Source organism: Lagenorhynchus albirostris, chromosome 3, assembly GCF_949774975.1.
Source record: "Lagenorhynchus albirostris chromosome 3, mLagAlb1.1, whole genome shotgun sequence".
In the NCBI taxonomy this organism is placed as follows: domain Eukaryota; kingdom Metazoa; phylum Chordata; class Mammalia; order Artiodactyla; family Delphinidae; genus Lagenorhynchus; species Lagenorhynchus albirostris.
Genome location: NC_083097.1, coordinates 91,798,494 through 91,870,582, shown reverse-complemented (window position 1 = coordinate 91,870,582; position 72,089 = coordinate 91,798,494). Strand labels below are relative to the sequence as shown.

The 72,089-nt window shown below is 41.0% G+C and overlaps 2 long non-coding RNA genes across 2 annotated transcripts; one reads left to right on the top strand and one right to left on the bottom strand.

The window, feature by feature from the left end:
• Positions 1–19,524: 19,524 nt before the first annotated feature.
• Positions 19,525–49,785, top strand: LOC132518178 (uncharacterized). Its single transcript, XR_009539874.1, has 3 exons — positions 19,525–19,559; positions 24,165–24,227; positions 49,728–49,785. It is a non-coding gene; the product is annotated as an uncharacterized LOC132518178 (long non-coding RNA).
• Positions 49,786–57,657: 7,872 nt separating this feature from the next.
• Positions 57,658–69,237, bottom strand: LOC132518177 (uncharacterized). Its single transcript, XR_009539873.1, has 3 exons — positions 69,141–69,237; positions 59,115–59,378; positions 57,658–58,000 (listed from the first exon to the last, which is right to left on the bottom strand). It is a non-coding gene; the product is annotated as an uncharacterized LOC132518177 (long non-coding RNA).
• Positions 69,238–72,089: the final 2,852 nt, after the last annotated feature.

Sequence of the window (72,089 nt, the reverse complement as noted above, 5' to 3'; positions counted from 1 at the left end):
GTGATTTACTACCATGTGAGATGAGGAAAGAAAGGACAAGGGCATCTGTTAACTAGACCACAAGCACCTTGAGGGCAGGGTCTTTGTACTTTCAGTAGCTACAAGAGTGCCTGGTCCAGAGTAGGCGTTTAACAAATATTTACCAAATTAATAAAGAGCCATTTTCTAATACAGGAGAAATCAACAAGAATGAAGATAGAAAAAGGGTGTATGATTTAAGCAAATAGGAGACCCTAAAATCCCAATTAAAAACGAATCTACTGATTCTTGTCATGTTAGAAGTCAGAGAAAACTAAAAAGTTATGTAGTCCACCTCTTCATTTTACAGATGAGGAAACTGAGGTCCAGAGAGATTGCTTTTGTGACTCTTGGCTTTTTTGAACCGAAGGTGCCTTCTGTAACTGGCAGGTGATTTTGTGTTGCAGCTGATACTAACCCCTTTCAATCATCAAGTTTCTAGTTAATTTTTTTTCCTATCCTTCAATGAAAGTATCAGCCAAGCTTAGTTGTTAAAAGCAAAACTGAGAATTTGGCAGCTACAGAGCTAAAATATGAAAGCTCTGATTAGAGAAAGGAACGATAAGGGTGAATTTCATGATAGTAATTTGAGGTCACCAGCTAGAACCCAGACTCCCTTTGGAGGATGGATAAAGTCACGTGCAGGGTATTTAAAATAACTCTTAGGGCTTGGAGATGAGGACAGCAGGTCTAGAACTACTAGAGTTTCCAATCAGAAAATGGACTTTAACAACAATTAAATTCATCCCAAATTAGATGTTTTCATGACTCCTCTCTGACATCCTTGCTGGGACTTGCCAAAGTTCCTGCTGCCAAGCAGATGACTGTGGCTGGGTCCCACAGGGGACCATTAGAGAGCAGGACCTGTAGTGGCAGCGAGAGGACACAAACCCAAAACCACCAAAGAAAACAGTTCTCAGCTGAGAAAACCCTGCTAACACAGGTAGGGCTTCTGGAGCCTAACTCCAAAGCCTGTTTATTAACTTGCTAAGAAAGAATTAAAACAATCCTTTGAAATACTGATCATCTCTCAAGGTATATTTTTGGTCTCCTAAGATTGACTCATCTATTCCTCCACCTTTTTTTCTTTCTTTAGTTTTTACATCCGGGAGGATAGGATGTTCCACTCCAGTACAAACCTGCAGTGACTGAGTGATCTGACTAATCAGCCACTAAAATAGGTTCTGCTTAGAAAGCAGCTCTAGATTGGAGGCTATCATCCCAATCTTATTTCAATCAAGAATTTCAATTGATTTTGTTTTGAATTTCAGTTTCTTTGATTGGAGATTTTGAAAAAGAACAAGAAACAATAAAAAATAGGCTTGTGGGGTGTGCTCAGGCTGACCATCTGCCAGAGAAGGCAGCCAGCTTTCTGCATCCCGGAGGCTCCAACAACGTAGGGCTCTGAGGCCTTGAGGAAGGAAAAGAAGGTGCTGATGAAGGGTTTTCTAAGACTACTCATTAAATGAGTTGGTTGGAGGATAAAAATCTCTACATGTAACAAAGTAAAGAACTGCCTCAGGAAGTACCAAAAATTCAGTTAGGTACACATGCCAAAAACATATACAATATTATATTCTATTTTTAAACTTTTTTTTTGCAAAATAAGGTATGCAAATAAGAAGATAACAGGCAATTATCAAATTCACTCATTTGACACCAATCCTATGTCAATACAGTGCTCTTGACTTTTGCTTTTCTGGATGTCTCAAGATTAAAACCAATTTGAATCTCCTATTTTGTACTTTGTGTTTGAAGATATCATTCAAGTACTTAGAAGTAACTTCTAAGTGGTTAAGAGTCCGCCTGCCGCTGCAGGGGACACGGGTTCGTGCCCCGGTCCGGGAAGATCCCACATGCCGCGGAGCGGCTGGACCCGTGAGCCATGGCCACTGAGCCTGCGCATCCGGAGCCTGTGCTCCGCAACGGGAGAGGCCACAGCAGGGAGAGGCCCGCGTACCACATAAAAAAAAAAAAAAGAAAAAAGAAAAGAAGTAACTTCTGACTGAGACATAACACAGAGATAAAAAATAAAAACTGATAATTTTTATTGAAAGTCACCAACAACTATTTCAATGACTAACTGGAAAAGACAGAAACAAGAAATCTGTCTGATTTAAGAAAATGTACTCTCTCCTAAGTAAAAAGCAGAATGAGACACATTCAACTAGTCAAAACACCTGGAAACACCTGAATCCATCTTTCTGACCCCAAGGGCAACTGCCACATTTATCACCAACAGAATCCTTAATATAATAAAAAGTGACTTATTGTTCCCAGTTAGAAATGTCGCATGAAATAATGGAATGATAAGGCCATTCAGGAGAAATCAAAATTGACTGGTAGATTTACAATAGCTATCAGGCTTAATTTTCAATATGTAACCGAGCAGGACCCTGTGTGGCCTTCCCAGGACAGACCTCTCCCCATGTCCTCTGTCTGCCTCTTGTCTATAGAAAAACTTTAGCCTCCTAGGCCTTCCCTGAGTTCCAAAGAATAAATTTAATCAGAGTAATGAGAAAATGCAGAAAGAAAGGAAAATAGTCAAGCAAGAAAAAGTAATAATAATTTAGCTATTAAACAAAGTAAAAGACCTTTAGGTCCTCCTCAAGGGCTATAGATAACATTCTGAGCCATATCCTTTGAGCTGTTTTGCAGATACTAAAACCCTCACCAGGTGGGAAAAGTTAACTGTATGCTGACCACCAGCAGGTAGACCCCAGACCGGTTGGAACATAGATAATGTTGACTCCCAATTACCTCACCATCAACTAATCAGAAGAATGTCCACGAGCTGATCACATATGCCCCCAACCCCACTTCCTCACCCTGTCTTTAAAAAACTTTCCATGAAAGCCATCAGGGAGTTTGGGCCTTTTGAACATTAGCTTAGTGCCAGTAGACTGGCTTTACTGCTTGACAGACAAGTCGACCCGTTTGACTCGGTAACAAATATGTAGCTATAAGGAGACCACTGATATTTGTCATTTAAATGAAGGGCTAAATTACGTTTAATGTGGTTTATTTTCCTTGATTTTGCTTGATTCATCCTAACACATACAATCATAGCATTTGTTATACGTCCTACAGAAAGCACCAATTCATTGTTTGTTGAGAAAAGATTTTAAATGCTCAGTAGCCTGGAGTTGAAAAGGCTAATCAGTTTTTACAAATCAAAATAATACCTTGTAAAGCTAAATAGCATGTGTCTTCACAGTTGAATTGTATCAGATTCTATAACACAAGAAACAGAACATTGCTGGCCTGCTAGATACCTCATCTGAGCTTTAGGCAAATCACTTCAACTAGGATCTATGGTTCTTCAATAACAAAGAGAAGTCAAGCATATACAAAGAGGAATGCATGTTTCAAGAATGTGTCTCTGGCATTTAATCCACTAAATTATCTCATAAAGTGTTTCTTTGCTGTTTTTTTTTTTAAGAAATTAGCTCTTTTTTGGGGGCGGGGGTCTTCATTGAATTTGTTACAATATTGCTTCTGTTTTATGTTTTGATTTTTTGGCTGCAAGGCATGTGGGATCTCAGCTCCCCAACCAGGGATCAAACCCGCACACCCTGCATTGGAAGGCGAACTCTTAACCACTGGACCGCCAGGGAAGTGCCTCTTTGCTGTCTTAAGTAGGTGCTTTGGGCATTCATCAGTGTGATTTGTGGCTATTTGAAGCAATGCAGGAAATGCCAGAAAGTGCCCTGATTACCTGTAGATGTTTTTCTTGCCTCTGAAGTGAAGATTACGCTCACAAAATAAGGTTTAAATTAGACCCTTCTCTCCCCTCTCTACTGCTGTGTTCTCTGCCCCCAAATCATCTGCTCCAGCCCTAGTTTTGTGCCTACATCACTCCAGCCTTGGCATCGGCTTACCTGTGTTGTCACTCTAGATCACCACACTGCACATACAAGGAGGTACCTGCAGCTCACCTTCAACGACCAGTTGTTGGGTGGAATAGGAGTATCTCAGGATGTCTGAAGCTCTTAGACCAGTGCTCTGAGCATACTCCTGTTTCTACAACGTTAGCGCCCCAACCTCTAACCCTGGTTCAAAGCAGCCTTCATTCCCAAAATGACAGTGGCAAGACTACTGGGCTGAATAAAGAATTCAGTCCCAGACCTATGGCCCATCAGCTGCAGGAAACCCTCATTTCCTATGCTACCATAGCTCCCTGTGTATGACTTTTAGAGTGCACTTTTTTTTTATCAGTTTTATTGATACATAATTGATGTATAATAAATTTCACAAATTTAAACTATAGAATTTGATAAATTTTGTCTGACATATACATCTGTGAAACTGTCACCATAGTTAAGATCATAAACAAATTTATCACCTCAGGCCCTCCCCACCTCCCTGCACTGACAACCATTGATCCACTTTTTGTCACCATAGATTAGTCTGCATTTTCTAGAATTCTATATAAATGGAATTATGAAGTGTGTACCATTTTTTTTGGAGGGGGGCGTCTGGCCTCTTTCACTCAGAGTGAATATTCTGAGTTTCATCCACATCATAGTATATATCAATAGTTGGTTTCTTTTTATTTCTGAGTAGTGTTCCATTGTATGGATATGCCATAATTTGTTAATGCATTTACCTGTTGAGAAACATTGTTGTTTCCAGTTTGGAACTATATGCTATGAATATTCATGTACTAGTCTTTTTTATGGATGTATACTTTCATTCCCCTATAAGTGGGATGGCTGGATCATATGGTGTATATTTAACATTTTTAAGAAACTGCCATTGTTTTCCAAAGTGATTATGCCATTTGGTGTGATCAGTGTATTAGTCCCTATGGCTGCTGAAACAAATTACCATGAATCTGGTGACTTAAAGCAACAGAAATTTATTCTCTCACAGCTCTAGAGGCCAAAAGTCCCAAATCAGTATCACTGGGTTGAAATCAAGTGTTAGTGGGGCCACATTCCCTTGTAAGAGAGAATCTGTTTCATGCCTTTTCCAGCTTCTGGTGGTTGCCTGCATTCCTTGACCTGTGGCTGCCTCATCCTGGTCTCTGCTTCTGTGATCACATTGCTTCCTCCTCTTCTGTCTGTGAAATCTCCCTCTGCCTCTCTCTTATAAAAACACTCATGATGGCATTCAGGGTCCACCCATTCAGGGTCCATAATATTCTCAGGATTAGACTGTTAACTCAGTCACATCTCCAAAGACACCCTTCCCCCTTTTTGGCCATGTAAGGCAACAGTCTCAGGTTCCATGAATTAGAATGTGGATAGCTTTGGTCAGGGGGCATTTTTCAGCCCACCACAGACAGTCTTTTTAATTTCAGTCATTTTAACAGGTTTGTAGTAGTATCACAATATGGTTTTAATTTGCATTTTTCTGATGGCTAATGATATTGAGCATCTTTTCATGTGTTTAGTTATATTTATATATCTTCTTTGGTGAAGTATGTATTCAAATATTTTGCCCATTTTGGTTTTTTTGCCCATTTTTAAGTTGGATTGTTCATTTTCTTATTTTTGAGCTTTGAGATTTCTTTATATATTCCGCAAGGAAGTTCTTTATCAGATATATAATTTATAGCATTTCTTCCTGTATGTGGTTTGTTTCTCATTCTCTTTATATATATATATATATATATATATATATATATATAAAAATTTATTTAATTTTGGCTGTGTTGGGTCTTCATTGCTCTGTGTGGGCTTTCTCTAGTTGTGGCAAGTGGGGGCTACTCTTCATTGTGGTGCGAAGGCTTCTCATTGCAGTGGCTTCTCTTGTTGCACAGCACAGGATCTAGGCATGTGGGCTTCAGTTGTTGTGGCTCGCGGGCTCTAGAGCGCAGGCTCAGTAGTTGTGGTGCACGGGCTTAGTTGCTCGGCGGCATGTGGGATCTTCCTGGACCAGGGCTCAAACCCGTGTCCTGCACTGGCAGACGGATTCTTAACCACTGCACCACCAGGGAAGCCCTCTTTCTCATTCTCTTTGACAGCATTTCTTTCTTTCTTTTTATTTTTTTATTTTTTGGCTGCTTTGGGTCTTTGTTGCTGCACTCGGGCTTTCTGGTTTTCTCTAGTTGCGGTGAGCTGGGACTACTCTTCTGGGGGCTACTCTTCATTGCGGTGCACAGGCTTCTCATTGTGGTGGCTTCTCTTGTTGCGGAGCATGGGCTCTAGGCACGCGGGCTTCAGTAGTTGTGGTGCACGGGCTCAGTAACTGTGCCTTGCAGGCTCTAGAGCGCAGGCTCAGTAGTTGTGGCGCACGGGCTTAGTTGCTCCTTGGCATGTGGGATCTTCCCAGGCCAGGGATAGAGCCCATGTCTGCTGCACGGGCGGGCAGATTCTTTTTTTTTTTAATAGATCTTTATTGGAGTATAATTGCTTCACAATACTGTTAGTTTCTGTTGCACAACAAAGTGAATCAGCCATATGCATAAACATGTCCTCATATCCCCTCCCTCTTGAGCCTCCCTCCCACCCTCCCTATCCCACCCCACTAGGTCATCACAAAGCACCGAGCCTATCTCCTTGTGCTGTGCTGCTGCTTCCCACCAGCCAACTATTTTATATTCGGTAGTGTATATATGTCGATGCTACTCTCACTTCGCCCCAGCTTCACCCTCCCACCCCATGTCCTCAAGTTCACTCTCTATGTCTCCCTCTTTATTCGGCAGATGGATTCTTAACCACTGTGCCACCAGGGAAGTTCCAACAGCATTTCTTGATTTGTATCATAATTCATCCCTTTTAGACCTTCTGGACTGGACCCCTTAAAGGCATGGACTATAAACTATTCTCTCTATGTCCTCAGCACCCATTACAATGCCTGACATGTAAAAGATCTTCATTGAATATTTACGGTTCTTCTCTTCATTGCTCATCCTTTTCATAAGGTCACATTTAAAAAGCAAAATTTCTCATATTATTAACATAATTTCAGTGTGGTCTATTTAGGATGTAGTTTATTTAATTTATTTTTTATTGAGATATAATTTACAAGTTATAAAAATTCACCCTCTTAAAGTGTACAATTCAGTGGTTGTTAGTATGTTTATAAGGTTGGGCAACCATCACCACTGTCTAATTCCAGAACATTTTCATCACCACGAAAAGAAACTCCATGCCCATTAGAATCACATCCCATTCCCTTCTCCCCCCTCCACCCTCCATGATCCCTGGCAACCATTAATCTACTTTCTGTCTCTATGGTGTTGCCTATTCTGGACATGTCATATAAATGAAGTCCCATGATCACCATCTGCAAGCTGGAGACCCAGGAAAGCCAATGGTGTAGTTCAGTCTGAATCCAAAGAACTGAGAACCAGGGGAGTCAATGGTGCAACTCCCAGTCCAAGGGCAAGAGAAGACTGATGTTTCAGCTCATCCAGTCAGGCAGAAAAGCAAAGTCTTCCTTCCTCTGCCTTCTTTTTCTGTTCAGGCCCTCAGTAGATTGGATGATGTGCACCCACATTGGGGAGGGCAATCTGCTTTACTGTCTACCAGTTCAGATGCTAATCTCACTTGGAGACACTCTCACAGACACATGTAGAAATAATGTCTAGCCAAGTATCTAGGCACCTCCTGATCCAGTCAAGTTAATGCATAAAATTAGCTATCATAAAGATCATCCACATTGTATCATGTATTAGTACTTCATCCCTTTTTATGATTAAATAGTATTCCATTATATACATATACCACATTTTGTTTATCCATTCATCGGTGGATGGAAATTTGAGCTGTTTCAGCTTTTTAGCTACTATGCATAATGATGCTATCAACATTCATGTAAAATTTTTTGGTTTAATATACGTTTTTAATTCTCTTGGGCATATACCTAGAAGTGGAATTGTTGGGTTGTACGGTAATGCTATGCTAAACGTTTTGAGGACCTTCCAACTGTTTTCCAAAGTGGCTGTACCATTTTACATTACCATCAGGAATGTATGAGGGGGTCCTATTTTTCCCACATTCTCTCCAACATTTATCATTACCTGTCTTTTTTATCATGGCCATCCTAGTGGGTATGAAATGGTTTTGCTTTGCATTTCTCTAATGACTAATGATGTTGGCATCTTTTCACTTGTTTATTGGTTAATAGCTGATTTAAAGTCTATGTCTGGTGATTTCAACATCTGAACTTCCCCAGGGACCATTCCTATTACATTGTATTTGCTATTTTCTTTCCTGTTTAAAGGGCCATATTTTGTTTCTTGGCACACTTGTAGTTTTTTGTTAAAAACTGGACATTTAAATAATAAATTGTGGCAACTCTGAAAATCAGATTCTCTCCCCTTCCCAGCATTTGTTGTTGTTGCTGGTGGTTGTTGTTTGTTTGTTTTAGTGGCTTTTCTGAACAATAAATTCTGTATTCTTTGTTGTGTGAGGTTGCTGAAGTCTCTGCTCAGTTAACTTAGTGGTCAGGTAATCACTGGGCAGAGATTTCCTTAGATGCCTGGAACGAGTATATCTCCCAGTCTTTGCCGAAGGGCTCTGTGTGCATGTTGGAGCATGCCTTCAACATTCATTCAGGAAGTTAACAACTCTGCCTTAGCTTCCACTTTCTATTGTGTGGGCCCTCAAGGTCATCCAGAGCTGAGAGCTAAGGACCTCCTCAGGTCTTTCCACAGCATGCATGGAGTTCTGGGCATACATAGCCCCATACATACACTTGACTTTCTAGATTCTTAGGAATATGTCAGAGCTTTCAAAGTCCCTATGGACATCTTATGCCCCATATTTTCCTTTAAAGCTTTTTTGGTTAGCATATTGTTTATCCCAACTTTATTTGTCACTCCTGTCAACCAGAGAGTTAAACAATTGCCACTAATTGTTTGGCCAAACACCCCTGTGGAAAATGCTTTTCCCACTAGATGAACTCCACGCTGAGTCATGTCAAATATAGACAGCCTTTCAAGCAGGGTCTTCCAGGAACCACCAGGCAAGTCAAAGGATGATAATTCTCTGGAAATGAGGCTTTGAAGGGCGTCGAACTCCATTCAGCAACTTCCAGTGGTTGCCAGGTTACCAATTTTTGAGATGATTGCAGGCTGTTTGTTTTCAAGGCAGTATGGAGCTAGAGAAGGGGGTTGGAAGAGGGCAAGTTAAAATGCCACAAATCTCACTGTTTTTGCTGAGATTGAGCCATTTTTTCCTGAATAAACACTCCTCAGATTGCTGCAAGGCTTGGGGTTTATATCTAGAGTTCTGAAAAAGTGAACTGAAAATTTTTAGCAGTTTTCTTCTTCCTTTTATAAAGAATTTGTGGTGGTCCTTACTCTGCCATTTTCTCTAACATTACTCCTCTGTAGCTTATTTAAGGTGACATATTTTGCCACTCAAATGGTTGTATCCAATTACCATATTTTTGCATGGCTAACTCCTACAAATCCTTAGGACTCAGCTCAAGAGCCCCTTCCTTGAGCAATGGAACACTTTCCATAAATTAAATCAGATGCAGAAGCTGATTAAGGGAATCAGATGCTGTCCCAGCTGCTCTTGTTCAATGAGTGAATGAGGAGAACTGGATCTATGCCAAGTCAGCATTCACTTTTCCCAGTTCCCCCCACCTCCTCCCTATAGTAGCCCTTGAAGCACTGCCTCTGAGAGCCTGAGGCTCTGCAGATCATAGCATGAAATTCTAAAGCAGAGGAATTCTTGGTGGGGATTTCAGAAAGCAGATTCAAGCAGCAGGCTGTCAGTTGGGCTGGATAACATCAAAATCCTTTCTAACCAGAAATTATATGTTTTCTTGAATGAAAAGAATGAACAATTACTCCGATGATTCACTAACAAGGCCATTGTATTTTTTTTACAAAATTATAGAAATATGTAAATTACTGATACATGCCCCCTGCCAAAGAAAATTCACTACCTATTAGAAATATGAATATAAGAAAAGTTTTCTTAATCTATTATGAAGATTCTTGTAGATAAATGTTGGCTAAGAATTTTGAAGACCATTGGCACAGGTATATTGATACTACCACTGCCTTGGATCATATCTAAGTTTTTCAAATTAGACAATTAGTATGAATCAACCTGAACATCCCCTGGGACATGTGAGTCCTATTTTGGAGACCATAGTGTTAAATTTTTTTAATGGGCTATAATGTTATTTCTAAGTGGATTTAGAGCATTTTTAATGTACAGAATTAAGAAAATCGGACATTTATTGGTTTTATATAACATAATGTATTTATAGACTGGTGTAACATGTTGTGGAAAGAAAAAACTGTTGGGAAACTAATACCAATAAATAGTGGTTGATTATGGTACTGCTGATATTTTAAACAGCTCTCTTTTGGGACTTCCCTGGTAGTCCAGTGGTTGGGACTCCGTGCTTCCACAGCAGGAGGTGCGGGTTCAATCCCTGGTTGGGGAACTAGGATTCCGTATGCCATGCAGCACAGTCAAATAAATAAATAAAAATAAAATCATTGAACAGCTCTCTTCATATACTATTTAGACAAAATAACCAAAAATTTTAGACTTACGGGATTATAATGAAGACAGTCATTCATACCTAAAGTTCTAAAGCAAAGCAAAGAGAAATTGAGGCTGCCCAGTTATCCTGTGAAGTTTGTCATTGAAGACCTCTAGCCTAGGTGACTCAGAGAGAATAAAATGCTCTTCTGGGCTTCCCTGGTGGCGCAGTGGTTGAGAGTCCGCCTGCCGATGCAGGGGACACGGGTTCGTGCCCCGGTCCGGGAAGATCCCACATGCCGTGGAGCGGCTGGGCCCGTGAGCCATGGCCGCTGAGCCTGCGCGTCCGGAGCCTGTGCTCCGCAACGGGAGAGGCCACAACAGTGAGAGGCCCTCGTACCGCAAAAAAAAAAAAAAGAATAAAATGCTCTTCTTTTAATAACAGATTTTTGCCTGAATAACTCAGACAATTTCATTGATATTTCAATTAGCATTATCCATAAAATCATTTAAGTAAGAAGTTTTAAAATTAGAACCTCTAACTGAGGCATTCAAAACAAAAGATACAACATTCCAAAGCAAAGTGAAAGTTGATTATATGACCATTTTAAAAATAACTTTATATTTTGAAATAGTTCAAGACTTCCAAGAAATTACAAAAATAGTTCAGAGGGTCTCATGCACCCTTCACCAAGCTTTATATAATGTTAATATCTTACATAGCCATTATATATGTCAAAACTAGAATTGCATAACTCTTAAACTCCCCATTCATGTTGAGCCTATAAAAGCATCAAGTTGCTGGAGATCAAAATATAGGATTTTTGAAGGGTGATACTTCTTCAGAAAGAACTCTGGGTATACAATGTTCATTGCAGCTCTATTTACAATAGCCAGGACATGGAAGCAACCTAAGTGTCCGTCGACAGATGAATGGATAAAGAAGATGTGGCACATATATACAATGGAATATTACTCAGCCATAAAGAGAAACAAAATTGAGTTATTTGTATTGAGGTGAATGGACCTAGAGACTGTCATACAGAGTGAAGTAAATCAGAAAGATAAAAACAAATACCATATGCTAACATACATATATGGAATCTAAAAAAAAAAAAAGGTTCTGAAGAACCTAGGGGTAGGATAGGAATAAAGACGCAGACGTAGAGCATGGACTTGAGGACACGGGGAGGGGGAAAGGTAAGCTGGGACGAAGTGAGAGAGTGGCATTGACATATATACACTACCAAGTGTAAAATAGATAGCTAGTGGGAAGCAGCCGCATAGCACAGGGAGATCAGCTGGGTGCTTTGTGACCTCCTAGAGGGATGCATACGGAAGGTGGGAGGGAGACGCAAGAGGGAGGAGACATGGGGATATGTGTATATGTATAGCTGATTCACTTTGTTATAAAGCAGAAACTAACACACCATTGTAAAGCAATTACACTCCAATAAAGACGTTTTTAAAATTTAAATAAATAAATCAAAAAACAAACAAACCTCTGGGTATGCTATGGGTCCCCCCTAATGCTTCATCCACAAGCAAGCACAGATCTATAACAAATTTTATTTTCTATTATTTCTAAGAGGCCCTAACTGTCTGGAAAACTATAGGAGAATAAAACCTTAAGGTAACTATATGGGTTTTTGGTTTGGCTTTGGTTTTTTATTTCCTTAAAGCTTGGCAGCTTTTACTATTTTCTAATTCAAGGAGAATATTCAACAACAACAAAAAATTGTCTCTAGGTAACTGTGATACAAGACTTCAAAGGCAAAATTTCTTTTTCTTTAAATCTCTCATGAGCACATCTCTAATGTTATTTCTACTTTTGTAGCTGTCTCATTTTAGCAAAATTGTCATTGAAATCTACTTGGGAGAGAAGGGGAACGGCAGTCATATGCTCAGTGTGGTTTTTATCTGCCTGAACACAGACCAAACGCCTGCAGGTCTGTACCCTGGCAAGTCATACTTTATCACTGAGCACGCCTTTGTACCTCACTTCATGACTCAGTGCTTGACTGGTCCACCTCCTGCCAATTCTGCATCACCCATGTCCTCTCCACTCAGCTGAACCTCTTCTTTTGATCTATCTTTTCAGGTTTGGATTCTTCCTGGGATTTTTGCAATCCCTCAAATCTTAGACTTGGCCCACTAAAAATAGGGCATGTTTAATTCAAAATCCAATACCTTCACTTCATTCCTTTTGGGGAAAAAATTAATCATTTTATTTCTTATGTTAATGTTGTTGATCTTATTTTCAGTTCATCTCTGCATTTCCTACTTTACCTAGCAGAGTGCCTTGGACATAATAGGAAATGAGTGAATGTCTAATGAATGGATGGATTCCTTCCATAAAGAAAGGAGCTGAAAGGATGACAAATTAAGGCAATTAGCCAGATAATTAAAACATTTTAAATTAAACATACAGAGACTGTCATACAGAGTGAAGTAAGTAAGAAAGAGAAAAACAAATATCATATATTAACACATATATATGTGGAACCTAGAAAAATGGTACAGATGAACTGGTTTGCAGGGCAGAAATAGAGACACAGATGTAGAGGACAAACGTATGGACACCAAGTGGGGAAAGTGGCGGGGGTGGTGGTGGGGTGGTGGTGTGATGAATTGGGAGATTGGGACTGACATGTATACACTGATGTGTATCAAATGGATGACTAATAAGAAAATAAATTTTTTAAAAAACACATTTTTTTCTAACATTTGGACATTTCAGCAAGAGTTTTTTTTCATTATACAGATAATTACTTTAATATACCACATCACTCTTTGCACATGTGTGAGACCCAATGTTTATATACAAATACAGTCTTACAAAAAGTAGGTAACCCCAGTTGGATTAAAAATCATGTTCATGGAAAATTTCTAAATGAATACAAAAGATACTGTTACCAATAAATATTATTTCTGGAGAGTGAGGAAAGGGAATTTTTTGATCAATGAGGTCACCAGACTTACAATTTTTACAGTGTATGCTTCTGTACTGTTTTTTTGATTAATTTATCTTCTTTCTTTCTTTCTTTCTTTCTTTCTTCCTTCCTTCCTTCTGTCCTTCCTTCCTTCCTTCCTTCTTTCCTTCTTTCTTTCTTTCTTTCTTTCTTTCTTTCTTCCTTCCTTCCTTCCTTCCCTCCTTCCTTCCTTCCCTCCTTCCTTCCTTTCTTTCTTTCTTTCTTTCTTTTCTTTTCTTTTCTTTCTTTCCTCTCCCATGCCACATGGCTTGTGGGATCTTAGTTCCCCAACCAGGGATTGAACCTGGGCCCTCGGCAGTGAAAACGTGAGCGCAGAGTCCTAACCACTGGACCGCCAGGGAATTCCCACTTCTGTACTGTTTTAATTTTTCATGAGCATGTATTACTTTTTAATATTAATTTTTAAGATTATATTAACTAAGCAGAAAGCTAAGCAGAGGTACTGTGGTCCTGAACTTTTGAGCTTATAGCCTTCATTGACTCATAGTGGGGGACACAAAAACAAATGCCTCCAGAGCACAGGCAGGTAATGTAAGTAAGCAAACTGGGCTGCAAATAGATTATGGCAAAGGGGGCAGTGCCTGCTCTGTCTAAAGTGGCCAGGTGCTACCCAATTAGCAACTCTAGCTAATTGCTGCTATGCAGGAATATGGGTCCAATGCTGTCATCACTCAGTTTTCAAAGGAAGTTAGAGGTCTGGAAAATTTTTGGTGTAATTTCCTGATTTTTAAATGAAAGCAATTGATTTTAAAATTTTGTAGTTTAAGATGTAGACCAAACAAAACATGTCTATGGCCCAGATCCAACCTGTGGGTCACCAGTTTGCAAGCTCTGACTCAGGTAGTAGTTTAGAATAATTTGTTTGTTCTTTTAAAAACAGATGAGATGTTTCAGGAAATTTACTCATCTGTTGCCTGTTTTCCTCCTATCCAAAATAGCAGTCAGTGCCAATTGGATTATAAACTTTAAAATAGTCATGGTGGCCAAATTTAGATTATGCCTAATGTGATGTTTGGGTATGAGCAGGGTTTAAGACAAATAAAAAGCATTTATTCCACATAAAGACATTGGGAGGCAGATACACATTTAAAAAGATGAGTACCTCCCAGCTTCAGGCTTAGTATTCAAGGTCGAGCCATAAGGGAAGAATAATTCAGAATAACCCAATGGAGTCTGTTTTTCACTTAAAATCATTTTTATCACCATTCAATAAAGACCATGAAGATAGTGCAGTTACCCTGCAAATGAATTCTGTCAAGTCACTTACTCAATTAAGGTTTCATGCCAGGTATTTTCCCCTTACAGATAACAATGTCTGCCATACCACTCACCAGCACTCGCCATTGAAAACTTAGCTGAAAACCAGGAAATAAATAACATTAACCAACAAAAGCCCTCAAAGCATCCAAAATTACCTTTGCAAGGCCAGGAAGTAAGGACCACAAGGCTGTTTAGAGGAGCATCTCTCCCTCCACACAGCACATGTTGAGACTAGTTGGCACACAACGCTGAGAAAATGGACTCTGGTTCTTCAGTTCAAGGAGGTTGGAAGCAGCAAATGAATACAACACAGCACTTCGTAGGCACTCCATATATTTATCAAGTGATATATATGAATACTGGAAACAAAACACAGCTAAAACTATCAGCCAGCTGCCTGAAGAGAGAAGGCAGATATCCTGAAGAGTTGACACAGACTTAAAATAACACCTTGGTCTGAAGATATTAAGTGTGGGAATAAAGCTCCTGAAAGCCTCACTCTACTCTGCACAGTGCCAAGCTGCTGCTCTTCCCTGGTTGAGATGGTCTGCTCTGGGGCCCGGATGCCTGGGTTCCATTGTTACCAACTGGCTGGTTGAAGTGGGACAAGTAGCTTACCCTCTCCTTTTTTTTTTTTTTTTTTTTTGTTGAAGTATAGTTGATTTACAATGTTGTGTTAGTTTCAGGTGTACAGCGAAGTGATTCAGTTATACGTATACATATATGCATTCTTTTTTTTTCAGATTCTTTTCCCTTATAGGTTATTACAAAATACTGAGTGTAGTTCCCTGTGCTATACAGTCGGTCCTTGTTGGTTATCTATTTTATATTTTTATGTGTATCGGTGTGTGTGTGTGTTAACCTCTCTTAACTTGGATTTCCTCATCTACAAAATCTATCTGCCTCATAGGGTTATGAGGATTCAATGAGTTAACGTTTGTTAAAAAAAAAAAAACGACAACTTAGAAGAGTGCCACATACATAAAATATACTCAATAAGGTTATCTCTGAATGACGGTACTGTGTCATCCCTGAAAAAGAGTAGATTATGTTCAGGATAATCTAATTAATAAGACAGGAAGTAAGTAACAAATGTATGGCAGACCCTCTCCCAAAATTCTTAAAACCAAAAGTTTTGGTTGGGGCTTCCCTGGTGGCGCAGTGGTTGGGAGTCCGCCTGCCGATGCAGGGGACGCGGGTTCGTGCCCCGCTCTGGGAAGATGCCACGTGCCACGAAGCGGCTGGGCCCGCGAGCCATGGCCACTGAGCCTGCGCGTCCGGAGCCTGTGCTCCGCAACGGGAGAGGCCACAACAGTGAGAGGCCCGCGTACCGCCAAAAAAAAAAAAAAAAAGTATTTAAGAGGCTGAGCTTTATACTTTATACTTTTCATTCCATCACAAAGGAGGGCTAAAAAAAATTTCAGCCTTCTATAAACTCCTTCAGAATCAGAAGTGTATAACTGCCTTTATTTCCCCTCTCAATGACTAGCATAGGCTTAGAACTGTTTGGCCTCATTTTTGGCCATTTGAGTCTGACGGACCCTCACCCACACATAAGCAAAGATTGAAGCACTGTTTAAATTTGGATTCAGAATACCCTAGCCATGCTTTCCTCTTGATTTCAATTTCCTTCTGTTTCTCTTATCTCCCCTGCTTCAAACTCCTGACTCCATTGCCCAGCTTTGGCCTCCATATTTGCCCCATGGATTTGGTGTTCGCCTTTCCTCCCCGCTGTGTTCTGACATCAGTCACTCACTACTTGAACAGTCATCATCTACGCTCTCACCAGTGCTGGCTACATAATCTGTGGAGCCCAGTGAAAAATGAAAAAGTGAGGCCTCTTGTTTAAAAAGCAGAAGAAAAAGTTTTTCCCTTTTTCTTTGTGGTCCCTCTCTTGACTTGTCATGGTGTTTTATACTTGCTGCTTGATGTTGCACTCCCTCATGCTTGAGGACACTTGAGGGACGAGTGTGTCCCAGTCCCACAACTCAACAGGCGGCCCGTGTGTGGCATGCCAGGCCCCATCCCTTCCTGCCTCATGCCCAGGCCCCAACCAATGGATGCTGGGGGTGCTGGCAGTTGAGAAGCAGGGAGCAAGAAGTGGTGAAAAGCAAGATGGCTTATGAGCTGAAGCCCCAAGTCCCTGGTTCATGCTCCATTGTCCCATCCAACTTCACTTATAAAACACAAATTCAAAAATTAAATTATTAAAAATTTCAAGATGGCGATCACAGAGCATTAAACTTGAAGCATGGCATCCTTCTGAGCAGAAGGCTTTGCCCATCTGTGCTGGTTACATGCTCATGATGCATGAGCCCTGCCTGCCACCTTGGAATTCTAAATCCAATCCCCACTTGGGCCACTTGGCCAGCACCCTGGTCCTCTGGGAGGGAGTCTGATTCAGACACTGTCCTTCACACTGTAAAGTCAAAGCCAGAATCCCAGAATTCAGTCAAGTTATTCCTTGTGCCTCTTGCTTTACTTTGCGTGTCTGGCTTCCCTGGATCCACATACCCAACATGCACAAGTACCTCAGGACAAGAAATGAATGAGCCACATTTTTCCCACACTAGTCTCTGCTTTTCTTTTCAGAAGCATTTCCAAGCGTCTGAGCGCCTGAGAGGAGTGCTGGACCAGATCCCAACACACACATAAAACTGTATAACAGGACACCCTTCATCTAAGACCTTTTTCTTTTTTTCCTCCTTACCTTTCTCTAGCTCCATCTTCTTACTCATATTTCAAGTTACACTGTGTTGAGTATAGGAAGTCACTGTTTATGTTTATTATTAAAAGAGGCATTCTGATCCAGCCGTGACAAGATAGAGAATCAAACAAAACCCACTGTAACGCCCTTCAGCGTAATCTGAGTAGGCTGTATGGATTTTATAGTAACCAGCCATGTGCTTCCCTCTGCCAGCTCCCAGACTGAATTTCTCTGCTACCAGTAGATATTGGAGATCTTTTGCCAATTCTCTGGAGAAATAGAAACAAGATTTACTGAGATCAGATATACCGTATTTATTTCAGGTGAATTGATGGTTGCTTTATCTTGAGCATTTAAAAAATCTGTTAGGCTTAAAAAATTTTGAATTTAAATGTGAAAGTTATGGTTGTCCTTAGCTAATTCAGTCCCTGCCTTATCCTTTTATCAGTCACATCATATGAAATCATATCATTTGTCATTTCATATCAGAGTTTTAAAATGAAAAAGACCTTGAAATCATCTCATCTACTCATTTCACTTTACAGATGAGGAAACTGAGACCCAGAGTCACACACAGCGTGTTAGGTAGTGTTGGGAGCACAGCTGGAACTGGCTTCTGACTTCCTGCCAGCCCTGCCCTGACTCTACAGCATGAAGACTCAAAGAATCAAAGAAGTATAAGAAATGTTTTGGGGATATTTATAGAGTTTTTTTTCTGATTAAATGACCAACAAATTAGCCTCAAATAGAACATTTTAAACTCTTTTATATAAAAATGGAAAGGCCAACTACAAACTGGGAAACATTGAAAATTTGCAACACATAAACCTTACTGCTCTTATTAGATTGAAAAGCACCCATATACTTATATAATTACAAATCAGTTATCCTTGGTATTTGAGCTTATCCAGAATCTTGTTTGTTTGTTCCTTTTCAGGATCCCACGTAATGATCGTTTTTAACAGCACTCACAGAACCAGCACCATGACATACCCTAGAGACCCCAGCACCAGCCAGTCAGTGCCCCCTCCTCAGAGGTCCAGGCCTCACCCAAGGATGCTGCCTTCAAGCTCCTGAGGCAGCAGTACAGCTGAGCAGTGAACCTTCTCAGAGGCTTGAGTCTCAGCTTTGTAGGAACCATCCTCAAGCTTCTAACCTTAACAGTCCCAAACTCTTCCATTTATTCCCCGGGTTTTAGGCTGGTAGCTGCGTCCTAAGACAGCTACTTCCTTAGTGTTTCTTTTTTCCCTTTTCATTTCTTCAGTATTTGGTTGACAAATCTTTATATGAAATTCTCTGTTAAAATAACTCGTGTGATTTCTGTCTCCCGACTGATACAATCAATCCAACAACCCTGTGAGGGTATATCCATTTTTCAGATGAAAAAATGGAAACATAGAATAGATAAGTAACTGAACTAAAGACACAAACTAGTATGAGACAGAAATAAGCTTAAACCCAGGTGTTTCTGGTTGCAAAGCCATTGTTCTTTTAAACAGCACAGTTCTGCAAGGTAAAGGCAGATCTAGTCAATATCTCTCTGGCCTCTTTCAGCAAGGAGATTGGTATTCAAATTAGACTGGGTAGAAGCAAAGTATGTCACGTAAATGCAAGAGTGAGCACACCTGGGCCCAAGTGAATTCTATTCCAAGGCACTGAAGGGACCTGCATACGTGATTTGGGATACTGTAATCATCTCCAAACAAAACTAGAATAGTGGAGAAAGTTAAAGATTCTTCCCTTTTCCAGATGGGTATACGGATATTTAGTCTTCACATTAATCTCCAGCAAAAATCTCAGATGTTCCTTGTGACATTTACCAAAACTGCCTGATTCCCAAGAACAAGCACGTGGAACCAACTCAGCTCATTTACATTTACAGAGTGCTCTACAACATGCTTGTGGGTAAAATGGTGAAATAAGGAATGGATGAGGGTCACAATTTTGGTGTGTAAATATGCTTGTCTGGAAGTAAGGGAAGTAAGTTCAAGGGCAGTGTTGGTGCCTGGGCTGGACCCAGCAGGCGGGTTTCAAAAGGCAGAGCAGAGAGCAAACCCGAGTCTTAATCCTCACTGCCAGCGAGGCTCCTCCTGTGCCTCCCAGGGTAATGAATCCAGGTTGAAGTAAGACCAACAAGGAAGAAGTCATCAAGGTCATCCTGATGATCAGATACAGAAGGTAAGCAGACCCAGGGATTATTACTAGGGAGATGAGATAAATCTATCAGACCTTGCAGTCAAGTGTTCCTTTCTAAGGGAGGAGCTTCAGGTTTCTCTTTGCATCCCTGTCTCCAAGTGGTTAAGATGGTGACCATTGTGGTCATTTGTTGGTTTCGCCACCAGCATCCATTCCTCTTCCTTCTGGCAGCAGTTCCTTAATCTTTCTTTGCAGGAACATGCTTTGCTTAATTGGCTACATTCTTTGTGAACATCAAGAAGTCCCACTGCCACCTCCAGCATGGGGTGAGCATGGGCCCCAAGCCAGGCCAATCAGATTCTCCTTAAAATTTGAATCCCTGATCAGAGACAAAAGACTAAAAACAATTGCTGCTGAAACAAAAGCAGCACCTTGAAAATACTGTCCATTGGTTCCTGCTCTTTGGATCCCCAAAGCTGCCTCTGTTCTGTTCTCTCCAGGCCTGATTCTTCCACTCCCCCTTCAATTTTCTGAGCTACCCCACTTCTCTCAAATAGATCCATGTTTAGCCAGGGCTTTTGTTCATTAGTTTGCTTGCTTGTAGCTGAGGAATCCTCACTGACTCCACAAGCTGTGCTGGTAAAGGAAAAATCTAAAGCTTCTCTGCAAACTTTAGCAGACTTCTATAGAAAAAAGACATTGGTCTTGGCCTTCCCTGGTGGTGCAGTGGTTGAGAGTCCACCTGCCGATGCAGGGGACACGGGTTCGTGCCCCGGTCCAGGAAGATCCCACATGCTGCGGAGCGGCTGGGCCCGTGAGCCATGGCCACTGAGTCTGCGCGTCCGGAGCCTGTGCTCCACAACGGTGAGAGGCCCGCGTGCTGCAAAAAAAAAAAAAAAAAAAAAAAAGACATTGGTCTTTTTCTACATTGTTTCCAATTGCACATACTCACAGCAAAAGATACAGGGAAGCAGATTTTAACTTCTGTACTTTCAGGGACTGAGTTGACTTTTTGTTCACCACTAAATCTGAAGTGCCCGGCACAGTGGTAGGTGTTAAATAAATATCAATTATGTGAATAAATGGAAATAGAGAAGGAACTTCCCAACAATTAGTTTAATAATGGAATTGCTATATCATGGAGTAGCGAGCTCCTTGTCACTGCAGAGATTTTTTTTTTTTAATTTTATTGAAGTATAGTTGATTTACCATGTTGTGTTAGTTTCAGGTGTACAGCAAAGTGATTCAGTTATACATATACATGTAATCATTCTTTTTCAGATTCTTTTCTCATATAGGTTATAACAAAATACTGAGTAGAGTTCTCTGTGTTATACAGTAGGTCCTTGTTGATTATCTATCTTATATATAACAGTGTGTGTGTTAATTCCGAGCTCCTGATTTATCCCTCTCTCCCACATTTTCCCTTTGGTAACCATAAGTTTGTTTTCAATATCTGTAAGTCTGTTTCTGTTTTGTAAATAAGGTCATTTGTATCATTTTTAAAAATTAGATTCCACATATGAGTGATATCACATGATATTTGTCTTTGTCTGACTTACTTCACTTAGTATGATAATCCCTAGGTACATCCATGTTGCTGCATATGTCATTATTTCATTCTTTTTATGGCTGAGTAATATTCCATTATATATATGTAGCACATCTTTATCCATTCCTCTGTCAATGGACATTTAAGTTGCTTCCATGTCTTGACCGTTGTAAATAGTGCTGCTGTGAACATAGGGGTGCATGTATCCTTTTGAATTATAGTTTTGTCTGGGTAAAAGCCCAGGATTGGGATTGCTGGATCATACGGTAGTTCTATTTTTAGTTATTTAAGGAACCTCCATACTGTCCTCCATAGTGGTTGTACCAATTTACATTCCCACCAACAGTGTAGAAGGGTTTCCTTTTCTCCACACCCTCTCCACCATTTATTGTTTGTAGACTTTTTGATGATGGCCATTTTGACCAGTGTGAGGTGATGATACCTCACTGTAGTTTTGATTTGCATTTCTATGATTATTAGTGATGCTGAGCATCTTTTCACGTGCCTCTTGCCCATCTGTATGTCTTTAAAGAAATGTCTGCTTATAGCTTCTGCCCATTTTTTGATTGGGTTGTTTGGTTTTTTGACATAGAGCTTCATGAACTGTTTGTATATTTTGGAGATTAATCCCTTGTCAGTCAGTTCATTTACAAATATTTTCTCCCATTCTGTGGGTTGTCTTTTCATTTTGTTTATGGTTTCCTTTGCTGTGCAAAAGCTTTTAAGTTTAATTAGGCCCCATTTGTTTATTTTTATTTTTATTACTCCAGGAGGTGGATCAAAAAAATATTGCTGCAATTTATGTCAAAGAGTGTTCTGCCTATGTTTTCCTCCAAGAGTTTTATGGTTTCCAGCCTTACATTTAGATCTTAGATCCATTTTGAGTTTATTTTTGTGTATGGTGTTAGAGAATATTCTAATTTCATTCTTTTACATGTAGCTGTCCAGTTTTCCCAGCACCACTTATTGAAGAGGCTGTCTTTTCTCCATTGTATATTCTGGTTTTTTTGTTTTTTTGTTTTGTTTTTTTTTTTGCTGTACGTGGGCCTCTCACTGTTATGGCCTCTCCCGTTGCGCAGCACAGGCTCTGGACGCGCAGGCCCAGCGGCCATGGCTCACGGGCCCAGCCGCTCCGCGGCATGCGGGATCCTCCCAGACCGGGGCACGAACCCACATCCCCTGCATCAGCAGGCGGACTGTCAACCACTGCGCCACCAGGGAGGCCCCTCTCCATTGTATATTCTTGCCTCCTTTCTCATAGATTAAATCACCTTAGGTGCGTGGGATTGTTTCTGGGCTTTCTATCCTGTTCCATTGATCTATATTTCTGATTTTGCACCAGTACCATACTGTTTTGATTACTGTAGCTTTGTAGTATAGCCTGAAGTCAGGGAGCCTGATTCCTCCAACTCCATTTTTCTTTCTCAGGATTGCTTTGGCTATTTGGGGCCTTTTGTGTTTCCATACAAATTTAAAAAATTTTTTGTTCTAGTTCTGTGAAAAATGCCATTGGTAATTTGATAGGGATTGCACTGAATCTGTAGAATGCCTTGGGTAGTGTAGTCATTTTGACAATATTGATTCTTCCAATCCAAGAACACAGCATATCTTACCATCTGTTTGTGTCATCTTTGATTTCTTTCATAAGTGTCGTAGTTTTCAGAGTACAGCTCTTTTGGCTCCTTAAGTAGATTTATTCCTAAGTATTCTATTCTTTTTGATACAATGGTAAATGGGATTGTTGCCTTAATTTCTCTTTCTGATCTTTTGTTGTTAGTGTATAGGAATGCAAGAGATTTCTGTGCATTAATTTTGTATCCTGCAATTTTACTGAATTCATTGATTAGCTCTAGTAGTTTTCTGGCAGCATCTTTAGGATTTTCTATGTATAGTATCATGTCATCTGCAAATGTGACAGTTTTGCTTCCTCTTTTCCAATTTGGTTTCCTTTTATTTCTTGTCTTCTCTGACTGCCATGGATAGGACTTCCAAAACTATATTGAATAAAAGCGGCGAGAGTGGACATACTTGCCTTGTTCCTGATCTTAGAGGGAATGCTTTCAGCTTTTCACCATTGAGAATCATGTTAGCTGTGGGTTTGTCATATACGGCATTTATTATATTGAGGTAGTTTCCCTCTGTGTCCACTTTCTGGAGAGTTTTTATCATAAATGGGTGTTGGATTTTGTCAAAAGCTTTTTCTGCCTCTACTGAGATGATCATATGGTTTTTATTCTTCGGTTTGTTAATGTGCTGTATCACATTGATTGGTTTGCGGATATTGAGGAATCCTTGCATCCCTGGGATAAATCACACTTGATCATGGTGTATGATCCTTTGAATGTATCATTGTATTTTGTTGAGTATTTTTGCATCTATGTTCATCAGTGATATTGGCCTGTAATTTTCTTTTATGTGTGTGTGGTATTCTTGTCTGGTTTGGGTATCAGGGTGATGGTGAACTTGTAGAATAAGTCTGGGAGTGTTCCTTTCTCTGCAGTTTTTTGGAAGAGTTTCAGAAGGATAGGTGTTATCACTGCAGAGATTTAAACAGAGCCTAGATCTCTTAGGATGACAAAAAAAAAAAGATTCCTGCATTAAGTAGGTGTTTCCAAAAAGCATTCTAATTTTTGCTTTGTAATTCCGTAACTATTTTTTATTTGCTCTTAGAAAAAAGGTCTTAAAGCAAAAATAGAACACTATATGCATTAAGATAATATAGAGAGCACAGCCTGTATGGTTAGAACAAAAGGTATATGATACATTTTCAGTGTTCGGAGAGCATTTCTTCAAATGCCCACAAATAAGCTAGCAAAAACTGTAGCAGGAGACATAAACCATTGCTGGACTTGTTTGCAGTGACCTACAGTTGATCTATTTTTAGTCTCAAGGAAAGTGAAATAACAAGAAAACGGATAGTTTGGTTGCCATGGTTATTACCAGTTCATCTCACCACCCATTTTCCATCATTTCTAATAACCTAGTTTCCCGGAGTGATATTTTAAGAGCCTGTAACCAAGGCTCTTTATTAAATGGGTTTCCCCTGGTGCCACCCTCATCTGGCCCCTTTTCACACTTTCCCTTTGTCTTGCCAGTCTTCAGCATGGCGGGAAAATGGAAAATACCCAGCCTAAGGCTACCAAGATTTTTCAGCACAGGTAAGTCTTCTGCTTGGTTGCAACCACTTAGGGGTCTAAATGGTTAATGAGCTCCTGAACCTTGAGGACACATCCTTCGTTATGTCACCAGGACAAAAAGCAATTGAGATAGTGGTTGTTGTTTTCTTTAACACTGATTTCACTTATTTTATAAGCAGCACACCTTGACAGGGGAGGCAGGTGGAATTTAAGAAAACACAGTCTGGAGAATATGCTTCTTTGTGAAACTGAGCTTCACAGCTCTCTTGGTTGCTTGGGATTTCTTGCTAACAAAGACAGTATCTCAACTTCTGACAGAAGCCCATGAGACCTGAAGAAGTCCATTTGGGGCCCCTTAAGACTTTGTGGAGAACTGTGCTCTGTTGGTGAATTCTGGTCCGTGTTGTAGCAGTTTGTGGAAGTGTGGCTTTCTATAGACTCATTCATTTTTTTCTGTTAAGGTATGGCTAGTGCCATACATCTACACATCTAAACACTAGGTGGCAACCTTGCCTTTTGTGTCACCAGTCAAAGCCATGTTATAAACTCCTAATAATTAAGGAAATAAATGACACCATTAAATCTCAGCCTTCCTCTCCCATGGTTTAATTTAATATTGGCATCCAGATATTACCAACAGTCAAAGGCCATTCTTAAAGGCAGACCCAATAATGTGTATAGACTTGATTTTTTGGGAAGCATTTGCCCTAGTGCCTGCAGCCTCACAATTGTTAGAGTTCCCTCATCATCCTGGGTGTGGACGTTCATGGATTAAACACTTGTTCCAGGAATGGGGGAGTCTATGGTGAACGAGAAACAAGGTCCTTGCTTTTGTGGCGCTTGCATTGAAGTAGAAGAGGCAGCAACAATAAATGAATAAGTAAATGAAATAAACTTTAGATAATTACTACAATGGAAAAATGAGGGCATAATGTAATAGCAATTGAGCGTAAGGGGAAAAGGATGGAGGTCAGGAAAGGCCTCTGAGGGGCTGGTCTGCGACCCAAGGCTAGAATGAGGGCAGCAGGCCGAGAGCTGGAGGCACAGAGGTCCAGGCAGCGGGCAGAGCACATGCAGCAGCCCCAGGGCAGGGACAAGCTGTGGGTGTTTGAGAATTAGAAAGAAGCTTTCTATTTAAGAACTAGAAAGTGTGCCTGGGTGTGGACATTCCCAGGGAGTGCAGGGAAGAGCCGGGCAACATGAGGCTTGTAGGTGAGCAGGGGTCAGTCGGCATAAGGGCAGTCGGCCAAGGAAGGAGACAGAATTGATTCCAAGCTCAAAAGAAAGCACTGGAGACAGAAGGGCCAAGGGACCGGAGTTCACTGTTAGTATCATCACCAAAGAGGATGTACTGCGCTCTAGACAGCTCTCGCAGCGGACTGATGATCAGTATATTTAAAAGACGCGTCTCCCATCCTAGGACCTCCCAACCAAGAACAGACCCTGGGAGCAGAGCACACCCCAGTGAAGCATCATTCTGAGTGTGGATCCCTGCAAGGAAAAGGCAGAAGCAGAGGAAAAATCAGTTTTGGGAAACACTATTTAACACTGGGACAAGCATCCATTTGCCTCTGAGAAAGTATTTTAACCCACACACCTCCTTTATGTCAGAAAGAAAAATGAAAGAGGTAGAATTTTCCCATCGTGATATGCGCAGATCAAATTTAGGCTCTAGGACAGCTGAGTTCCACTTGGCTCTCTTTGCCTGGCATCTAATGACGAAGCTTTATGGTAAATGATGATGGTACCAAGTTGATGGGAGACAATCTATTTAGGGCGCTAACTGAGGCATTTTAGTCAGACGGCAGACATTTGAAAATAAATACAGCCTTGCTCAGCTAGTCCCAAGACCTTCCTTTCGATATGGCCACACCCAGAGCTGTTTATGGGCTACTCAGCCCACTTAGCCTCATGGCTTGGCACCGAGCAGCGTCTCGGGAGGCTGTGAGTAGAAGGCCAAGCGGGGAGGCTTTGCCCCCTGACCAAACAAAACAAGGATGAAGGTGCAGGACTGCATTTTCCTGCCAACTGTATGTGTGCACACAGACACATATGCCATCCTTGTGTGTCTTTTTCCCCCCTTTTGAGGTTGCTCTGTTATCAGTGTCATCAACTGAGAAGCAGTCCATTCAAGTAAGATAAATGAGGAGTGCGTATCTAGTGGGTCTTGTGTCCAAGTGGAGAGGACGTGTCCCACTGAGAGGGGACAGCCACTCCCCAGTTCCAGCCAAGTGTTTCCATGCAAGAATGTGGGGCCTGGTATTGTTAAATCTCTTGATTTTTCCAGAAAACCCAGAAATCCAGATTTTTATTTGACATCTTCTGCCTTTTAAAATGTTTGCAACTGATTCAATATTTTAAAAATCTTATGCAGCAAACTAGTGAAAATAACAAAAGAGAAGCAGACTCACAGATACAGAGAACAAACTAGTGGTTAGCAGTGTGTGTCAGGGGACAATATAGGGGTGGGAGAGTGGGAGATACAAACTGTTGGGTGTAAGATAGGCTCAAGGATGTATTGTACAACATGAGGAATATAGCCAATATCTTGTAATAACTGTAAATGGAAAGTAACATTTAAAAATTGTATTAAAAATTCTTTTTAATTAAAAAAAATCTTGAAGGCCAAATAAATCATGTCTGTGGACCTTACATGGCTTGTGGGCCACCCATTTGTAAACTCTGCTTCAGTCATTTATTTTCCAATATATATTATGAAAATTTCAAATGTGTAGAAAAGTTGAAATAATTTTATAGTGGATACTTCTGTATACCTACCACCTAGATTCTACTTGCTTTATCACATATCTATTCAGTGACTTACTGTAATCAAAATTTAACTGTATGGAAATTTGAAGGGGCATGAAAGAAGAAAAGAGAGGGTAGTCCTGTAGAGGTGACTCTAGTCTATTAACTCATTTCTTAAAATTCAACCTCAGGGGGAGGAGGAGATGGGAAATTGCTAATCAACGGGCATAACGTTTCAGCTGTGCAAAATGAGTAAGTTCTAGAGATCAGCTGTACAACCTTGTACCTAGAGATAGCAACTGTATTGTACACTTAAGAATCTAAGAGGCTGTGGGACTTCCCTGGTGGCTCAGTGGATAAGACTCCCTGCTCCCAAAGCAGGGGGCCTGGGTTCAATCCCTGGTCAGGGAACTAGATCCCACATGCATGCCACAACTAAGAGTTTGCATGCCGCAACTAAGGAGCTGGCAAGGCTCAACTAAGGAGCCTGTGAGCTGCAACTAAGGAGCCCATGAGCTGCAACTAAGGAGCCTGCCTTTTTTTTTTTTTTTTACATTCCATATATATGTGTTAGCATACGGTATTTGTTTTTCTCTTTCTGACTTACTTCACTCTATATGACAGTCTCTAGGTCCATCCACCTCACTACAAATAACTCAGTTTCATTTCTTTTTATGACTGAGTAATATTCCATTGTATATATGTGCCACATCTTCTGTACCCATTCATCTGTCGATGGACACTTAGGTTGCTTCCATGTCCCAGCTATTGTAAATAGAGCTGCAATGAACATTTTGTGTACATCCTTGAACCTATCTTTTTTTACCCAATCGTTTGTACCTCCCACTCTCCCACCCCTATATTCTCCCCCCCACCCCCCATGGTAACCACTGGTTTGTTCTCTATATCTGTGAGTCTGCTTCTTTTTTTTTATTCTCTAACCATGGTTTTAAAATGGACCTTAGGAGTTAGAGACTTCAAAGCCCTGGTGAGCCAGGTCAGCACTGGGCACATCCGACCTGCCTCTCAAAGTGACATTGCAAGGAGGGAGCCCCTGCATGCTGGAGGGTTTTGTGGACTAGAGAGAGCCCGCATTCTCCCACCTCCCTGGCCACAGTCAGAACCCCTGACACCTCAGAAGTGAGGCCTGGAAGGTCCAGGCAGGGCCACTGCCCTCAATTTGGTCAGAAAGGGCCAACCTCGGACACTGATATCCCTACCAGTAGGCAAGCATGCAATTAGAGACATCACTTGCTCTGAGTACGGGTGAGCTGGGCCTCTTTGCACATGGGATGCTCATTTCATGTAGGAGGCTAGAGTCAAAAGCCTTGGCTGTGAAATCTGATTATTTTAATTAAGTCCCATGAGACTTGATGCAGAACACTTTCCAGAGGTTGAAAATAGCTTTTCTCAGGGTTCCCACATGTGCACTGGGACCCAGGGAAGATATTTCCATCTTGACAGCAGCTCTAGTGTTAGCTTGTCTGGAGGGATTGATCAGCAGCCTGCTCTTGTCCTTTGTGGTGACTGAGGAGCACCCAGGGACAGAGGCGGGGAGAAAGCTTTTATACCTACTCCTGTTCCCCACTGCTTTCCACCACGCTTGAAGAACATTACATTCCGCGTGCGGTAGCAGCGTATCATTAAGGGATGGTAATCACCATGGTAACCAAGGATAGTCCGCTACAAGCAAAAGGAAAAAGAAAGAAAAGCATGGAGCCCGAGCTTGCTACACCCACAGTAGCTCAAAATGCCCAGGCTTTTAAGTAATATGGAAAAGAAATATATTTCCTAGACTGACAGCTAGACCAAATGTTAGAATCATTAAACTGTAAAAGTGAAAGAAGTCCTACAGCACGACCAAGGGCTGCAACGAAATGCCTTCAGGGTCAGCTGATCAGGTAAATAATCAGGCTGGTGACACCGTGGTGGTCACCCTGGGACGGTGGGCAGTGTGTGTGTGGGGGTGTCTGCAAAATTGGGGCCAGGTTCTGAGAGAAGGAGCAAGAGCTTCTGCAGCTACAGCTAACTGTAGCAATGGGAGAGGCCAGCTCTGTTATGTCAGATTGTGCAATTTTCAAAGGAAGCTGAGAATGCAGATTTTTATGCCAAGTATCCCAGTTTTGACTACTAAGTGAAACTAATTTCAAGCAGGTCAAAGGAAACACATCTATGAACTCCAGTTTATTATATTTGATTCAATATGTGCAACCCACTCTTTTTCTTAAACCCTGAGGATACCGAGGTTCAAAAAAGTTGTTATTTGTGTAGGTCACACAGTCACTTAGTGAGCAAATCAGGCCTCTGGGGTCTGGACTCTGGGGACAGTGCTCTTTCCCTTCTAAAATGTGGTAACAAGGCAGCTTAGCTCCAGGGGGGCCAATTTCACTATAATTAGTCACAGACTCTACTGGGAATCCGGCCTTCCTATAGGCTAAAAGTTTAAAAACCACAAAAACAGTTCTCAGAGAGTATGAGATGTGTGAATCTATTATTCATTCCTATCCATTCCTTGTTAGACCATTTCCTGAGTAGTTTGTGTTTACTGTTATTGTAAATGGGATTCTTAAGATTAAAATTTTAACAAGTAGCTATTATATATAGAAAGCTATTAATTTTCTCATTATATTTGTAATACCCACTTTACTGAATTTCCTTACTTTTCTCTAATGACACATCAACTCATTATTGTGGAATTTCTAAATAACTAGATCTTCTGCAAGTAATGTTGTTTTACAGCTTCATTTCTTTTTCTTGTCTTTGCATTAATTAATACTTATATAGGACAGTGTTAACTAAGAGTAGTTAATGGACATCTATGTCTCATTCCCGAATTTAACAGGAGTTATTCTTTTATCTCACCTTTAAGCATGATGCTGGCTTTTTTTATTGAAGTATAGTTAATTTACAATGTTGTGTTTGTTTCTGGTGTATAGCAAAGTGATTCAGTTATACATATATATGTTCTTTTCATATTCTTTTCCATTATAGTTTATTACAAGATATTGAATATAGTTCCCTGTGCTATACAGTAGGAACTTGTTGTTTATCATATGCAGTAGTTTGTATCTGCCAATCCCAAACTCCTAATTTATCCCTCCCCAACCCCCTTTCCCCTTTGATAACCATAAGTTTATTTTCTATCTGTGAGTCTGGTTCTGTTTCGTAAATAAGTTCATTTGTGTCATATTTTAGCTTCCACATATAAGTGGTATCATGTGATATTTGTCTTTTTCTATCTGACTTACTTCACTCAGTTTGATAATCTCTAGGTCCATCCATGTTGCTGCAAGTGGCATTATTTCATTCCTTTTCATGGCCAAGTAATATTCCATTGTATATATGTACCACATCTTTTATATCCATTCCTCTGTCGAGGGACATTTAGGTTGCTTCCATGTCTTGACTGTTGTAAATGGTGCTGCAATGAATATTGGGGTGCATGTATCTTTTCTAATTATGCTTTTCTTCAGATATATGCCCAGGAGTGGGATTGCGGGATCATATAGTAGCTCTGTTTTTAGTTTTTTAAGGAACCTCCATACTGTTCTCCATAACAGCTGCACCAATTTACATTGATGCTGGCCTTCTATATATATCTTAACATAGTAAGAAAGTATCTATTCCTACTTTATTAAGGACAGTTTAAAAAATAGTGAAATATGTTACATTTTATCCTTTTTTTTTTTTAAGCACCAATGGCGATGACTAAATGGTTTTACTCGTTTGAGAAACATGGGAAATTATATTACTAGATTTCCTGGTGTAGAATGACCTTTGCCCTCCTGGACTGAAGTCTATTCTTTTTAAGTTATATTGGATTCTGGTTACAAACATTTTGTCTGAGATGCTTGTATTCATATATGGTCTATAGTTCCTTTTGTTGTGATAGCTTTGAAAAGTTTTGTCATAAGTATTGTTCTATATTTATAAAATAATTTGGAGGCTTTACTTCTCTCCTCTACACTCTTGAATGATTTAAATAGCATGGGGGTTGCCTGGTCTTTAAAGATTTGATGGATTTAAACTGTTAAAATTTTAAGTCCCCATAGCTCTGTCCAAGTCTGACCTCCACTCTTGTCCAATTCTCTCTCCTGAAGGACAGTCCCTATCCTTCCTGTCCTCCACCCCACAGTATGTCCCCTTGTTCAAGAACAGCCTTGTATTTCTTCTCCTTTAACTAGTTTCTTAATCCTGGTAGCTGAAAACCCCAGGTATCCTTCAGAGTGCCTCCCACATAGCCTAGGAGTCTTCTGTACAACCCAGGTGACAGAAGTGTAAACGTAGATTAGTTTCATTTAGCCTACCGCTTTCCTCCTGCTTAGAAGGAGCGCCAGACCAGGGTTCTTGTTGCATTTAATTATTGGTCTTCAGCATTTGTTAAAGCCCATGTATTAAGTGTGGCTCTACCAGGCCAGCATGGGGATGTCTCTTCTTCTTTTACTTTGTCCAATTCTTATTCACTTCATTTCTTCTTCCCTTTCTCTCTCTCTTTTCTAGCCCTTTCCTCCTGCTAATGACAGAGGTGTTCATAGATTAGATTCCAAGAGCAGGAGACATTCTGGTCTTCGTTTAGCTTACGTCCTGGATTCTAGCTTTCCACCGACATTTTTATTGTAATAAAACCAAGACCTTTGCACAGTGTTTCCTAGTCGCCCCAAATGAGACATATCGGAAATGAAACCATCCTTCAGGTAGATAAAGCCAGTACTGGAATTGACTACATCTGGGTGGAAAGGATCTTTTGCACAAAGTATCCATTTCCTCATCAGGCTGCTCTCCAGCTAACATGCAAGCCCAGGAGTTTTCCTGACCCCATGGATATTTGTGATGAGGGGGTCCAGAGAAGGAAAGCTCCAGGGCTTGATCACATGCAGGTGAAACAATGGGTACATTGAAAATCCAATGCCGAGAGGAAGAATGTTCATAGCTTTCTGGGGCTTGATCCTTTCCAGATCTGGCAAAACTGGGCCACACATTTCCCGGGATCTTGGTGCCCAACTCTGTGTTTCTGAAGCCCATCATCCTAGATGAGTTTGGGGCAGTATTACAAGCAAAGAAAGAAATCTGCTGATGACAGGAACATGGTTCTCCCAGGAATAAACATGAACAGGTTAAATACTGTACCACTACAAGAGAAGGAAAATATGCAACATTTGCACTGGCAAAAATATCCTGTCTTTAGGGCTTCCCTGGTGGCGCAGTGGTTGAGAGTCCACCTGCTGATGCAGAGGACACAGGTTCGTGCCCCGGTCTGGGAAGATCCCACATGCCACGGAGCGGCTGGGCCCGTGAGCCATGGCCGCTGAGCCTGCCTGGGCATCCGGAGCCTGTGCTCCGCAATGGGAGAGGCCACAACAGTGAGAGGCCCTCATACCGCAAAAGAAAAAAAGAAAAAAAATCCTGTCTTTAATAAAAACTTTACACTGTTAATGCAAATGATATGTTAAACTTGGTGGGGGAATGGCATGCTATTGCCACTGTTGTTTGGTAGGACAATTAACAGTGTTAGCAGAATCCCCGCTGGGCACTTGTACAGTACTTAACACTTTCAAAGGCCCTGACAGGCTGCAATTCATTGTAAGGCTTTTCACGTGCTTTTTCTGGCCTGACAGTGCTTTAGAAGCATGTAAATAACTCTTTTCTACACTTATACCTTAACGCAGTAACTAGCTTGGTTTATACCCTCAATTAACAGGTTTTAAAAGCGCTGTAACCATGTAAGAAGTCAAATTATGGACTAGTTAGCGACCCAATCATTAGCTTGATACTCTAACCTTAGTTATGGAGAATAAATAATATTAATTTCTCTTCCTGGTTTTCACTTTTCTGTGCCAAAATACCCCATTAATGAAGCCCCAGAGAACACAAATTTTTTTTTTTTTTTTTTTTTTGCGGCACACGGGCCTCTCACTGTCGTGGCCTCTCCCGTTGCAGAGCACAGGCTCTGGACACGCAGGCTCAGCGGCCATGGCTCACGGGCCCAGCTGCTCCGCGGCATGTGGGATCTTCCCGGACTGCGGCATGAACCCGTGTCCCCTGCATCGGCTGCATCGGCAGGCGGACTCAACCACTGCACCACCAGGGAAGCCCCAGAACACAAAATTTTAAATCAGATTTTAGAAATGCACATGCACCAACCTTGTCAATAATAAGAAAAACTTCATGGGCCAAAATACATTTTTATCTTTGCTCCTAACCCCACAGAATTTACCATCCATACTACCGACCAAATGTGTGAAAGCAGTCTATCCTATAAATGACTTATCGTACATTTTTATTGGCTCAAGACAGGTATTACTTCTGAGGATGATACTTCAATCTCTCTTGGATTATTTTTCATCGTTTACGGTGTTCTTTCTCTAGGTTGTGACAAAGATTCTTTGCTTGACCAAACTTTAGTCAGGCTCCTGAACCTTCTCCTAGGTCCAACCGTATACCTCCTTATAAAATCTAGTTGTAGCCAGAACCCTGCTAGGTCAGTTTAAAAGAGCTCCCCATCATCCAAATGTGATCACCCTCCATATCTAATCAGGTTCCTCCAAATGATGTCTGATCACCCTGGCCTGTCTTCAGCAAAGATTTGGTTAAGTCAGTTTAGCCAGAATCCCCCTAACCCCTAATGTTTCCCCTTAGTGATTTTCCATCCACTGATCACTATCCTGCTCCTTGGTTATAAACCCCCACTTGCCCATGATGCATTGGGAACTGAGCTCAGTTCTACACTGAGATCTCTAGTTCCCCTATAGTCTTGAATATAATATTTTTATCACTTTACCTACCATCCAGTTCTGGTTTCTTTTTGACAGTTAAACAACTACAGTCACATATATTTATTGTCCACTTTTAGGAATATTGCTCTAACTAAAAATAAATAAATACCTATGGACAAGTAAGAAAAATAGACTTTCAACTTTTCTTTATGCTAAAAAACAGCATAAAAAACATAAATGTTTAAATCAATGCAGCATTAATTCAGCAGTACTTTCTACACACGAAGCATGTGCTAGGCATAAGGATACCATGATGAATAAAATGTGATTTTTGCCTTTAAAGATTTCACAGCCTATCTGGGTAAGGAAAAATGTATATGTGGAATAAAGTATAGTGGTGTTTAAAATAGAGGTGTGCCATAGATAGATAGATAGGAAGGAGGACTGGAATGAGGGAGGGAGGGAAGGAAGGAGGGAAGGAGGGAAGGAAGGAAGGAAGGAAGGAAGGAAGGAAGGAAGGAAGGAAAAATAGAAGGAAGAAAGGACAGAGACACAAAGGAAAAAATTCATACGTGGGGTGATCAGAGAAAGCTAGAGTGAGGAGATATCATTTTAACTTAACTATGAAGGTTAAGTAAGCAGTTTTTAACTTAACTATGAAGGTTAAGTAAGCAGTCACCAGTTAGTGGTTCTAGGCAGAGGGCAGGGTACCACCAAAGCAAAGATGGAGAAGTAAAAAGACGCATGGCACTGCCCCCCAATACTCCTGGAGCCCAAGGATACGAGCACAGTATGAAGTCAATGCTCAGTAAGCCTTTGCTGAATGCACAAATGCATGCATGAAGGAGGGAATCCAGAAACATAAGCCATTGATCTAAAAATTGCGACAGTCCTGAGAAGCTGATCTAGCTAAAGCAAGTCATTGGACAGAAGGCAATGGATGGACTAGTGAGTTTGTGAAAGGCAGATCACAGGCCCTAGAACTCTAACTGCATTTCTCACTGGGATGCAGCTTTTGACATGAGCAAATTTGCAGCAGAAAAACATCAAAACTGGAAGAGACATTAGAGAACATCTAATTCCATCCCAAGAGTCCATCGATGGACTCAATGTCCAGATTCCGTGTCCAGCAGTGGTACCCCCAACAGTCACCTGATCTATCACAGCCAAGGCCTCTGACCATGCTAAAGGAAGGAAGAAACATAGGAAAAGGAAAAAGTGGTGTATAAGAAGAAAATCCGGCAAGCAGGCAGGCTGTCTGGCCTGTGGACCCCGGCTTGAGATTTGGCCAGCATTTGGTTTATTTTTCAGCATCTTGCTGGAAGGGAAACTCCCTTGAGCCCAGTTCCCATTAGAGCAAAGGAATGGCTTTTCACAGCCTACTACACAGAAACAAGCCTGCCTTCAATCCCTCTTGAGGAAGAAGGGCTTTTGTGGTACTTCAGCAGCGTTGTTGGTCCTTTTTCCCCCACTTCGCCAGGGCAATTGGTTGCAAGTTTCCAGCCCAGCCCTTCAACTCTTAACAGGAAATTCCTAGAGACTAATTAGGCTGGCTACAAAGTCTTTGGGAGCTCAGCTCTGAAGCCCTCCTTTGAATTCTAAAGGAACCAGCAGGGGCACCTGGGCCTCTGCTCCTGGGCTTCCCTCAGCCTTGACCCAGAGAACTGCGGGGACGGGTTTCCCAAGTGGAACAAAACTGACCCTTGATTTCTTTGCCTCAGCTTTTTCCTACACCAGGTGTCCTGAATTAAATATTCTAACTACAGAAGAGGGGTTTTTAAACCCAGAGGTTCTTAAATATTAGCATGCATCAGAATCACCAGGAAGGTTTATAAAGTGAAGAATGCTGGTCCTCACCCCGTTTCTGATTCAGTTGGTTCAAGATGGAGCCTGGGGCTTCCCTGGTGGCGCAGGGGTTGAGAGTCCGCCTGCTGATGCAGGGGACACGGGTTCGTGCCCCGGTCCGGGAAGATCCCACATGCCGTGGGCCCGTGAGCCATGGCCACTGAGCCTGCGCGTCCGGAGCCTGTGCTCCGCAACGGGAGAGGCCACAACAGTGAGAGGCCCGCGTACCGCAAAAAAAAAAAAAAAAAAAAAAAAAAAAAGTTGGAGCCTGAGTATGCATTTGCAACAAGTTCCCAGATGATGCTAACGGTTGTGTGTCATGGCCCACCCTTTGAGGATCATTAAATCAGGAATCGGATCTTGCATTTTTTTTATTTCCTGCAAACAGGTTATTTTCTGCCAACCTATACCTCAAAATTGCCCTCTGTCTTTCTCCTTGGAAACAAAATCATTTCATTGAGTAATTACTGTTCAATCTACTTATTGCTACAACAATTTTGTTCCTGGCATCCAGAGACGTTCCTAATTTTATTTCCTGCCCTTCTTCTCTAGAGCAGAATCTTATTTATAACCTCCAGGCCCAAATACATGTATAATAGGAACAGCAAAACAATACAGCCCAGAGAACAATGACAGGGTTCTTTCCTAAGAAAAAGGAACTTCATCTGAAAGCTTATGCAAGCTTTAGACAAAAAAATGGGATTCCATGTACATGGAGTGATGGTAAATTTCCTGCTCACATTCTAATAGGCTGTGTTGGTGAGGAAAATGTTTTCTCTGGAGAAGGCTAGGAATTGGTGCCAGGATTAAATGTCTCCAAGAAAGAAATGACAGAGGGTTGTGGAGAGTTGTGATGGGTAGGCATGAATTTTGGGAAGAGACTGTTCAACCCACTAGGACATGAGGTAGAGGATGAGGGAGATGTCAGCTGATGAAAGTGGCTTGTGGAATGGGAAGGTGAAACATGGGTCACGTTGAAGAGACTTGGCAGTTTATCACCTTAGCTCCACCATTCTAGGTACAACTTATTCGATGGGAAAATTTCACCTAAACCTTGAGTGTTCTTCAAGGTTCCATGTTGAAGCCATTCCAGCTAACAGCCTTGCCATTTTTTTTACAAACTACATTACTCCTCCTTTCCACAATAAGGTGCTTGGTGCTGGGTGTATACAAAATGACCAAAATAAAATCTCCAAAGAGAAGAAGTGAAAGGATAACACTTTCCAACTCTGAGATCAGTGTTTGGTTAGACAATCTCCATCTTTCATGTGTGTCTTTTGTTCTCTTTGCCAGGTGTTGCCTCACACCTAACTCTGTTCTGTTTGTTTCTTACCACTTTCTTATAGAAATCCAGACTTCAGCCTAGAAGCCAAGCTCCATGAGGGCAGGGACTCTGACTGCTTTGTTCACAACCGTATTCTCAACGCCTGGTACCTGCCTCACACAATATGTGCTCAGTAAATATTTCTTGAATGGATAAAGAGAGAGAGGAGTGCAGGGCAGAAAACTGGGGAAAAGGAGAAGAAATGTTTCTGAATAGTGAGTCTGGCCTAGAGTCCCTTTAACTAGTGCCACCACTTTGGATGATATACCTTAAATTCTCATAACTGCACCTTGCTTCTCTGAAAAATAGGGATAATTAGGCCTGTCTTGCAGGCTTGCTTTGGGTATTAGAAGAACATATATAAAATACTCACCTCTGCATCTGAGGCAGAGTAGGAACTCAGTAAATTATAATCATTATTGTTACTATTGGTTTATTCCATATATTCAGTCATTCTTCTGAGACCATCCTTGGAAAATCAAGCCTATGTTAATCTGTGTAGTTTGCAATTTGGTGTTTTTAAACTCAGCAATATACTCTCTTGTTCCTATTTTCTCTTTTCTCAATTGAAAAGATGCCCAGAAGCAAATAACTAGCCACATATAGATTGGACAGCAATTTCCAATCAGTGCACAAATACTCTGGTAATGCATTTAGCATACAAGTCAATGGCACATTGGATTTCCAAACAGACTCTAGGCCTTGTGTATCAAGAGGATTATACTTGCTGCCTACTCTCTCTGGCTGTACTGTAGTGAGGATTCCTGAGTTGATATATATTAAGTACTTTGAGCTGCAGGGAGGAAAAGGTGTCATAGGAACACAAGGAAGTATTAAATGCCAAACAAATTGCTTTAACTCAATGGCAGGTTGGAGGCTTTACCCACCCCCCCACAAAAAGCATAAGGAAATAGTAAAACGATTTCCACAAACAATTCAACTCCCTTATGGTTTTTCATGCATGTGTAAATTAATATACAAAATAGAGAATAATTCTAAAATTTATGAATTTGCTCTTGGTTAAACTTTAAATATCTTAAAGCTAATAGTTGTTTAGTTTTCCTAAGTTCTAATGAAAACACTTCATACATATGTTGGATCCTCAGAGCACAAAGTCAAGATTCATCAAATGTGGTTGCATTTATGATCAAGGCAAAATGCCTTAATTAAACAAGCAATTAGCCTTGAGGAGAGAAATGAGCACAGAAGTCCAATTAGTGAATCTGTTAACTGTTCCTCCCAGTGACACAACCAATAGCCATTCCACATGCAGTCAGTTACTTTGATCATGGGAATTACATATGGTCCTCTGAAATGCACAATGGCAAAAGTAAATTAAACACTAAGGAAAAGTAATGAATACAATATAGCAGAATAACGATTAGACTGGGAGCCAGGAAACCTGGGTTTTAGTTCAGGCTGCCACTCACAAACTGTGTGGCGTAGGATAAAGTACCTTAACCTTCCTAAGCCTCATTTTCTTCTCATTAATTACGGAAGCTGGACGACATGATTTCTGAAGTCCCTTCCAGTGCTGACATTTTTCAAGCTTGTGTTGAGGAATTCCTCCCTTTCAATTCTTATTTTGGAAGCCACTCGCTTCCTAGCACCATGTCTGCCAAATAGCATCGCTGCCAGCAATTTACAAGGTAGGTCTGTCAGTGCAAGAGAGAGGCTTCTGCCTGATCTAGTTTTGTTTACAGTGGCAGCATTTCAGCACATCCTCTTTGCTTTCAGCAGGAAGCAGCCAGGCAGCAAAATTGCTGTAGCATAAAACAAATCCAGCTGCAGGGCATCTTCAAAATGCTCCCTATGTGTTTTTCAATTTAGCCTACTATTAAAATTTTAAAGCACCATTTAGAGCTGTAGCTTGCAGTTTTCTGTTAAAAAATGAATCCAGGTTTCTCATTACAGGATTTGGGGTGGCAGGGGAGGGTGGGAGGGAAGGGGCATGTTCAGCGAGAGGAGATATTTTATATATATATATATATATATATATTTTTTTTTTTTTTTTTTTTTTTTTTTTTTTGCTGTACGCGGGCCTCTCACTGTTGTGGCCTCTCCCGTTGCGGAGCACAGGCTCCAGACGCGCAGACTCAGCGGCCATGGCTCACGGGCCCAGGCACTCCGCGGCATGTGGGATCTTCCCGGACCGGGTCACGAACCCGTGTCCCCCGCATCGGCAGGCGGACTCCCAACCACTGCGCCACCAGGGAAGCCCGAGAGGAGATATTTTAGAATGTGGTGCATGATTTGCCTTTGGTCCCTGCGGTCCCAGCACTCATCACCTGTGCCTCATTCAAGGGCTTTAGAACCCTTCTTTTCACAATCAGCGAGTTCAGAGCTGCAGGTGAACTCCAGACCGAGAGAGGGGATTGGAGCAGGGCCAGCCTAACCTGCAGATGCCGTGCATGGTTTGGGTGAGAGGTATCATCCAAGAAGCTATGGATCTGGGTTGGCAGGAAGAGCGAAGACAAGGCATGGAGGAAGAAGCAGCATGGTATGTTTGTACAATGCAACTAGTTCTAGTGACTTTGCGTTTAAAGAAGAAGAAAAAAGCAAGGGATGAGACGGAAAGATAGGCAGTGACCAGTCCTGTAGAGCATTCTCGAACTGTGTTGTGCCGCCCGGACACCCCCTCCAGCACTGAAGGACTCAGTCTATAGCTGCTACTCACCCGAGGTCACAGCCCCACCCCAGGGGCCACCACACCCTAAAACTTGTTAGGTGGTCGGGCATATAAAAGGCTCCCAAGAGCAATTCCTAATACATTTCCTGCACACTGCTAACCTGCTAGTCAGATTCTGCTTCTTGGGGAGTCCAGTCCTTAACACCATGCTAGAGAGATTGATGGTACCTTTGTTGGCAGTGGTGAGACATTTAAAGGTTGTAAACAGGGGTCAACCCTGATCAGATTTGCAATTTTTGAAGATTACTCTGTGGTAGTATATGGAGAGTGTGTTGAAGTGGCAAACACAGAGGAATATGTCACGTGGGAAAGGACTTTGATGCAATGCAGCCTCCAAATACACAACCAGGAGAGCTCTCCCAGCAGAGCTCTCCCACCCAACAGAAAAGCTCACAGTACAAATGAAAATGCTCGTGCTTCCCTGGTGGTGCAGTGGTTGAGAGTCCGCCTGCCAATGCAGGGGACACGGGTTCATGCCCTGGTCTGGGAGGATCCCACATGCCGCGGAGCGGCTGGGCCCGTGAGCCGTGGCCACTGAGCCTGCGCGTTCAGAGCCTGTGCTCCGCAACCGGAGAGGCCACAACAGCGAGAGGCCCAAGTACCGCAAAAAAAAATAAAAAAATAAAATGCTCAAACCACACAGCTCCTTAAGTCAATCCATAATACACGGTGAGAAGCAAGGGGGCAAGAAAGGGGGTATGTTAAGAGTCAGGATAGGCGGCAAGCAGGTGAAAGGACCATGCTAGTTGGGTCGTGTTCGTAAGTCCTCCTCCCCCCACCCCTCCCCTCACATCAGCCTCTTCCATTGATGGTGTGGTTACAAGGACCAGAGTTGAGGTTGGAGCAAGGGGCCCAAGAGGGAAGGTACCTGAGGCCAAAGACACACTTGTTCTGTTGAAGGGGAACAGGGCAAGTACGCAGGCCACAGCTGCAGCTTTCCAAATAGCCCGCTGAACAGCTACAAGTTCTACCTGCACTTCTTAGGCAGAGCACACGCGGGGCCAGTAGGGAATCATAATTATGCTGGGTATCACCATTGGGTGACTGACTAGGAGTGACAGATCACTCTCACCCCAGTGAAAGCACAGTCATCCCTTTCTATCTATAAGCATCTCTCATTTGTTATATCATATTTTCTACTTATTCCATGTATCCTCTGCATGTCCCATAAGTTAATAACTGACTACCTATTTTGAACACATCTTATGAATTCTACCTAAGTCTCACATGCTACTTGTTTAATCATTCTCTATTTTTTTTAATTGAAATATAGTTGATTTACAATGTCATGTTAGTTTTAGGTGTACAGCACAGTGATCCAGATAGTATATATATCTGTTCTTTTTCAGATTCTTTCCCTTATAGCTTATTACAAAATATTGAGTATAGTTCCTGGTGCTATAGAGTAGGTCCTTGTTGGTTATCTATTTTATATATAGTACCTTGTTAATCCCAACCTCCTAATTTATCCCTCCTCCCGCCCGTTTCCCCTTTGGTAACCATAAGTTTGTTTTCTGTGTCTGTGGATCTATTTCTGTTTTATAAATACGTTTATTTGTATCATTTTTTTAAGATTCCATAAAAAAGTAATATCATATGATATTTGTCTTTCTCTGTCTGGCTTATTTCACCTAGTATGATAATCTCTAGGTCCATCCATGTTGCTGCAAATGGCATTATTTCATTCTTTTTTATAACTGAGTAATATTCCATTGTATATATTTACCAAATCTTCTTTATCCATTCATAAACGTTCTCTATTCTTAAACATCCTATGAGTTTTGCCTATATTTCAAAAGTTCTTCATTCCCTTACTATCAATACTTCATACTTCTTAAGACTTGCATGCATCCAGTTTGTCTGTTTTGTCTTTTATAGCAAAATTGAATATTCTCAAATACTACAGCAAATGCATATTACAAATAAAGACTGTTTGGAGGGTTTTTGCCGAAGTGGAGGCTATAGACAATGTGGTTTTGACTTAGGGAAGTGACAGTAGAGATTCAGGAGCAATTCCATAAGATGAAGTGAGCAGAAATGACGACTAATTAGATGTCATAGGTGAATACGATGGGCGGATCCTGTTGACTGGCTGACCCAACATCCATTCCATCCCCCTTCTCCCTCCTAGTGTAGAGGCTAGGAAATCTGCATACTGATTAGCAGCCTCTCTTGTTCCTGGGAATGGTCAGAGGTCACAGTTCTAGCCAATGAGATATATATGGAAGTCTGCTAAGGAATTCTATGAAAGCAGTTGCTTCTCTTAATAACAAAAAGGATAGAAATAGCTGGAACTGTCCCTCCCATCATCTTCCTGTCTTAAAGAAACTGATGCTTGGAGCTGTGACAACCATTGTGTTACCTACCATGATGTGAGAAGCCACTATGCTGAGAATGGCAGAGTGGAAATATAGGAAGAGCCTGGTACTTGACATCTTTGAGCTGCTTCTTCAGCCCTGGGCTGCCAACCTTCAGACCTACTGTTATGGGAGAAAAATGAACCCTATTGTTAAAGCACCACGAGCTGGATTTTCTGCTACTCGTAGCCAAACACATTCTAAATTCTTAGTGAAAAGATGAGAGGAGACAGAATAACTTAATCAAGTGGCCAGACCTTGATGCAAAGACATTGCAAACTACAGCCTTTGTCTTAGGTAACCTAACCATGAATCGACTAAAAATTGGAAGATCTCTTACTGGTATAAGGGGACAACCAGCAGTATTTTCCATAGGAGGATCCAGGCTGCTGGTGCTCAGCAAAGCAAAGTCAGGTTTCCCTTCCTCCCTGGTTTTCTAGCATCCCCAAACTGCAAACGATTTCAGACTGATTAAACTAGAATTTTGGAGGTGGCAAGTCCCAAGATCAGCATTTTTAAAAGCATCTTGGATGATTCTAATGAGCAGCCAGGGTTGAGAACCTCTGCTTTTAATGATTACATCTGTTTGGGGATAAGAATACAGCCACCGCTTCCACCTTCTAAACTCTATACTGTTGAGTAATCTGGGTCTCTGAACAGAAGTGGGAATTACCAGAACATTAGGAATTTACAAATACCTCTTTCCTCCTGTAGATTCATTACAATACTGTGAATCTTGAATGCAAACTACAGACCCATGCTTCCTAGAGCATCAAGATAAAGTCCATGGAGTGACATATTGCCATTCTACTACATTTTTCTGTCAACTGGTGCAAGTGTCACCAAAACTCTCATCCACACTCATCCACACAGCAAAGAGGAATCATCCCACTCCTCTCCTTCTGTCTGTAAACTTTTCTATGGTCTAGAATCCCTTCTAAGACTGAGGCTTTTTTTTTTCCAGAGTGGAAAATGTTTCCAGTCATGCTTTTAGCAAAGGCCTTTTCTGGTGTCTCAGTTCGGCCTTATCTTTGTAGTGGTTATAATACTTCTGACCATACAATTCAGGTATGCAAAAATGTGAAAACCTATATTTCCATAACTGACTCTCCTTTCTGTCTTGAGACCCCATTCTATTGATTCTTGATGGCAGAACTAGAAACAAATCGATTCCAGGTAAACTTGATCCGTTCAGGGTTTTACTCCTTCCCTCCCGCCTTTGCCCTGGGGAGTTGGAGGGAGACTGATAGAACATCTGGACACAGAGGGGGCTCATCTGGTCCTGGATTATCATCTTTCCACGCTGGCATCCTCTGCTGTGTCCTTGTTCCTCGAAGTCGCCAATTGTCAGCCTCTCTCCCTGCTGGCATCCACGGAGGCAACTGAGTTCCCATCTGGCCTTTGATATAAGGACAGTGCTGACATCTGTTCTTGGGCCCCCTCTCCCCAATACGAAGCATCTGTTAGTCTGCCAGGCCTCCTTGGGATACTTCTGTACCCGTCTCAGACAAGCATGGATGTACTCCAGGCCACTCTGGGCTGCGGGAGACTCAGGACTAACGTGCTATGCTGAGATTTCTTCTTCCTGACTTGCACACTAGGGCAAAGTGTGAGACAATCTCAGACCTTCATCATTTTCCTGGGACCCCCGCCCCGGGAAGAAAAGTCAGACTCTCAGCCCTTGAGCACTGCCCCCCATTCCCATTAGCCCAGAGAGAGGCCAGCACAGGACTGACTGTTAGAGACACACAGCAGTGTTTCCCCTCTTCTCCCTCATTCCCAGCCCATGGGATCTTCATCTGTCAGAGTAAATAGGAGAAATGCTGGCTCAAAGTGTGGGGACAGACTAGGGGCAAAAACCAGTAATCTTAACACATGTATATGTATAACTGATTCACTTTGTTATAAAGCAGAAACTAGCACACCATTGTAAAACAATTATACTCTAATAAAGATGTAAAACAAACAAACAAACAAAAGAAAACCAGTAATCTTTAAACATATATTAATTTTAATTAAATTTATTAAAGTTTATTTAATAAGTTTTAATTATATGTATTAAACTATTTACATTAATTAATATTACATTATATTAATACTTTAAAAATACTATTCTACCACACCTCATTGTAAACCTGGAAAGTCTGCATCCAGTTCACTCATCATCAAGAAAAATTGATGCGTTAAAAAACTAGATACAACAAAACAGATTATTTTCTAATGGAATATCAATGCTTACTTTTTCTCTTATATCCCCCTTCCTACATTTTTCAAATTTCTTCTGTGAACTTCTTTGCTTTATGTTTCTATAATAAACACATCTGGAAAATGTCCAACAAAATGTCTGCTGAAGAGAAAAGGCATAAAGGAAAAGATTGATAAGTCTGATCACATAGCAATGAAAAGTTAAATAAGGCAAAAAAACCTTCCATAAACAAAATAAAAAGACAAATGACAGATTAAAGGAAAAAATTTCTCACATGACAGAAAAAGGATTCATGAAGAAAATTAATACAATAGGCAAGCTGTATAAAACTGTATAACATATATAACAGGGTATCAGAAAAAAAAAGCAAAGGGCCAAAAACGTAAAAAGAACCTCACTCAATTACATAAATGCAAATCAAAACAAAACAGAGATATCATTATTACATAGATTTGCAAAGTGAAAAAAATGTATAAAACTCAGTAAATGGTTAGGGCATACAGATATTACATTTCTTAAGGATATAAACTTGAGTGACTTTCTGGGGAGAAATTTGGCAAATCGATCAAAATTTTAAATGTATTTCTAGAACCCCTTGCAAAAGTATGTACACCAACTAAATAAGGACATGAACAAGGATATAAACAAGCATAATCATTGCAGGAGTGTCTGTAACAGCCAAATGAAAAAGGATAAAAAAAGTGGAAACAGCTTAAAGGACCATCCAAAGGAGATTGGTTAAATAAATCCTTGTACATTGATATAATCAAATACCGTACAACTGTGTGAAACAAACATGAAGTGATGTGTCGTATTCTAATATGGAAAATCCTCCAAGATATATTATTAACTGAAAAACCAATGTATAGGACAGGGTGAATAGTATAATGATCATTTTCTTGTAAATAAAATATATTATGTAATTATCAATGTTTATGTATTCACAGAAAATATTTTGGAAGAGTAAACAGAACTGTTAACAATTTCTCTACAGTTTGAATATTCTAACCAAGCTCATGTTTAAAATTTATTTTTTAATGTCAACCACAATTACCTACGTGTGGAATTACAGATAATTCTATTTTCATATAGAATTTCAGTTTTAAAAAATGAGCATTCAGTTAATAAAAAAAAAGCAATAATATATAGAATTTCATGAAGTCCATTCATCCTGATCATTGGTTCTTTTTTTTTTTTTTGGCTGCGTTGGGGCTTTGTTGCTGCCTGCGGGCTTTCTCTGGTTGCAGCGGGCAGGGGCTACTCTTCATTGTGGTGCGCGGGCTTCTCATTGCGGTGGCTTCTCTTGTTTCAGAGCACAGGCTCTAGGCGTGCGGGCTTCAGTAGTTGTGGCACGTGGGCTTCAGTAGTTGTGGCTCACAGGCTCTAGAGCGCAGGCTCAGTAGTTGTGGCGCACGGGCTTTAGTTGCTCCGCGGCACTTGGGATCTTTCCGGACCAGGGCCCAAACCGGTGTCCCCTGCGTTGGCAGGTGGATTCTTTTTTTTTTTTTTTTTTTTTTTGCGGTACACGGGCCTCTCACTGTTGTGGCCTCTCCCATTGCGGAGCACAGGCTCCAGACGCACAGGCTCAGCGGCCATGGCTCACGGGCCTAGGCATTCCGTGGCATGTGGGATCTTCCTGGACCGGGGCACGAACCTGAGTCCCCTGCATCGGCAGGCGGACTCTCAACCACTGAACCACCAGGGAAGCCCTGATCATTTGTTCTTAATGAATGTGATAAAAGTTGTAGCCCTGAGCTGTCCAATGCAGCGGCCACATGTGGCTATTGAGCACTTAAAATGTCTTGTCCCGATTGTGATGGGCTGCATGTATGGAACACACATCAGATTCTGAAGACTTACTATGAAGAAAACAATGTAAATGATCTCTAAGTAGTAGTTTATATTTATTACATGTTGAAATAATATTGGGGTGTATTGGATAAATAAAAGTAATTTCATCTGTTTCTTTTTTTATTTATTTTATTGAAGTATAGTTGATTTACAGTGTTGTATTAGTTTCTGCTGTACAGCAAAGTGATTCAGTTATACAGTTATATATATAAGTATATACATATATATACTTTTTAATATTCTTTTCCATTATGGTTTATTACAGAATATTGAATATAATTCCCTGTGCTATATACATAGGACCTTGTTGTTTATCCATTCTATATATGATAGGGCATCTGCTACCCCCAAACTCCCAATCCGTCACTCTCCTACCTCCCCTCCCTTTTGGCAACCACAAGTCTGTTCTCTATGTCTGTGAGTCTGTTTCTGTTTCATAGATAAGTTCATTTGTGTCATATTTTAGTTTCCCACCTATTTCTTTTTTACTTCTTAAAATGTGGTTACTGTAAAATTAAATTTTTTTTAAATATGAAAATTATGAATGTCATTAGCATTATACTCATAATATTTTATTATGAATTCTATTATTCTAATATTATTCTATTCTATTGGATAGCACTACTATGAAGTCTCTCCCCATATGCTCAAGGTATTGTTTACAGTTTTGGGGTATTCACATTCCCAAGTCCATCCATGTATCCCAAGTTAGGCACCCCACTCCAGCTACAGATGAGGCTAACCTGCAGAGCTGTATGGTTGACCTGGTCCAGGTTGGGTCATGATAAAAATGTGTTGCCTGAGCTACACTTTAGGGTGATGCTGTCAGTCTTGATTCAGGGTCACTGTTATCAACGTTCCTATGGAGCTTGTTGTTTTAGCTGATGAATGGATATTTTAGTGATTTTTCTCACAGAATCTTTATAGAGGACCTTCATAAGGAAGGTGGTATCAACTAGAGTTATGTTTCTACTGACTAATTATTTTGTTACTGTAGTTGCCAATAGTTATTGAGCCTTTCTATACACCATGCACAGTTTCGCGTTCCTTACATCTCTTACCTTCCTTAATCCTCACAGCAACTTGCTGAGGCAGGTGCCACGATTTTCCCCATTGAAAGTTGAGACATTGAGAGTTATTGTTCACAGTGACTGAGCCCATAAAAGGCGTCTCCAGTGCAGAAGCCCAGGTTCCAAATCTCTACACTATCTTTTATGGATGAACCCCATGAACTGTAGATCTGACCAGGTTTTCCTTTTGCTGATGGCTGCTAGGAAGCTAAGAGCGTAAGAAGTACATAGGTATGGCAGTCTTACACCGTCCTCATTCCTGGCTGTATTATATATCCTTACACTCTCATTCTTTTTTATTGACTATATTCTATTACATGGAACTATTATAATTCATATCACCAGTCCCAATTTATAGACACTGAAGTTGTTTCCAGTCTTTTGCTACTATGAACAACTGGAAGTAACATTGCTGGGTCACACTGTAGGTGATGTCAGTTTTGACTGCAGTGCCAAATGCCCTCCACAGTGTTGCACCAACTTACACTCCCTCCAGGAATACTTGAGGACGCCTATTTCCCCATACTGTTGCCATTACAATATGTATCAAACTTATTAATCGTTGTCAATCTGATACGCAAAAAAGCCATCCAGGGCTTCCCTGGTGGTGCAGTGGCTGAGAGTCCGCCTGCCAATGCAGGGGACACGGGTGCGTGCCCCGGTCCGGGAAGATCCCACGTGCCGCGGAGTGGCTGGGCCCGTGAGCCATGGCCGCTGAGCCTGCGCGTCCGGAGCCTGTGCTCCGCAATGGGAGAGGCCACAGCAGTGAGAGGCCCATGTACCGAAAAAAAAAAAAAAAAACCATACAATTTTATGTTGATTTTATTGTAAATGATGTTAAGTATATTTTCCAGTTTTAAGATCCATTTGTATTACATTTTCTATAATCAATCTGTTATATACTTTGTCCATTTTACCATTGGGTTTTTGGATTTATTGATTTGTAGGAGATCTTTATGTATTAGGAAAATTGCTCTTCCGGAAAAGCATGAAAGGAATGAGGAAAGCAGGGTAGGGAAGGGGAAAGACTGGAACAAAGAAGGGCTTATGCTGCTGGCAGTCAGGAAACTTCTGAGAGAGGAAGAGAGTATTCAGCAATGACATGCTACTCAGAGGCCAAATGAGACAAGGACAGAAAAATATCTATCATTTGTAGGGCCATCAACCCGGAGCTCACTGATAATTCAACAAGAGAGGTTTCAGTGGAGAGGTAGGCATGCAAGCCTGCCCCGGAGTGAAGAGTAAGCGAGAGGTAAAGAAGTAGAGACGTTAAGTATAGAGTGCAGACACCACAATGAGAAGCCCACGCACCACAACGAAGAGTAGCCCCCACTCACTGCAACTAGAGAAAGGCCACACACAGCAACGAGGACCCAGTGCAGCCAAAAATAAAATTAAATTTTTAAAAAAATCAGTGAAGTATAGAGTGCAGAGTTGTCTGTCCCCTATTAAGACAAGCTGTCCTGGTGTTGCAGGAAGGAGGACCCCTTCCAGGGCCCAAGAATGGGCTCCTGTCTAACATTTGGAAATGAATTGTTCTAGGAGACACACAGAACACATTATTGGAAAGGGGAGCCCGGCTGGAGAGCAGCAGAGTAAGGGATCCCAGCTCTGCCACATGGCTCAGAGTCTCAGGTTTTATGGCAATGGGGTTAATTTCCGGGTTGTCTCTGGCCAGTCATCTTGCTTAGCCTATATTTGGTCTGACTCAGTGTTCTTCCTGGTAGCACATGCATCTCTCAGCCAAGATGGATTCCAGTGTGAGGGCTTCTGGGAGGTTGGCAGGATGCATCATCTCCTCACTCCTCCCTTTGGCCCCTCCCAAATTCTTCCTGGTTAGTTTTACAAGACATATTATGGGCTGGCGTCCCCTCCCTCCTTTTGGCCCCTCCCAAAAGGAGGGAGAGGCTAATGTTCAGAGGCAGCACCAAGTTCTTTATCAGGACCTCCTTTTATGAGACAACTCATGCAAGTTGTTATCACCATGTCTGGCCAAGGTGGATGGTTTCGGTCAACAGTTCCCTAACACTGGTATCAGTGAGTGGTTGATTGTGAGGATAACTTCTAGGGCAAGGTGGGTCACTTCAGCGGAAGGCAATTCTCCAGGGAAGGGGGTAGCTGTGAGCCATCAGCAGCCAGTACTCACAGCAGCTGGGAAAGGATACTCTGACCTGGTCATGGGGATTGGGTGGACCAACAAAATGATGTCGGCCACAGGAGGTGAAAACGAGTGTTTCATTTTGGACATAGTGTGAAATATTTGAGATATCAAGGGTCAAGCAAGCACCAGGAAAGTCTATAACTGAGAAAAGAGGTCTGTACTGAACGTATAAGTTTAGTAGTAGTAAGCATATAGATAGTATTTATTAAATTATGCAGATATCTCTGTACTGATATAGAAAAAGCTCTAGCATATACAATAAAGAGAAAAAAGCAAGAGGCAGAATAGTGTTTGATACTGCCTTTTGTGTATGAAAGGGGAGAAATAAGAATACACACACATACACACACACACATATACTCACACATACGCATACATTTGCCATACAAAAGGAAACACTGGAAGAACATACAAGGAAGAATACAAAAGGGTTTACCTGAAGGGTAAAGGGTAGGGGTGGATGGGGACAGGAGCAGACATGAAACTTCTTAAAGTGTTTTAATATAATTTCCATTGTTATTGCCTAAAATAAATACAATTTTTAAAAATTTTTAAAGGAAAGAAAGCCATGTGGATAGTTGAGATCTTCTATGAAGAAAGAAAGGAAAAGAGAAGAGGTCCCAGATCCAAGGCCTGAAGAAAATCAACGTTTAGAATTTTGATTGTGGAGGAAGGACCAACAAAATGCAAGAAGCAGGTAAGAGGTTAAAGGAGAAAACCAGGGATAAGTGGTGTTAGGATGCCATTCATGGAGGTGGTGGTATGTGAGCCATTGTTAAACCATTGAGAGCTTGATATTGGCCGTGATGGGAGTATTTATTTACACTGTGGAAAAAGGAAAATGCTACACATCAGGGCTTTTCCCCCTCCTTGGAGCCGGTTTACCAGCACACCACTGCACTGAAGTCAGGACACTTCTGAGAGAGGGAGAGAGTATTCAGCAATGAAATGCTACCCAGAGGCCAAATGAGACAAGGACAGAAAAATATCTATCATTTGTAGGGTCATCCACACGGAGGTCATCGATGATTCAATGAGAGCATTTTCAGTGGAGAGGTGGATGTGCAAGCCTGCCCTAGAGGGAAGAGTGAGTGAAAGGTAAAGATGTAGAGACACTATGTGTAGGCCACTCTTCCTATCAGTTTTGCTGGAAGGGGAAGAATGAAATCAATAAGTTAGTGATTTGGGATCAAGGAAGGGAAATGTATGAGTTTTAAGGTGAATAATCTTGAAACTAACATGTACACTGATCCGATTACCCCAGGAGAGAGAATGTTGAAGAGAGAGGGAAAAGACTGGTGCATTGCCCTTGAGATAGTATCCCCAGCACACACAGAGGGACTCTCATTTCATAGGAAGGACATTTCTTCCATTTGAGAAGAAGTTTCCAAGCAGCATCTGTGATGGGGCGGTGCCCAGATACATAGGCCCTGCCAGCTCCCTGCCTGTGAAAGTTCATTACCAACACCCTGACATTCTTAAGACACAGCGCGCACGTATGCCTTTCTCTGAGACATGTAACCAGTTAGTAAATAAATTTCTGCGTGTCCTCAATATCTCACAGGCAGCCTAAAAACTCAGAATTCCAGCCGTGGAAAGAAGGGAACCTGCTAAAGAGTGTAAATAACCTAGGCAAATGAGTTCTCAAAAGAAGGTTAGAGGTAGTTATGTGTCAAGATTTCACTGTCTGCCACTTCTAGATTACAGATGACTTCAACAAAGTGCTAATGTTTGATTAATGCTTTCTTGCTTTTAGTAGCTCAGCTAAAAGCACAGCTTCCAGTGAACAGGTGGTACATTAATTGAAACATAAAAGAAAGAGACTGAAAATGCTTAGGATGAGGAGAAAGGCCTTTAGAAGGTGGAAGTGGTGATTACCTTAATTGTTTCAAAAAGGCAAGGACTGATCTTTCATTCAGAGGAAGGTGCCCCAGCCACGGTAGCAGTTTTCCACCATCTTCCAACCATTTTGCAGTTGTAGAGACAAGTGCCTTTGATGAATCACATTTGAATGGGGTTCTTGCTATGCTAACTGGGTGTTGATAGAGTTATGTAGTGGAAGTAACAAGGCCTTTGGATAAAACACCTAGTACCTTACCTGATGTGTTGTCTCAGGAGAAGTCTAGCCTCAGCCTTACCTCACGGAGAACTCTGGAGCACGAGTTGTACCACAGTTTGTTCTGCCTGAGGCAAGGGGGCTGGACTTGTATACCACACCCTGTCAGTCAGTCACGGGTTACGGACCACCCTCCCTGGGGGGGGCGTCATAACCTCCCTGGCTTCTGTGGGTAAGGGCTCTCCCACTGGCTAAGGGCAGGTGCCCAAAGAAAGAGGCAGCTGTGAGCTGCTTTGAGCAGCCAACACCCGCAGCAAATGGAGTGGGGTGGGAGCTCCAGCCTAGAAAAAGAGGATCTGTGTGGGATACCAATAGCATCTGCCTCAGAGGACAAATGGCAGTGGTGATTCCAACCCCAGACCATCATCCAGGAGCAGATCCAGCAGGGAATGCAAGTTCCCCTGAGCCAAGCCATTTGGATCGCTGTTGGCAGTTCTTGAATGCTCAGTCATGGGATATCTCGGTAATGAAAATAGAGCTGCCAAGCAATACCAATTGATCCACAGACTAGAATTACTGAGATGTTCAGCCCACAAGCTTACTGTTTCTGTTCCCCCATTTAATGGTTGTTAAATATTTTTTTAGGGAACTCCAGGTAGAAAACAACGTATCAAATGCACAATTCTTATGCTAGAAATGCTTGCATTTCACAAAGTTTGATGCCATTAGGAATTGTCCATGTAAGATGATCATGTCCATGGTCATGATATGAGCTTAGCTGTCTTTTCGAATTTAAGTCTCACAGGGCAAAACCCTGGTTAGAATGAGTAACATGAGGAAAGACACAGGGCAATTTGCTAAGTACATGATGTTGTACTGCTAGGAGAGAAAGAAGTATATTGTGGGCTCTGTGTTGTCAGTGACCAAAGGTTACTTGAGTAACCCATTCCCCGAGGTTAGCAGATGAGCTTCAGATGAGCAAATAACACAAATCAATACTTGTTTCAACTGCATATGAATCACAGAGTGAGATTCCCTGCAGATTTCAATGTTCTCATTCTACCTACTACTGAAAATGCTTTCTTAAGCCATGGATCTCATGACCTGAAAGGTCCATTATGAAATTTCTTGTTCCTGGCCAGGTAAGACTAGGACACTGAACGCAGAACCTGAATTCAGAAGTTTGCTCACCTGCGTAGTGGCTGAGTGGTGAAATTTCTGGGCAGGATACAAGTACACTGAAGAAGAAAGCTGGGCCGAGAGTGCCAAGGTTGAATTCAGGTTGAGGAGAGAGAGTGTTTTGTCTTGCAACTAAAAAGAGTACTCTCCGTGAGACAGGAATCAAAGGTTCCAAAGAGAACAAATGGGGAGAAGGATGACTAGGTGTCTAAAGAAATGATAGCAGTCATCTCGTGGAAGCATTTGGAAGGCAAGTACCGTGTCACTTATTTTTCTTAAAACTGCCCATCTCTGCACATGGATGGAACATGCCTAACTAAGATAGAAGTTCTTTGACATATTAGATTTTTCCGTTGTCTTCTGAAATGCCTGCTGTTTTTAGTAAGAGCTTACTAAGTACATGTTTAATTAATATTGTGTCATTATTAATGTTCTGTAGGCCAATTAGTTTTAACTTATTCAAATTTAAACAGGAGATATTAACTGGGTACGTGTGTGCAAAGATAGCTTTTTGAGAAATACTATGTTTATAAATCACCTCGAGAAGCCTTTAAGTTTCTGAATTCCCACCCCTTTAATTAAATGATTCAGTGAGGAATTTTGCTTCCTGGCTTCTTTACAGCCCCAAATTTCTCAGAACAGTTTTTCTGTAGGTAAATGTAGCAGCTCTGTGGGTGCTAACCTACTGCTCTTTCCATGTCGACGAAAATAGCATGGTGATAACTGTTGTAGCCCAGTAGGAAGCATGAGAATCTCCTGGAGATCTTGATAAAATACAGATATATAAAAACACCCTAGAGATGATTAGTTATTAGGTCTAGGGTGGAGCTCAAAAATCTCATTCCTAAGAAGTGCTCAGATAGTTCTGATGCAGATGTGTTTCAGTAGACTATTGCCACAATGATATTGCATCACAAACCACTCACATCTCAGTGGCAGACAACAATAAGCATCAATACTTCTCACTCACACATCCGCGGGTAAGCTGGAGTACTTTTTATGTAGGCTCCAAGCTGTTGGTTGGATCCAGATCTGCTGCACTTGTCTCTCATCCTCACTGAACCAGCATCTTACCTGAGGCAGGCTCTTCTCATGGAGAAAAGCAGAAGTATGAGATGGCAAGCACCTGCCAAGCCTCTGCTCACATCTTGTCCCCTTATATCCCATTGGCCAAAGGAAGTAACCAAAGCAGAAGTCAAGGGAGGAGAAGGATACTTTTTTCATGGAATCCTGGTGGAAGAAGTAAATATTTGATGAATGAAAATTTAATTGATTACAAGGTCATACAAAAATTCTGTACATTGAAAAGCAATGGACTCTCTGGAACCATCCAGGAAAGGTGAATGCAAGGCCAACTGTTTGTTTAGTAGGTGATTCAACAAACATTTATGAGTGACAACCAAGTGCCAGCCAGAGAGGTAATTAGTTATTGTGTATCCGTAAGGAGTCCAGTCCAGAGACAGATAAGTACACAGGTAATTACAAGGCAATGTGCTAGTTACCATATAAGAGAATTGACAAGATTTATTTTTTAAAAAAACCTAAAACCAACCTGAAAAGCAAAGTGTAATATTCTCTGTGAGCCAGCAATTGTAAAGTATCCTTAAAATATGGGAAACACATAGAATCGGATTGTAAGATGAAATTGAGTCCCAGAGTACTCTCTGGAGAAGACTGCTGCAAGTAATGGAAGCGGGTCCTGGAACGTTCCAGGCTCACAGGTTGTAGAAACAAGGGGAAGAGGAGGCCCAGGATACCATTAGCTTAGCAACCAGCAAAAGTCTCAGGGACAGCGTTGATTGGCCCAGAGGGGGGCACACCATTCCTGTGATACTAGTTGGCCCAGTATAGATCAGAGTCCTACTCCTGAAGGGAGAAGGGGAACGTATTAGCCTCATGAAAAAAACAGTATGGGAGGTGGTTTCCCAAGAGAATATCAAAGTACTGGCAAAAGGAATATGTCCTCCATGCTGGAACACTATATGGCTGAAATAGAGAGGTTTATTTATGAATGAATGGAGAGCACACATGTAGGAATGAAGGTGTGAAAGGCCATGGACCAGTTAAGAAACTTCAAATACTTTGGTATGATCAGAGTGCTTGGCACAAAAGGAATGGCAGAATATGAGTCTGAAAAGTTGGCAGGAGTCCATTCATATTTGGTGCCAGGGAATTGGATTCCTCACTGGGGCACAGAGACGTTAGACAGGTGAAAGCCATGAGAGTTTGCATTTTAGAAAGGTTACTAGTGCAGCCATTTGAAGGATAGAATGAAGGAAAGCAGATGGAGGACTAAATAGCAGCCCAAAAAATCTGTTGTCAGTCAGAGACCAGGTGAGAAATGACGAATCCTGAAATAAGGGAGGGGCAGTAGAGATAAGGAGCAGATGATGGTTTTTGAGAGATGGGCAGGCCTTATGGACCTATGGAATGTGAGGTGGGTGGGGAGTGTGGGAGAAGGAGGGCTAAGATGACTCCCAGGTGTCTGGATAGGCCACCACGGGGATGATGGTGCCATTCACCAAGAGAGGAGAAATGTGAAAAGAAGTTTCTGGGTGAATGATATAAGCCCTTTTTTTTTTTTTTTTTTTTTTGGTAAGCATTGGTTTATTCCTAGTTTCTCATTTGTTTCTTTTTTTCTGTATTTTTAAAACTTTTAAATTTTATATTGGAGTATAGTTGATTAACAATGTTGTGTTAGTTTCAGGTATACAGAAAAGTGGTTCAGTTATACATACACATGTATCTATTCTTTTTTCAAATTCTTTTCCCATTTAGGTTGTTACAGAACATTGAGCAGAGTTCCCTATGATTTACGGTAGGTCCTTGTTGGCCATCTGCTCTAAATATAGTAGTGTGTATATGAATAAGCCCATCTTTAGACACCCTGATTTCGAGGGTACCGTGGAGCATGCAGGTAAAGATATCCCACAGAAAACCTGGGGTCTGGACCGAAGTCTCACTTTTCTTCTGCCCAGGGAGAGCGTTCCATATTTTATTAAACATTTCTAAAAGGAACCAGTCCTCATACAACAGAGTGTTTAGTGCTTACTAACTTAACAAAGGAGGGACAGCCCAGCAGACATGGTTTTGTCCCAGGGTCTAGGATTTCAGCTCACCCAGCTCTCTCTAATAAATGTTACCCTCTTGCTTCATTAACCAGAATAACATTAGTTATGAAATTGTTACAAGGAAAGAGACTGAAATACGTATCCCTGGAGAGTTAGAAATATTAAGGTACACAGAAAGGTGTTTGGAGACATAGATAGACTGCCTTCAATTTAAAGGGCTTATCTGGCCAAGGGTTGCTGGGGGAGAGACAAAGGAACTCACAGGCCCTGAGTTGAGGTTCCCCTCTGGCCGGAACCTCAGCTCTCTCGGCTCTGAAATCCAGAGCATCTATTTCTCTCACTGGCTTGTGCAACCTTCTTCTTCATCTGTTTCAAGGCTCAGAGTTGGCCGTAGTGATAAATAGTAAGAATTGGGACTAATGGCCATAAACATTGATGGAAAATGACGTTCTAATTCCCTGGGGAACTCAATTCTGCATCTGCTTCAGTCCAGGAAGTAAAGGAGTACAAAAGAGGCTCTCACCCCAGATTCTTTTTCCCCACTCTGAAAAGGTGAAGCCTGGGTTGAGGAGAACTTTCCTCTCCCACGACAAAAGCTGAAAACTTAAACCCACCTTGTGCCTAACCACCAGTCTTTCTGGAAAACGTTCCCCTCTTTGTCTCTTTGTATTTCCCAGCTATTGGAACTGGAGTGCTCAAAGAAGTACCTGACCTTGTTTGTCAGATGAGAAACAGAAAATGCTGACCCTGAATTCTTTGATTTTCTCCCGCTGCTAACCTAGCAGTACTGCATAATCTCAGACACTTCAGCAGCCTAGGCAGGCTGGGGGTATAGAATAATGAGTGCATATAGCTCCTTGACCAGAGCCTTCTCTTCCCTCTGGAGGGACGGAGGCCTTTAGCAAGGAGTAAGCACAAAAGGGAGTGATATGCAGGCGTGGCCAGGATAAAGGCCAGTTTCAGCCAATACTGTTTGACTTGCTAGTTACTGTTTCTACTCAGAATGGCTTTTCTGCTCTGTTGTGTTATCTTCCTGCCACTAATTTTGTCGGAGGAAGAAAGTGAGCCCACAAGGGCAGAGGCAGTATCTCATTCATTTCCAGAACTTAACACAGAACCTAGATTTAAAGAGGCAGAGATTGTGGGGAGGACATCTTTTGCAAATTTGAAAGCTTTTACTTTCAATTTGCAGAAGAGAAATACCGGTTTGAAGATGTTAAGAGACTGGTTGAAAACAGAAAGCTAATCAACAGCAGTGTCTCAACTGGGCACCTTTGTAGATAAGCAACAGAATACAACTCTGGCATATTTAACCAAGAATATCATTTATTAGAGGGATATAGAGAGGATGGAAATCTAGAAACCCAAGTCAGAAAAAACTCCCGTCCTAATAGGAGTTAGGACAGATACAAAGAGATCAGGGATTTCTCAACCATCTCACTTAGGAGTCAGTTTATGCCAACATTATTTACCATCTTTGCCATCACTCTGCTTAAGATGGTCCATGTCCTAACAGAAAGTTTTGTTATAAAGCAGAAACTAACACACCATTGTAAAGCAATTATACTCCAATAAAGATGTTAAAAAAAAAAAAAAGGAAGTTTTGGATTGGCCAAGCTCACTTCCACATGTCCACCACTTGGAGAGGGGTGGGCAAGACACTATCTCCAAGACTTAGAGTCCCATCAAGTCAACATACAGTGGGGAAAGGAAATTTCCCCCAAAGAAAACGGGGTGTTGTTAGAAAGAGAGAACGGGTGCTGAGTGGCTACCAAATTTAAATGTCCACCAGGTCATGAACATTTGAGACCAAAGTTTGCATTCTTTCTTTCCCTAGACCAGCATGGTATAAGCAGAGGTTCTCAACCAGTGGTGATTCTATCGTACTAACCCCAGAGACATTTGACAATGTCTAAAGACTTTTTTGTTTGTTGGGAAGAAGTGTTATTGGAATTTAGTGGACAGCAGCCAGAGATGCTGTTGATAATCCCGCAGTGCACAGGACAGCCCTCCACAAAAAGGAAGTACCCAGCCCACAGTGTCAGCAGTGCCACGTTGGAGAAACTCTGGTATAAGCAAAGACAGGGAACTGAGATAATACACTGCGTGTTTAAGAAAATTCAATCATTTAATTTGGTGAGAGTATGGATTACATATAGAAAAGTTGGAGGTGGGGGGAAACTTAAAAACAGAAAGTTTCAGACCAGATTTTGTGGGGTCTCAAATCACAGGCTAAGTTGTCTAGACTATGTTTAATAGGACTGGGTGCTTTGTACCCCCAAATTATATCTTAATTGCCTGGGCCTGGCAGATGTCTCTATTTACTGTGGAGTTTATCTCTAGGAGACATTTGGAGCACAGGACTGAATGCCATGAGACTGTCAATGACAAGACCCCACCGGTGTGCCCTTGTCCTGGGCAAACTCTCAGGGTCCGTCCCAAGAGTTTTGCTTCTCTGTGCTTCTTGCATCTCTCCAGTATATGATTTCGGAAAGGTCATTGCTTCTTAGTGTAGATGTTCCTGCTAAGAGATTAACACTATTATCAACATTCTTTCAAGTAATGTAGCTACCAAATGATCTTTATTCTTTCAGAACCAGCTGTTTTTAAAATAAACATATTCCACTGGTTCCCATTTTTTTTCACACCTCTGAAATCAGGATGTACTTACAATCAATAGTATGTCCCACTTTAATCAGTAGCACTTTTTTCTTTGGGATATATACCATTATGGAGCTTAAAAGCAATGGCACTTTAAATTCAACGAAATATAATATATTTATTTTCCTCTCATTTGTCACTGGTTAAATTTTATTCATACACATTTTAAAGGACTGGTTGTTGGGAGTGTATGGGGGTATTAGGATCGAACTCTGGCAGAATGCTAAGAAATATACAGAATATTATGATGGAACTGGCCCTTCTCTGTCATCATTATTTTATAATTAGAAATACGGCTCTTATGTTGAACAGAAGAGGTTTTGTAACATGCAGCCATCTCCCCAGTGGGAACATCCAGGGCCTGCCCCCAGTGAAATGTTTCATCTGTGTTTCAAAGCCTTTAAAGAGTATGTGAAAGAAACGTTCATTCAGGTCAAATTGCGTTGGCATATGCTTTGGGGCTGTTCTTATTTTATACAGACTTCCTTGGTCCATCATTAGATAATTGTATTTGTACAAAGGAAATGGAGTAAAATTTCCTTCTGCACCCTTTCTCTGTTTCTCATCTTTATCCTCTAAGAGGTCTTCCGCCATTCCTTTGTCATCCCCATACATCAGGAAGATGAATATGTAATGACATCCACCCTCCTGCAATGTTATCAGCCTAAAAAGCAAAGGCTTGAAATAAGACTAAAGAAGAACTGGAAATGGCTTAAGCAACTGTGAATTTCCAGGAAATATTTATGAGCTGATTTAAATACTAATGAGCTGGTAATCTGACAGCAGCAGCAAGAAGACGAAGATACAGGAGCGCAAAGTCTCAGCTGAGCCGTGGGCTGTCTCCTATCTACAAAAGCTGTATAGTAGAATGGCCACATTTTAAGCCTCATGCTAAACAGACATTTCTAAATCCTGTTAAGTGAGAAATTGACATTTTCCCACTAATTTCAATTTTTTATTTCTGCCATCCTACTTACCAGTGAATTTGAATCCCATCTTTAAAAAGGTATCTGGGGCCTGAATGTAAATATCACTTCATCTAAACCTTTTATCTCAGTGACTACTATATTAGGAAAGACGCTTTCGATTTCCTTTTCTGTCCACTTGAAGAATCTGCCAAATAGCCTCTCCTTGCAAGTTCCGATGCAGCAGCGTGAACGATGTCTCCAGAGTGTAGTAAGAGGTAAGTTATCCAAAAATGTCTCCTGTCCCAGCCTGACTGCAGAAAATACTTCACTTGCCTATGGGTTAGAAAAGATAAAAACACTTGCTATTATAATAAAGTAAATTTAACTTCCAAAGAGCTTTTTACATATATTGCCTTGGGCCTGAAAATCTGCTGACTTGATCCAAAATAAACAACTGGCTCTTGCATTTCTAAACCATAATTCAAAGTTCCACACACAGAATTGCTGTTACGGCTTATTCAGCGGGGATTTGGGGGTGGGGGATAGAGGGTGCAGGGGGCATTTTTCCTAACATGAAGATGCTAAGGCAAGGAGAAAAATAGGAGGGGCATACCAGAGAGTCTCTGGAAAACGAGTCATCTTTAGAATTGGGGGGCTGTAAATCCCAAAAGTTAGACAGCAGAGAATCGGGTCACATCATCTAGAAACCTTGCACACGTTGTGCTGCCCCAGGGACATGGTGGCTAGAGGGCCTGGGACTAGAACAACATCAGTGAGATACTCACCTCAGGTGCAAAAATTAAGGCAGCACAAAAAAAAACCCTCAATAATCAAGAAAAATACTATTTTTATGCAATATTTTTAAAACTCAAAATTAATGCAAAAATAAATAATGAACAAAAGAGCACAATTTTAAATAAAAACAGGATTCAACAATGCCATGCTAAGCCATGTTGGAGCCTGAGGCAAAAGGAATAAGATACACCCCTATATAAATGGTTTAATGTTTTTTTAAATTTTTTTTCAGAAATTGATTGTGACTATATTACCGATAATTTGCTCTATTAAATACAGGAAAGTGAAATTATAAAAAATTCTGCTTGGAGTATAAATCGCATGTTTAAACTTAAAATAATGTTGTGAATTTTTATACACCTGCTTGAACGTTCTGGTCAGAACTCTGCTGTGGCAGCGCTGCACAGAGCTGGCCCAGGAGACATGTTAAATACGTTAATATGCGAGGCTGAGTAACCAACCTGAAGACAATGTTAAGAACTCTTGTCAAAGGTGCTTTGTATTTGTGTGACTGGATTTCACGATATGTGCAACACTTGTGGACCACTGTATTAGGATGCTACAATTAACAGACAACCCACTGCTGATTACTTGACAATGAAGAAAATTTATTTTCATCTAACAGGAAGTCCAAAGGAAGAATGGCTGCAAAGTGGTGAATTCAATAGCTCAGTGACACCAACCAGGATTCAGGTTCTTTTCATCGTTCTGCTCTGCCAAAAATAGCAGTCGGCTTTACCTTTGGCTGGCTCGTCTCACACATAGAAAGTGGCTGTCTTAGTTCCTAGAGCCCCATGTAAATCTGACAATGCCTTACAAAATGGAAGAAGTACTGTTTTTTCCCTTTTTGGTCTCATTTTAAGACAGAAGAAAACTTTCTTAGAGGCCTTCCTGCAGAACTTTCCCACATCTCATTGGCCTGAAAGAGGTCACAGCCACCATTGAGACCAGTCCCTGAGAAGAGGAATGGCAGGCTTATGTTAAGGAAGATTTACCCTAAGTCACATCATGGAGGGCTAGTCACCCAAGCAAAGTTAGGGTTCTGTAACAAGGAAAATGGAGGAGATAGCTATCAACTGGGCAGCCAGCAGTGTCTGCTACAAATACCAATTATGAGTGGTCAGACATTGGGTAGAAAATACATCACAAAACTTTGTATCAGGCAAATCATTCATCATTACAGGAAATGACCGTGATGTCATGTAAGACAAACTGCAGAAATCTTTAATGAAACTACATAGTTAGATCCATACCTCCTAGCTGGCAGCAGGAGAAATTCCAAGTAGATCATAGAATTAAATGTGAAAACTTCACTACTATTAAATGAACACATTGGAGAACTCTATTATAATCTTGGAGTAGGAGAAGGCTTTCTAATTATGACTTAAAATCAAGAAGCTGTAAAGGGAGGAAAAAAAATTCAGCACGGAATGAAAACACCAGAAATAAAGCCAAAAGATAACTGATTAACTGAGGGGTGGGGATTGTAACTCATATCTTAGACAACAAACTAATCTCCCTATTGCATCAGAGCTCCTAGAAATCAATAAGGAAAAAAAGTCATCAACATATAGAATAACATAGAATGATAGGCAAAGGAGGTAAACATCTAATTCACTAGGAAAAAAACCCAAAAATGTCCCTTAAACATATGAAAAGTTGTTCATCTTATTGATATTAGGAAAAATGAAAATAAAAACTATCCTGAGATGCCATTTTTCAGTTATCTGATCAGCAAAAGTGTGGTAACACTCTACTGACAAGGTTGTAGGAAAAGAAAGAGCCTGGGAGAGTAAAAATTGGCATAACTCCTATGCAGGACAATTTGACAGTATTTGTTAAACACCTATACCCTTTAATCCAACAATTATGTTTCTGAGAATATATCTATGGATCCTACAGATTACACATTCTACAGATCTGTTTGTTTACCTGCAAAAAGATTTCTCAGGGCTAATATTTAACTGGAACACATAAAGCCCAACTGGCTTTATGGAACACATAAGGCCCAACTGGTTAATTCATGGCCAGTATCTATCCTAAAAGGTTGATGTCCTGGATGTACTGAAATTTGAAATTTTAAAATATTATCCCTTTGGGTACGAAGAAGTCTATTGTTTTGTAGAAAAGTACTGGAGACAATCCAAACAGCCAACGAAAGTGGACTAATTAAATAAGCTTTGGTGACCCATACAATGGAATATTATGCACCTGCACAAAAGAATGAATGCATATCTGTAGGTAGTGATATGGAAAGTTCTCCCAAACCTGAAGTTAAAAAAAAAAAAGCAAGGTGCTGATCAGTATGTATAATACTCCAACTTTTGTATGAAAAAGAAAAAAATAGCTATCATAATATATCAAAAAGATGCATAGTTATATTTGCTTATAAAAATATAAAGAAACTCTGAAGGCAACACTAGAAAAATAACAGTGGTTACCTGTATTGAGGGGATGGCAAACTGGGAGGATGAAAGACAAGGATAAGAGGAAAATTTTTCACTAAAAATCATTTATTTTTCTTTTGATTTTGAACTATGTTAATATATTTATTCAAAAGTTCAAATAAAATTTATTAAAAATCTGTAATTGTTTACTGTTGCCTACAGTTCCAGTTCCAAATCTTTAACTTGGGATTCAAGACAAATCATAAATTAGCTCGAATCAACATTTCCATGGCGAATTCCTACCAATTTCTCCTCACCTCTACCCGCAACCCCTGCCATCCACATACACACAAAACTGCCTTTCCTGGATCCTCTCCCTAAAGATAATCACTGTTAACAGTTTTCACTTCAGAAAAAAATATAATATGCATATGCCTACATTTATATTAGCCACATAACATTTTTGGAAAATTTTACACCTGTGATCATGTTTTTATTTATTACATGTTTTAAAGATTTTTCTGTATCATGAATTTTTTTTCCATTTATTTATCTATTTTGTAACCTTTATGTATCGATACATATGGCTTTTTTTAATGGTTAGATAACATTACATCACATGGATACATCATAACTTAGTTATTTTCCTTGCACATTTAGGTTGTTTCAATTATAGTTGTTTGTACAAGCTATGCTGCAATAAATATCTTGGCATATTTTTGCCATAATATCAAAGTATAATTGTTAGGCAAGTGTTATGTGCATTTAAAAGTTTGATTGATAGTGTCAAGTTGCCTTCACAAAGGTTATATCAGGGTTATATCAAAGATTATGCTTTCAAAATATGAAAATACTCCTTCTTTCCTCACTCTCTCACCAATATTATTTTGAAACTTCTAAAAGTTGCCTGATAAGCAAAAAGTATTCTTTTTATGCTTAATTAGCATTTCCTTAATTATGAGAATGAGCATGTTTTTATATGTATATAGGAATTTGTATTTCTTTTTCTGTGAACTGTCTATTCTACTTTCATGGAGTCAAATGAAGCCATTTCTTCTCTTATGACTCCAGGATTTAGAGCTTTGTTTAGAAAGACTTCTCCACTTCCACATCTCTCTCTCACACACACATAGAAATTCTCCTATATTTTCTTTAGTCTCTCGTATGTCTTTAAATGTTTAGATCTTTAATCCATCCAGACTTGACACGAGTGAGAGAGAGGTAGTATATCCTAAAATGAAACATTGTAACTTAATTTCTTTCCAAATGTCCCAATACAACCTCCTGTACAATCTATACCTTCATTGATTTTAATTACAATATTTATTATATACTCAATTCCCATAGGCATTAGGTCTTGTCTATTCTGTTCTATTAATCTGAATATCTCTTCTCACCTAATACCACAACATTTAAGTTACTGTAGCTTTATAGCATGTTTTTCATCTGATAAGGCTGGTCCCCGCCACATAAGTCTTTCCTTTTTTTTTTCCCCAAAAGAGTCTCAGCTATTTCAGCACATTTAATCTTCCAGATGAACTTACAGGTTAATTTGAGGGAAATAATATTTTTATAATATTGAGTCTTTCTGACTGTAAGTCCAGTGCTCAAAATGTCACATGAAATCATGAGATAATTACTTAGCGAATCTGAGACCAGATGCTTATGGACATTTCTGACCAGATTAGTTGTGTGAGTCATATGAATCTATGGCATAATTGTGCAATTCTCCTCTTTCTTGTGTAGACCCATGAGAATGACACGGGTATCAGGAAAACCAGGCCCAGAGCAAAAAAATAAACAGTCCCTGCATATCCTTCAGGAATTTTTTAATAGAAAAAGTAATCATTCACATCCTGTCTACAGTGAGAGTGGAGCTCCAGTCACAGTCAATTCTGCTGCTCATGTGTGCTGGAGGCTGCGTGCGTCTTGGGTATAGAATTCCTGGCTTGTGGCCATAACCAATACAAGAATAAATGCCATTTAATTCCCCCCAGCTGTTCCTGGGGCCCTCCGTGGGTGGGTCTGCTGAGGGGTGTTTCATTCGATTCACAGGAAAAAACGTGCCCCTCAGTTGCTTTCACAGAGCCAGATTTACTAAGACTTTCCATACACACTACTGTGGGGGGAGGCCATGAAGACTGCTCACAGCACCGACCAACCAGCCCAAGGTGTTCTGCAGGGGCTCTGACGGTTTGCTGCAATGCTCTAAACTTGCACTTCATTTCACACTGAAAAACCAGTGCTTTGTGTTCAGTGTAAGATCTTCCCAATGTGTGAGGTTAAGGAGACATCTTTACCTATCTAAATAAATGAAGCATTGGACACGATTAAATAGAAATTACACTTTACATAGTATTAAAGGTGACATCCATCTATGTAAATTAGTGTAACAGAAGAGAATGTAATGTTCCTAATCCAAAAATATAGATCTTCTTTGCTTGACATAGGCTACTAAGTTGATATTTTGTAGTTGTGTGTTTAGGTGCCACTAAAGTAATTTTAGTTTCTGCAAAGAGTAGTCATTTCCCAATTCATATCAGATAATTCCAGTGCTGTAGTTCAAAAAGATACTTCTTCCCTTGAAAAACAAAGGCAAGGGACCCTGTATGGTTTGCTCTTTTGTTGTTTTATTTTGTTTTGATACATCGCAAGACTATGATAGAAGGTTTAGGAATTGTGCACCATGTTCAAGGTTATACCAAGAGAGGCTAATGGGGCCAAAACCATGTGACATAGTAGGGTTGGAGGTTCTTTGGGGCTGAAATATGGCTGAATGAGCTTCGAACAGCCCCAAACCAAGGGTTCCCTCCATTTTTGCCTCTGGTAGGCAGAAACTATATGCGGACTAGACGGACAGAGAAAGAATCCTTAATGAGAACACACTTAATACAAGGTACATATTTAATCATAGTTAATCTGCACCAGACCCTGCTTTGATAACTAAGCCTCACTATTTAGGTTAGCTGTATGCATTTTAACTCATTCAACAAACTCAGTTCCAACATGGGAGATCCGTAGGCTAGCCAACCCATGTTTTAGGAAAGGAAACGTATTCACTGAGCGCCTACTGTGTTCCAGACCTTTGTTACATAAGACTGCTGTTCACAGTTCCTAGCCCACCATATTAGCTTTTCAGTATTTCAAATTTTTATTGTTACATATTTTTAAGTATTCAATTAAGAAATACATTGCATAATCTATAATACTTAGAGAAAAGAAAGTTGGAAATTTCCCCAAAGGAGACGTTTTAAATACATAAAAGAATATCTTCTGAGATCTACATGCTGCAATCGAAAGGGTTTTAGAATGTTTCTCAAGCCCTACAGTGCAGCACATCATAAGAGGGGATCTTCCTTCCAAGGGACATATTTCAAATAGCAAATAACAAGGTGCGGTGCTGGGGAGAGACTGGCTTGGATATGGTTGACTCGGATGTGGTTGATTGAGTGCTGCTCACCATGCATTCAATCTCATTCTCTGTGCTTCCCCACAGCAGAGACTGGAAAACTGAAATCTACATTTTCCAGACTCTCCTGATGCCAGAGTTCTAGATGCCTCGTGGGCTCTGGTGACCGGATGCACTTTGATTTGATTTGGAGTTTGGGAGTGAGACTGAGAGCCTCTTCCTGTGACTTTCTGCTGACAAACAAGGTCTCAGTGTGTCAAGAAGCAGGTGGTGGCTGGACTCAGACTTCGAATTTCTGGACTCCAGCTTTAAGGGGCTGGAGAGGAAGTTGTGTTCACTATGGCAGTGCTTCCTGGTCGCTAGAGCCCCACTACAGCAGTGTGTTCTTAAACGCAGTATTGCAGTGGCTGCCGCTGATCCCTGCTCCTCCAGCCCTTCCAGTGGTTTTAGAATTATCTAACGCCCTGTATAAAATTTGTTTCTACTTCAAATACCCAGAGTTTTCTGTTTCCTTCACTAAACCCTGACTGATGCAGGAGCTCCTTAAAAGTTTCCCGAGGTCTTCTGAATTTAAATTTATATCCCTAGTAATGAAGTATCAGCAAGAAGGACATAAATAAGAGTTTAGTATATTTAAATCACTTACTTATAAGCAGTCTAGTTCTAGAACAATTAGAAGGTGTAACAAAGTACCTTCCTTTTATTGTGCATTTACAGTCATTACTCCATTTAATCCTTACAGAAACTCCATTTTACAGAAGAAAAACCAAAGGTTTAGAGACCTTAAGAAACTTTTGTTCCGCAACGTTGTGGTATACAGAATAATGTCCTGCAACCCTCCCCCAAAGGTATCCACCTCCTAATCCCTAGAACCTGTGACTATATTACCTTACACGGCAAAAGAGCTTTGTAGATGTGATTAAGTTATGGATATTGAGATAGGGAGATGAGCCTGACTCATCCAGGTGGGTTCAAGGTAATCACAGGAGTCTTGGTAAGAGAGAGGCAGGACGGCCAAAGGGGGAGAAGGAGACGGGATAACCAAAGAGAGAGACCTGAAGGTGTCATGCTGCTGGCTTTAAAGATGGGGGATGGAGCCATGAGCCGAATGCAGGAGGCCTCCAGAGGTTGGGAAAACAGGGAAGCAGATTCCGCCCTGGAGTCTCCAAAAGGAATGCAGCCCTGCTGACCCACTTTATATTTCTGACCTCTAGCACTGTAAGAGAATAAATTCTCTTGTTTTAAGCCGCTAAGTTTGCGGTAATTTGTTACAGCAGCAACAGGAAACTAGTACAAACATTTAATAAATAATTATTGAGATCCTATCATTCAGTGCTGGGATGGTTGTAACAAAACTAAGTGCCTGTACTAATATTCCAGCTTGCATTCTTGCCTGGAGTTTAGCAGAAGCAGGACCCAAGCCCAGGCCTGTCCATCTTGCGAGCCAGTGCTCTTAACACTGTACTCTGCCACCCTCACCATACCAAGTTCAAAGCAGGTGCCCAAGTCTGTGCCCTCTTTTAGTCTAAAGGGATCTCATGAGTTTTATTCCTAAATGGATTTTGATAAGTTGACACAAAACATCTTTTCTCATTTGTAGGGACCCGGATGATTCTCTTCCTTTTGAGAGGGCCACTGTGGTATTTTCTGCAAAGAAGGTTTCCCCTCCCCCAACCAAGTACATTTCTAGATCTTTGTTTCTCAAGTCTTTTTCTGCATATGGGGTGCTTGTTAAAACGTCCAGCTTTTAGAGTTCTAATCCCATACATCTGTGTGGAGCCTGAGGATGTGCGCTTTTACAGTGAAGGTGATTCTGAGGCACATCAGGGACCTCACCTGTGAAATACTGTTTTCTGTAAAATTATAGAAGAGCCTTACTTTCTGAATCCTTAGAGACATGGCTTCCAACATTCCAATCGCCTTAGTTCTTCTAGCAGGGTTTCCAGCTGACATTCTTTTCTTGATAACACATGTTTTGCAATGGCATTGGAAAATAACGGAATCTCGCACTGACTAATAATATGGGTTGTATTGTTTTGTTTCTTTGTGGTACAGTAATGCTACTAGAGTTCTCTCTCTTTTTGATATTATTATAAGATTATTAACATTTAATATTACTACTACTAAAAAGGCATGTTGAAATAGTCAGTGCATTTCAACATTCTCAGACATACTCCAGTAGGATTGGATTTTTTTTAATGCCATTTAAATTCAGTTGCAGATTGTTTCACTGAAATTGCCACTTACTGGTCTGTGGTTTAAAAATTCCTTCTAAGTGAGAGCTCAGAAGCCAACTTCACTTCACTGAAAACTACAGATTATACTGGCTTCCTTTCGATATTTACAATATTTCACTGAACCAGAGAATTTTATTGCTGCAACTAGCACCAGTTATCCAACCCGGCCCCACCATTTTGCAAATGAGGTTTAAAGGAGGGAAGTGACTTGCCTAAAGTTATACAAGTAGTTAAGGGACAAAAGTGAGATTAGCAACTGCTTTCCTGATTCCTGGTCTATTCAGAAGCTCAGTCACTATAATTTTATTTCTAAATCCTCTTATGGTACATTGATTACTTCCAGTGTAACTTAATTTTTTATAGTGGATAATCTGGAGAAGATAAATTTAAAATGCTCATATTTTTGTTTTGCTATTATTTTCTTTGAAGAGATAAATTCAAGACCTCTTCCACGTGGACCCCAATGTCTTTTTCCCCTAGGTATTCATTATTTAAAATAGGATCATTAAGGACTTAGAAAATTTTTTGTGGATCTCTACTGTTAGCTTTGTCTTGATAACTCTCCCATTCAAATAAAAACAATCTCTACTTTGTTAGCTTTGTCTTGATAACTCTCCCATTCAAATAAAAACAATGTCTAGGGAGTCTGAGTGAGGCCTGGAGCACACCAACCTCACTCCGTTTAATGCACCATTAAGCCCGTCATATCCAGCCCTACCCCCCAAATCCTCTCTGCCTTAGCAACAATGAAATGGGTTTCATACAATTGACTCAAGTGAAGTTCTTTGAACAGTTGTCAGGGTGGGAAACTCAACACCCCAGAAGAGTGATAACAGAGATGGTAGCATAACAGCTGGGGGCATTGTACTGCCAGCCACAAGCTGAAATAATGTGGGCCTAACTCTCAAGTTACCATTACTCTGATTTGGATCCAGGAGCAAAAAGCCTAGAACAGTGAATACCTGATTCAGTGTGAAACTCAGAGATACCCAATCCCCGGTCTCATCAGTATAACAAATTGACCCCTGAAGTCTTCCTATTTGCTAATTCTTCTGGCCTAAATGCCTTCCCTGCCGCCCCACCCACCCACCCCCACCCCCCGCCAGTGGAAAAGCAAGGGGAAGACAGTGCTGACAGGCAGGGCATTGGATTATACCCAGCAACTGGCTATCAAATGGTAGAGGGAGCCCTCTTTCTATCAAAAGAGGAAGAAGAGAGGTGGGGAGGGGCACAGGGCACAGGGCAGCTACTACTGCTCCGAGCTTACCTCTGTCCTGTTGAAGTCACGTTTCTAAAACAGCCATGCAGGACTTCCTGTCTCAGCTCCGACATGTAAAAAGCCATACTCAGAGATTATCTTGACGTGAAGCAGAGCAGGAAATTGAAGTGGGACAGGGAGTTCTCATTGTGTCTCTTGGCAGCAGGGCTGACAACAGTCAGAGGTGGAGGTAGTAATTTTGTGGGAGAGGCTTAAGATAAGTGTTGTGTGTTTTCACGTGTCTTTTACAGATTTTCAGTTCGGGCATGAGAAACATTGGGTTGGCGCTTCCATTTATTGTTGTCTTGAATTCCAGCCCATCTGGGACAAAGTAGTCTTGTTTGGTTACATCCCACTGGAAAATTAGTTCAATGTCTTTTTCTTCCTCCAGGACACAGATTTTCTTTGTAACAATTCATTCATTCACTTGTTTATTCTTTCAACAAACAATTATTTCTATGTATGATACTTGCTAGGTTCTTGGGATATAGGGGTGATTATAGCTGCCTTCATAAAGCTTAAGGTCTTGTGAGGGAAGCATACAATCAAATAAGTCATGACAATAAAGTGCACTAAGTGTTACAGTAAGGGACGTGAAGGGATGAGTAGCTGAAACAACAATCTTGCCTACGTCCTCATCTAAAAACTGGGCATGATAAAAAGAATATCTACCTTTGGGGCAGGCATGAGAACCAGATGAGATGATGTGGTTAAAGTCTCTGTTAAATGGAATGACTCTTAGTTATACTTCCTAGTCACATCCTCTGTTGAAATCATTTAAATGCTGCCAAGAAAGATTTGTAACAACGCTTCTCTTGTTTTAAGAGCCCAGGCTCTGTTTCCATAAGATACAAGAAGCTAGCCTGGAGTCATCCACCAAGTGCTAAACAAAGACTCATACCAGCCTCCGTGGATGAGTTACTCCCCGTGAAATCCCTACCCCACTAGGTGTCCATGTTCCAGAGCAGACTGCATGGACAAAGGCATGGAAGGATGATGTCCAAGTGCAAGGCATGGAAGGATGATGTCCTTCAGGTCTGAGTTCACCATGGACCTGCCCGACCCACCTCTACTCTCCTGGCTTCCTGCCTTTCACTCAACACTTCTCACAGTTGTATTCATCTATTTATGGGATCGTGTTGATCCATCTCTCTCTTCCCTGGTAGATGGTGTGCTCTACTAGGACAGAGCCCAGGGCTCTTTTGCTTCCCACTGTATATGCCCCAGCCTCTAGACCTAGAAGAGTGAATAGTGCTGCTTGATAGATAGTGCCTGAATGAATGACAGAATGCGTGGTACTTACTTTGACTTATTCCCTTAGGAAAGTATCACTTTCTATCTGAACGTTGGTTTCCACTTGACATTTCTCGATAATGAAATCCCTACAAGACTCTTCCTGGAAGATGCTACAGGCAGGATGAGGCAATGACCCAAAGTGAAAGCTCAGGTTGAAAGGGGTCAGGACAGTCACCCAGGGTGCCTTTCAAGTGCCTACAGCAGGAAATTCTAGAAAGAGTCTCACAGCCACCTCCAGCTGGGAAACATTTCCAGAAACGAGGGAAACACATCCTTTTGAAAACAAGGTATTTAATGCCCTTTCGTGTTTGGAGAGGAGCTGGGCTCAGCACCCTGCTGTGAGGAGATTTCTTCCTCAGGGGGTCTTGCCTGAGCTCCCAGTGTGTCCTGCAAGGAAATAGTAAACATACACCCTCAGCTTCTGGTGTCTATTTTTATGCCCTGGTTGTGTGTAGGGGGAAAGGAGAATACATTTTGAGTATGTGTGTTTTTCCCCCTGGTGCCTGGTGACTCCCACGAAGGCTGTAAATCCCAAAATCCAAACACAAGAAGCCTATGTCAGGAGGCAATGACCCACCACTTTGGACTCCATTCAACATCTACATGAAGAATGTCCTTGGCGAAGAGCAGTTACAGCATAATAGTGGTAAAAATAACAATCATTCTCTCAATTTTCAACTAAATATAACTCCTAATGGCTAAAGTTCTATAAACTAATCAATTTTTTTTGTTCCAACCAACAGTTTGAAAATAAATGTTACCTCGGATATACAAATTCGTTATTACCTATGACATAAGATATTACGGATTGCTGTATAATTCGTTGTTTTACATCATTATCTTAGAATTTCGAGTGTTCTAAGCTTTCCTATATGGAGTGAAGGGAGACTAGAAGAAATAGGATTTACTGTATGCATTGCAAAAGATAATGCCAAAGAATCTATAGTTAATTTAAAGAGAGAATGAATTTAATAAACAATGGAGAATATTGGAGCCTTGAGTTCAGGTAAACCTTCTGGAGGTAAACCAAATGCTGAAGGGAAGTTGAGGTTAGCTAACTGGCTCCCATGTGTTTTTGCAAAGCTCAGGGAGTGACAGCAGCATCACTGACAGATGAGTGCTTCAATAGACAGTTGCCCGATGAGAACCTGTTACTAAAGCGGAAGTGAAGTGATTTAGGAGGCACACTGTAGGGAAAGGGGCACTGAACCAGGAGAAATAAAGTTAAAATTAGAGCAGATTGGGGAGAGTTGAAAGGCAAAAAATCATATTGATTATGGTTCCCTTTCTAAGCTCCTCTAATGAAAACTGAAGATGACTATCATGTCTGCAAGATTTATTCATTCAAGAATATCAGAATCAACTCTACCTTTCCCCGGACAGGGCAATGTATTAAACCTCTGCCCTACACATTTCAACCAGGAGATAGACTAGGCTAGGTCCCCTATTATACCATTTTGAGCCTCAAGATGTTTTCCTTCGTAGCACTAAATAGGGGCTGTCATGTGAAATCTACATATGTGGTTATTTGACGGTCACTTTCCCCCATCAAACTACAAGTTCCTCAATGACAAAATTTTTTTTTTTTTAATTTTTTTGCTAACCATTGGTTCCTAGTGTCTGGCACATTGCCTAACACATAGAAGACATCTATTAACTGAA